This window comes from Calliphora vicina, chromosome 5 (assembly GCF_958450345.1).
Source record: "Calliphora vicina chromosome 5, idCalVici1.1, whole genome shotgun sequence".
Classification (NCBI taxonomy): domain Eukaryota; kingdom Metazoa; phylum Arthropoda; class Insecta; order Diptera; family Calliphoridae; genus Calliphora; species Calliphora vicina.
Window position 1 is genome coordinate 50,435,922 of NC_088784.1, and position 72,089 is coordinate 50,508,010.

General features: G+C 31.9%; 1 protein-coding gene across 1 annotated transcript; it reads left to right on the forward strand.

The window, feature by feature from the left end:
* Positions 1–2,797: 2,797 nt before the first annotated feature.
* On the forward strand, positions 2,798–58,424 carry Jra (Jun-related antigen). Its single transcript, XM_065512219.1, has 3 exons — positions 2,798–2,926; positions 2,986–3,526; positions 58,008–58,424. Exons 2-3 carry the CDS (start codon positions 3,013–3,015, stop codon positions 58,337–58,339), a joined length of 846 nt encoding a protein of 281 aa, XP_065368291.1. The 5' UTR covers positions 2,798–2,926; positions 2,986–3,012; the 3' UTR covers positions 58,340–58,424.
* Positions 58,425–72,089: the final 13,665 nt, after the last annotated feature.

Below are 72,089 nucleotides of genomic sequence, written 5' to 3' on the forward strand. Positions count from 1 at the left end.
AAATACTAACTTTTTTAAATATAAAATAATCTTTTTAATCTTATTACAAATTTTAAAATGTTTGTAAACAAGTTTTTGACATTTCACAAGGCAAAACATGAGTAGAGCAAAAAATAGTCAGCTGGCGTTACGCTGCCACCTGGTTAAATATGCCTTGGCTGCGTCGTTTTTTGTTTTTTTTTTAATTTTGTATGCCAGCTGTTCAGCGTTGCCACTTGTCTGTTTTTTGTTGTATATTGTATGAAAACATTTTCTACATTTGCGGTTTCACCCAGTTAAAGTCGGTTCAGTTTAAAACATACTTTAATTTTGACTATGGTTGCAAATTAATAAAAAGCAGGTTTTTATTTTATAGTTGATTTTAAAAAGAACCGACTTTAGTGTTTGACTATGATTATGGGCCATTCAGTTTTGACAAAATTGTTTATGCTACAGACATGTCTCAAACTATTAAAATCTGTATTAATGTGCCCAAGAAAAAATATGTTTTAAAAAAAGTACCAAACTGTTTACCCGCATTTGGCCCAATATACACCTTGGCAAATAACACCCTGTTAGTTAATTTTTGTATGAATCCAGGAACCAATGTTAAAAAATTATCAAAATTGGCTAAATAATTTAAAATAAAATGTATTTCCCGATTTTATCCCCTTTTTGGTACCTTTTTTATCCCCATTGCGTGGTGAAATTTTATTCAAATAAATTTCTGTATCGTGGTGGGAGCTCATAATAAAATATGCCTATGTCAAATTATAGAAAAACATATTTTATGAAAAAGTACCAAAAATAAACACAATTTTTATCCCTTAAGGGTTCGAATTTCCAAAAAGTACCAAACTTGTATTTTTATTTTTTGATAAGTAAAGAATACGATTTATAATTTGTTTCTATGTTTATTGGTTTAAAAGATACATAGGGTGTCAAAAAAGTAGCAATATACAGTTTTTACCCGTTTTCTCCCCTAAAAGGTTCCAATTTCGAAAAAGTACGAAACACCTGTCAACTTATTTTTTAATTGGAGTAACATGCAATTTTAAGTTTTTTTGTATCTTAAAATATAAGGTTACCGAATTTACCCGTTGTTACCTATTTTTACTCCTCATCTGAGATAAAATCAATTTCGTTTGAAAAGGATTTAAATTGAGTTTTGTTAGATAAATTACAAAAAAGGTAAATAATTGATTTTCCAGAGCCCCACTCAAGGAAAACCAAAAATACCGCTTTCGTTTATTAACTATGTTGTTGAGCTTAACAACTTTGTTCAATGAACATCACTTTGCGATATTCGGGAATGTAGAATGTCAAAATACATGAAAAGGCACACAAAAATTACAATTTCCCCTATTTATTATAAAAAACGGGATTAGGAAAATCCCGGAATTTAAATATATGTTCTCAATTATTTTGTAAAGGGTTCCGATAACCCCGGCCACAAAGTGTACAGAGGCGTCTCGAGACAGAAAATAAAAAAGTTCTATCTTTGTTTAAATTTTCGTAACTGCTATGATAGCTATGACGAGGTTTTTTGTAGTGCTCGACAAGGAGATTCTATATATGTAATGGTTTTGAAATCGGAACACAGCCGAAGAAATAGAACCGTTTTAAAAATTTAACATACCCGAGGTGTCCTACTTTGGGGAACCCTGACCGCACCCCTGGTGGGCCCATGAGGTCAAAAGACTTAAACACAACAACACTTCTACTTTGCGCATGTCAAATTTCATTCAAATCGGACTAAGGGTTTAGAAGTTACAGATTTATTTCCCTGTTTTTTCTCATACCACTGTGCAGCGTGTCTACAAAAGGCATGAAATGATTTTAAAACATGATTTAAGGCTTCATGTTAAATTTTGAATATGTTAATGGGGTAGTCCCGTATTCATGTCAATGTTAAGATATTTAATTATTTTTTGATTGTCAGCGTAGCTAATTCTAAAAATCATGTGTGTTTTATTTCTTTGTGATTTTATGATGAAAATAGTGATGTCAGACGAAGTTTGTTGGCGAGGGGTTGAAGAGGTAGTTGTGTACTACATACTAACTTTACTGCACATTTTTTGATTCCCTTTCCCACTTTTCGCAATTTGCAAGTTGTTACTTCATATAATTATTCTAACATCAATGATTAAATGCTTTTGAAAATGTTTGTCTGCCTATTAATTTTGCGAGTTTAGGCAAGTTCAAAAGAAAATGAAAAAAATGTCTGCCTTTCGATGAGTGCATTGTAAAAAGGGAATACATATAAACTTGAAAGTCCAAAATTTAATGTGTAACCCCAGGTTCCATTGTGACACCTTATGTAAACAACAGGATTCATATTCTACATCCGTTGTTTCCAAATTGAACCAAACCTCATGTAAGCAAAGAATTTAACAGTAACGAGTACAAAAATGTCTAAAATTATTTTACGTGGAGACAGAGCTCAAGAAGTTTTTAATTGACGTTTAATACTTTAATCTGGCAGCACTAGTTCTATTAAACTAAGGTGAATTTAACATTTTAATAGCCTTAGTCCAAGGCGAATTTATACAAGGTGGAGTCAGTCAAACAGCTGATAATTTTTTTTTCGCTTTTTGGTTTTAACAGTTGTCAAAGCTTGTTTTTATATTTAAATATCTACATATTCTAATCGTATTAACAAACTATTTATTTTTTACATAAATAAGTAAAGCTCTCACTATACAATTATCTACACTACATTAAGTTTTAATACATATTTGTTTATTTTTTCATTTTTGTTTTTTGACATTTGTTAAGACCAATTGTTGTATTTGTAGAACTGATAGCACCTTGTATAAATTCGCCTTGCCTTAGTCATAATATTGTAAATAAATTTGTTGACAATATTATTTTTTATTATTACCATATTATATACAAAACAAAACTGCATATATACATAAAAATACATCAACTAATACTATTTCGAGTAAATATTTTGTTTTCTTTCCAATATAGTATAAAATTGATAATTTTAAATCTCTATAGTTTGGTGACGTCATATACTCCTGCGAAATGAAATCATTGAATTCAGATTGTTCTGGCAATAATAGCAACGCTGTTTCAGTGAAAGCTGAACCATTGGCTACTGCAAAGGAAAATGAGGAGTTACATTTTCCACCTCCAAATGCATCTTTAAATTCGAGCTGCAATATTAATAAACGTCCAATGTCTTTGGATTTGAAAAACACATCAAAAAAGCAACGTCTTGTAGCTCCGTCTCCACTTGTTATTGGATCCCCTGACACTCAAACTGTTAAACCACTTACAACTCCGGATTTGGAAAAAATACTTCACTTATTACCAACGCCACAACCTGGATTGATATATCAAGCAAAATCAGCAGCAGTTACTTCTGAGCAAGAGGCATTTGGAAAAGGATTTGAGGAGGCTTTGCATAGTCTTCGTAATAATGGCAGTAAGCCAAACCAAACAGATAGTAGCAATATTGTAGTAGGATTGGCGAACACAAGTACAGCAAATGTAGGAACTGGAATGAGTGGTGGGTCGTTCACATATACCAACTTAGGTAAGTCGATTTTTTTTATTAAAATTTCTGGAGGTCAATTATATCCTGACATAGAACTTCATTGTTATGTTCTAAATAAGGCCTTGATTGCTATTAGTGAGGCCAAATGAGACTCGATATTTACAAATGAGATCTTATATTTCTGTGAACTTTTGGCAAAACAACTTAAGTGGAATTTTCAAATTTTTCAGGAGGTCTCAAAAACTGTTGAATTTATCGATTTATTTTATTATTTGTTCTTGAAGAACTTTATTTGTCTCAAAGAATTATACAAAGGATAAATAATAAAATAATTATCGATAAATTCAACAGTTTTTGCGAATTAAGTTGTTTTGTCAAAAACAAATCAACAACAACTCCAAATAAGTTGATTTGTTTTTATATAGTTTGACTATTTATAGTTAATTTTGGTTTAAGTCATTACATTCTTTTATTAATAAATAAGAAGAACTTTCGTTTTTGTCAAAATACTTATATCTTATATATAAATAGGCCACACGTTTTTTTGTGGTACACTTTTAAATATGTTATTGTCCACCAATATTGATGAAACCTATATGGTTTAAAAGATTATTTTCTCTAGATGTGCACAATATAATTTTGTTTTAAAAAAATTCATTCCATAAAAATTTTAAAAAGCGTTTTAAATTTGCTTGAAAAACAACAACAACATGTTTATGCACATCTAAATACACGTGTATTTGTACACAAACGTGAAAAATATTGTTGCGTATACTCAAAGTAACTGTATAATTTTGTTATCAGTGGTCGAATTTTGACCACCAGGCGATCCTAGTATTTTTTAATCTATGAAATCTATACTTTTTTCATAGCGTGTTTCTTCATAGATGAAATACGTTTGGTACCACCAGGGTTTATTGTTGATAATTTTAAGGCATTTGTTTTAAATGAATTGTAAGCGTTTTAAAGGTATTTATAGACGGCAGTACTGAGTATTAACACTTCAAATTTAAAATATTATTGAAATCATACGGTATTTCAAGAAATCGTTTCGAAAAAACATAACAAATATTTAATTTCTTGGTTGATATTTTTCTGCAAACTTTATTTTTATTTTCTTGACATTTTTGTTTGCCTTATTTGTATTTATAAATACATACCCGTAACCATAGAGAATAGACATAGAGCGGAAACTCTCCTGTCAAAGACCTAACTCAGTTGTCAAAAACCTAAGTGGCGAGAATGTATTAGTAGAAAAAACTATGTGAAAACAAAAACAACAATCGTATGTGTGATTATTTTGAGTAATTTTTTTCTAGTTTCCGCTCTATGTTCTCTATGCTTGAGTTTTTGACAAATGTTAATACTCAGTATTGCCGTCTATAAATACCTTAAGTGGCATTTTGCAGCAGTGCTCCAAATAGGATATGTTAATATCGGTTTTAAAAAGATTTTTGTTTTTGTGATTTAATAGGCGTTTCCACTAAGAATATTTGTGAGCCGCAAAACAGCTGTTTGTCGTTTGAAACGACAATGTTCGACATCGTGGGCTAGGCTGTAAGTTTCATTAAAATTCCTTCATTGAGTTTAAAATCAGCGAATGCGCTTTTTAAAATATGCTAAGTAGTCAATCTTTTTTTACATTACACTAATAAATAAATTTACGAAAATTTTAACATGGACACAATATAAAAATTTTCATATTAAACATAAATATTTAATAGCACTAATGTTATTTTAAATATTTATTGTAAGAAATAAAAAATAAAATATTCGTCCGTTTAAAATTTTTTTCCTTAGTGGAATTTGAATCATATTTGGCTTAGGGCTTGATTCTGAATAAATGAAAAAAATAAATAAATCCTAAAAAATTACCAAATTATATTGAAATATGTATTGCAATTTTTGTGTTAGAGTTGAATGTGTGTATTAGATGTGATTTTTTATGGGTTCGGTTAGGATAAATTTATTATAATTTAGAAAGGTATTTAAAATAAATTTGAGTAAATAAGTACTAATGAAAAAATCAATTCTTCTTGAACAACTTTTTTTTTGTTGGGCTTAACAAAGACCATAAATCTCTAAAAGATTCCATTGTTTTGGAACATATTTCGTTAATATGGCGATTAAAAATCATTTTTTTATTCAAAACTACGCCGAGATATTTAGCTTCTTTTACTATATTTATGATATTGTTTCCAACAGCTAGGCAGTCTTTTAGGGGATTTACTAAATGGAAAAAAATATTGCTTGCGTGTTGTCAGGATGACTCCGACCAACAAATTTTGATAGAGGCGACAAAAAAAAAGACAAGTGTATCGGTGTTTTTAAAGTTTACATCTGAATTTCATTTGAGGGGGGGTTAAAGTTTCCCAACTCTGGCACATTCTTATTGTTAATCGTCATAAACAACCATGTGATCCTTACATTTTAGGTATAAAATGTGTTCAGCAAATTTATATAGAATGTTACGGAGAACATTTTTATAGAATATGTTAACCCTCTAAATGCTCTAGCCATGGGTCTGTTTTGTCCTTTTTTAAAAATAAGAGCAACAAACATCATTAAAACAGGGATTTAAGGGCTTAACATGTTCCCCAAAAATATTATCCGTGAAATTTTACTATAAGTCCCTGAATACACTAAAACGGAAAATTCAACCAGAAAGTCAGATATAAGACACAACAAAAGAGAGCTTATGGTTAATTTCGCATTTATTAAGAATTTTTTAAAAGAAGGACAAAAAAGACCCATGTCTTGAGGATTTAAGGCCCAACTATAATGTGCATAAGCTAGCTTAAGTTAATGTCAAAACCGAACGAAAAGACTGTCAAATGCTTAAGAACATCCGAAGAAACTTTTAGGTGGCCATAATATACTTATGTGCATTCAAAACAATTTAGCCCCATTTGCAAATTTATGTGCAACACGTAATTAAAAAAATACGTATTTCTTATCAGGGCAACCAAAAATATGCAATATCATATTTTTTGCTGTGCGTCGTATAAACATATGAGTTAGTATTTATCCGTTTCAGACAATTTTTAGAATTTTGGCATCGATTTTTTAGCGCATATTTTGCCCTTTACTGCCTATTTTAGCATATTTTGCGTTTTATAGCATATTTTTGCATATTTAACTCATAACTCATTTATTTGCCTTATATAATTTTATTGTTTGTATTGTAATTTTTCATTTCTATATTTTACTATTTTGTTAAGGTCCAATGATAATTGGCCTAAGTTACTTAAATAAAAAATAGAGTACCCATAATCGCTTATATTCACAAAATTTTCGTTGATTTATATTTTTCATATATTTCAATTAAATTAAAAATATACACACAAATATTAAAATTTAACAAATAGTAAAAATACATAAAAAAATTAAAAGAAAATTCCAAAACTGTATGTTATTATGCGCAACTTCTTAAAAAATTGTTGGATACATTTAAAAGAAGGAATTTTAGTCAGAGATTGAGACAGTTTGGGCATTAATAGTTTACCACTAATGTAAAATTAAACAAGTATTCAACAGACGTTCAGAATATTATTACAAAACAACTTGTAAAAAAAATTATTAAGAAATCGTTAAAAAAAGAATATACGTGGATATCGATAAACGATACAATGGATGAGAAAGGAAGAAACATAGGAAATGTCACGGTATTTTGAGTCCCAGTGATACAACTTGAACAAAAAGTTTTTTTAATTGCCGAAGTCTTAAATAGAACTAATCATTCCACTATTGTAAGGCTCTTTTATAATTCTATTTAAATTTTAGAAGCCGAATTCAGATGTTAATCCAGATACATGATGAATGCTCCAAAATCCTTTGCAATTTTTTACCAAAAAATTACACGCTATTCACAGAGTTTTTGAAACATTATTCAAATGATAAAAAAGCTTTTAAAGCTTCATATAGAATAGAAACATTTGGAGAAACTTATTGGGTACATCCTATAAACATTGGGACACATGCATTGAGAATGTAAAATATGATGCCACTAATTACTAAAAAAAGTTTGAAGTATTAAGCAGTTTAAAAGATGAGACAAATCAATTGATTATGATTGTCTAAGAAACTCGGAAATCTAAAACAAAGATTTAGTTAAAAAATGTTATAACTTAAGTAAACACATAGTAATTTATTACTAAATATAATAAAATTAATTGAATATAACTATTTTCATGTAGTGCCAAATTCCCTAAAATCGATATTTAATCCTATAATAACCAATTTTAATTTATGAGCTCAATATTTTATTTACTTCATATATATTTTTTTAATGAAATTTTGAAATCAAACAATAACCAACTATTTTTAAATGCATATTTTTTATATTTTAAGAGCATATTTTTCGTTTTTAAGTGCATATTTTATGCGCATAAAACATTTTTTTTGAGCATATTTTTGGTTGCCCTGCTTATTATTTTATGAAAATAAATTAATTTTCTTCATCCTTTTCATTTTTTCTTTATTTTCTTTGTATACAATAAACAAACTTACGGAATGTGCGACCAGCTTCGCTCTTTTCTTAAGCAAATAAAATTTGACGAAACTTGACGAAACTCTCTTTAGTACATTATAGTTTGTCACATACGTTTTATATGTATTCGAACAGTTGCTTATAGGGGGGTCAGACGGCATGTATTGCTTTTGTATTGGGACATGTATTCGATACATATGGAATTCCATGTGTATGTCAAAATTCACGTTATGCATACGATTCATAATTTCCACGTTCAAACGTACATATGTCATTGCATGTGACATAACCTCTATTAGTTTATATGTTTGTTGTTTTTAACAATATATTTATTTAAAACATTTTTAAATAACAATAAATATATTTAATGCAATGAAACTTATTTTGTTATGATTTTTCTTTACTCTTTCTTGTTTTGTTTTTTTTATTTTGCACTCACACAGTGTTGTATTTCAAAATACAACACTGTTATACACACGAAAATAGAACATGCTCTAATTGCAAAAAATGTCACGAGTAATACACATGTATTTTACATACACAAAGTTTCATATGGATCACACGGTATGTATATGTTTACATGTGGAAAAATGTCCCAATACATGGCACAAAACACAAGCAATACATGCCGTCTGACCCCCCTTTTAGCTGACTTAAACTAGTTTATGCATATTATAGTTGGGACTTTAGAGGGTTAACATATTCTACAAAAATGTTCTCCGTAACATTTTGCATAAATTTGCTGAATACATTTTATACCTAAAATGTTCTTTAAAATAAAATTCTTAATAAATGCGAAATTAGTCCTATGGCTTTTTTTAGAAAACCGGTTTTTCGGTTAACCGACATCGAAAAAAAACGGTTAACCGTCATATATGAGTAGAAAACATAAAATGTCCAATAAAGTATATACAGATTTAAAATTTGTAGTTTTTAGTAGTCAGGAATGGTTAATATTAAATAACTATGAATATACAAAAGTGCTAAGTCCATTTTATTTTGTAAAAATTTCAAAATTATTATATGTAGCACACGCCAGAATGACGTGTCGTAAACTGTTCAACGAGGCTAAGAGGTCGGGTAACTGGCCGGCATACAAGTCTTCATTGAATCACTTCAAGAACCTTACGAGGAATGCGAAAAGGAAAGCCTGGAGGGACTTCTGTAGCGGCGTGGAAGGATCCTCTGAGACTAACCGATTACGTAAAATCTTATCAACCTCTCCGGTTGTACCAAGCTATATTCAGAAACCCTGCGGTAGATGGACTCTGAATAGTAAGGAAACACTTGAGGTCCTTCTGGACACTCATTTCCCGGGATGCCTCCCAGTTGATGTTGAAACTGTGAATGGGGCTGCTGATTCTGTTGCTCCATGTGAAAACTCTGTTCCGGTGAACAGAGAAAGAATTCAATGGGCAATTAAGAGCTTCGACCCATTTAAATCCCCTGGGCCGGATGGCATTATTCCTGCTGATCTTCAAAAGAACGAAGAAATAGTTGTACCATGGCTCATTAGCATATACACAGCGTGTATTAGATGGACCTATATTCCCACGTGGTGGACGAGGTGTAGAGTAGTCTTCATTCCTAAAGGAGGTAAGGCGACTCATACTAAACCAAAGGACTATAGACCAATTAGTCTCGCATCCTTTTTGCTGAAAACCCTAGAAAGGGTGATTGATGTATACCTGAGAATGACCATTCCGACTGAACTCATCTCTAAATCCCAACATGCCTATACTAAGGGCAGATCTGTGGAAACAGCTCTACACTCGCTAGTTGGCTCCATTGAAGAGTCGCTATCACATAAGGAGTATTCACTTGTTGCCTTCCTTGATATTGAAGGAGCTTTTAATAATGACAGACCCGACGCCATCCTATCTGCGATGGAGGAACTTGGGATTGATATTTGTATACGCCGGTTAGTCGGAAAGATACTCGGCTACAGAGTCATATGTGCTACCCTAGGTGGTACAAGTGTTTCAAAAGTGGCCAATCGCGGAACCCCACAGGGTGGTGTATTATCTCCACTTCTGTGGAACCTGGCTATGAATACCCTGTTGGTCAGGATGGACAACAGAAGGATTAAAACAGTCGCGTACGCTGACGATGTAGCAGTTTTTATATCCGGTAAATTTCTGGATACAATATCTAGTTGTATGGAATCAGCATTAAGTACACTGAGTGAGTGGAGTATATCGAGTGGACTTAGTGTGAACCCCCAAAAAACGGAACTGGTTCTCTTCACTAGGAGGTATAAGATCGTTGACTTTAGACCACCTAGACTGAATGGAATCAGTCTTGAAATTAGGGATAATGCAAAATATCTTGGCATCATTCTAGATAAGAGATTGTCCTGGAATATGAATATTCAGAACAGGATTAACAAGGCCTACGTGGCCATCTACTCCTGCAAAAAGGCAATTGGTACTAACTGGGGCATTATGCCGAAAGGTATCAATTGGATCTTCAAAGCAGTCGTCAAACCCATCTTGTTCTATGGAGTATTGGTGTTGTGGCAGGCATTGGATAATGCTACTCACCGGAAAGCCGTTGAACGAGTTCTAAGGACTATTGCGATACTGATTACAGGCGCTATAAGGTCTACTTCCTCTAAGGCACTTTTTACTATTCTAAACTGGCTACCAGTGGATTTGATGGTGATACAAATGGCTCTCAACTCTGCTGTGAGACTAAATGCGGGTGGTTCGTGGTCTGGTAAGGATCTTGGACACTCTAGGATACTGAATTACTATGGGTTTATACATGGTAATGTCGATTACTGCATCGCAAAACCTTTTTTCGATAGGCATTTCCATATTATGATCCCGAATAGGGATTTATGGCAGCGCGGACTCTTCCCTCCTGCTGATGTCATACGGATATATACGGATGGCTCTAATAGGGGTAATAGGGTCGGTGGAGGTTTCTATATTGAAAACTTTGGGATAAAATCCTACTTTAGGCTACCTAACTTCTGTACTGCTCTTCAGGCGGAAATTACTGCCATTAAACGCGCATCCAACTGGCTGAGGTATTATCGAATATCTGGTGATATATGTATATTTACTGACAGCAAGGCTGCCGTTAACGGAATAGCGGGTGTCTTTACGACATCTAGGTTAACCGAGGAATGCCGGGTATCTCTAAATGAGATAGCGAGACATTCTAGGATAACGCTTATATGGGTCCCTGGACACGATGGAAATCAGGGTAATTGTATAGCAGATGATCTGGCCAAAAGGGGTGCGATGTTGAGTGAGGAGGCGATCGACCCCTTTTCGGGTATTTCCCTTGTTAAATGCAAGATGGCTGTTCAGCAGAAACTGTATGAGACTGCACAAAACAGGTGGACTAATGAACCTTCCTGTGCTACAGCGAGGTCGACTTGGCCCGTATATGATGCCAACAGGACGAATCTACTTGTAGAATACCGTCGTGAGCAAATAAGGCTAATTGTCTCCTTTATTACAGGGCACTGTTTAATCTTCTAGCATGTGTTCTAGCACATGCTAGAAGATTGGGCCTACGGTACAATGATTACTGTAGAAGCTGTCATAATGAAGAAGAGGAGGAGACTGTATATCACCTTTTCTGCCAATGCCCGGCTCTTACAAACCTGAGGGAACGCATCCTTGGATTTCCATTCCTATCATGCTTGGACGAGCTATCGAGGATGAATCTTAGACGAATCTACTCCTTCATCCGGGAATCTGGTTTAATTTGGAGGCAACGGAGGTATTATAAATACCCTGTTGTCAACCCCTTGGGTATCACAATGGGATCAGATTTAAATGGACCCAAGTGAGCTGCTTGAGGAGCAGCAGCCCATGGAACCTAACCTAACCTATATCAGCCAAATGGAATTGAGTATAAATATGTAACTAACTATATAATACTTGTTTTAATTATTGGTTTATTCATTAAATTTCAACCAAAAAATATAAATCAATTTTTTAATTAAATATTTGATAATTTTGAAATTTATCGACTTTCTGATATGAAACAGAAAATGTTACAAGTCTCAAAAAAGGACCTATAAGATGCTAACGCACTTCTTCTTAGCTGTGCTTATTTGTCATATAAATCATACCAAATATGTAAGTAATAAAACTTCATTATCAGATTTCATAAATATTACAAATCCAGGATTTTAAAAAGTTGGAATATTTCTGAAAAGGACTTTGTACACTAAGCTAACGGAATGATGAATAAAATAAAATTTTAAGAACAAAACCCAATAATGAAGTCAAACTGATTGAAGAAGGTATGTACATCAAATTCAACTTAAAGTTTGGTAAAATCATCACTAAGTTTATAATGAATTATTATTAAGATTTAGCTTAACTTCTAGAATTATGCGGAATTTAATTTTTAATAGTTTCATAATGTGCAATTTATTCTGAAAAAGTTTTAAGTAAACTCATCGTCCTCTACTATTTAGAATCATTGTCATTCTTAAAAATATCAATCTAAATAGGTTTGTATTGTAAATCAGCAGTTTAGGTTTCGAATCAAAACAATAATGTGTGTACAATAAATATAAAAAATACACAAAACCAGGGCACACTTAGAAAGGTGACTGCATCACTACAACAATACAAAAACAACAGGTACTTTGTTTTTGTTAAAAAGTAGGTGAACTGTCAAAGTTGCCTGTTGTTGTTTTTGCTTTTGGGTTTGTTTTATTTTTCGCCACAACAACCACAAGTGAATTGACAATTCAAACTAAATAAAAAATAATCAGCTGTTTCATCGCAGTCACCTTTCTAAGTGTGCCCTGCACAAAACCATGAGATTTCTTAATTTTAGACCTAAATTTTAAAAACCGGTTAACCGAGTGATATAAAGCGTATAAACGGTTAACCGAAAATCAACATTTTAAATTAACCGGTTCGCAAAAAACCGAGATTTCGAAGAAAAACCGGTGTTTCGGTTAACCGGTTTATAAACACTAATTCAGGGACTTATAGTAAAATTTCACGGATAATATTTTTGCGTTAACCCCTTAAATCCGTTTTAATGATGTTTGTTGCTCTTTTTTTAAAAAAAGGACAAAAAAGACGCATGTCTTGAGCATTTAAAGGGTTAACATATTCTATAAAAATGTTCTCCGTAACATTTTACATAAATTTGCTGAACACATTTTATACCTAAAATGTAAGGATCACATGGTTTCTTATGACGATTAACAATAAGAATGTGCCAGAGTTGGGAAAGTTTAACGCCCCTTCAAATGAAATTCAGATGTAAACTTTCAAAACGCCGATACACGTGTCTTTTTTTTTTGTCTCGTCTATCAAAATTTATTGGTCTGACCTTGTAATTTTTTTTATGTTGTACAGTGTTATTAATGGCAACCTTAAACGTTATAGAATCGATGAAGACCGCAGTTAGTTTGCAAAGATACTTGGGATGTTCGCAGCCAAGAGCTTATTTATATCTATTATGCCAGACGGTGTCAAAAGCTTTTTCTATATCCAATAATATTAGTCCGGTAGATCTTTAATTTTTCTTATTGATTAGTATTTCGTTCTTTATCTTGTTTATTTGATGAGTCGTACTGTATTCTTTTCTAAATCCAAATTGTTCTTTAGCAACACTGAGTTAGTACAGAGAAATTCATTGAGACGAGCGAAAATAATTTTTTAAAAAATTTGTCCTATATTGCTTATAGGTCTATAACTATTGAGGTTGTTTTTTGGTTTGTTTGGTTTGTATATGGCTACTACTTTAGCATTTTTTAACATTTACGGGAAATATATTAGTCTTATGCTACTGCTGAAAATTATTAGAAGCAACTTTAAAGCTTTAATTGAAAGTTTCTTTAGTAGCAAGTTGGGAACGTTATCAAACCCAGGGGATTTCGAGACTTTTAGTGATAATATTATGTTTATCAATTCATAGAACGTTGTTAAGTTCACGGATTGTGAGTACATGCTTTCTGATTTAAAGTTATTAACCGTTGAGTTAACTAAATTATCTATTGAATGTTTATAGTTAACATATATCTCTCTCTTATGATTTCTGAGATATTACGGTATTTTTTCATTTCATTTAAAAAGTCATCCTTTATTTACATTGTTATAACTAGATGTTAATCGGTCGGTTGCTTTCTTATGACTGACTTTTATTTATTCTTTCTTATTATCTATTTACATACTTAGTTTACATTAACTAATACAATGTATTGGTATATATTTATTTGGTAAGCAATATTGTATGTAATTATGACATTTCTCTCCCCTCTACTTTTGTTAATATACATAGTTCATTTATTTTTAATACAATTCAATTTAATTATTGGGGTACGAGATATAAAATATATTAAGATCCATTATTTAATAAAATTATGATTTAATTTAACAATTTCAAAGGTTTTTTTCGTATTCTATTTGAACGACGTAAATTTGGCTCTCCCTCTAAATCTTTAGAAGTTGCAGGATTGCATTCGTCCGCTTCCTCTATAACGGTTGGTATATTGGGTTCCATTTCAATTACCTCTGGAGTTGGTGTTGTAGTAATTACTGCTGACTGTCGTCTTACTGGTGGTGCGTTGCAGTTTTGATGCGGATGATTAATGTCCACCAAAGGACAACGTTGAACATTTGTTGCATTTTCCACCTTGTTTCCACGTTCTTTGACAGACGGTTCAACCATCTTTTCGCCGACTTTACGCATCTGGTCTACATGCCTTTTCCATATTCTACCATCATCTAGTTTCACATCATAGTGTAATTCGCCTAATTGTGCATCTATTACACCAAAACGCCACTTTTGTTTGTGTAAATAATCACGTACAGCCACTTTTTCACCCACGAAAAATGCTTTTGTAGTTGGCATATAACTGGAATTAGAGTTTTGGGGTAACAATAGATCTAAACGAGAGTTAATCTGGCGACCAAACATCGCCATTGCAGGAGATTTTTCTGTTGCTGGATGAATTGAACGTCTATAGGCTAATAAAATTTTACTTAATTCCAAATGTAGGGTGCTTGGAGTACATCTTGCCGCTAGCAATTTGTTTTTTATAGTTTGTACATAACGCTCGGCTTGGCCGTTAGTAGCAGGATGATACGGAGCTCCTTGTTTATGCAAAATTCCATTTGCTTTGAGAAAATGTTGAAATTCAGCAGAATCAAACTGTCTTCCATGATCACTGACAAAGATCTTTGGTATACCAAATGTTGCAAATATTTCCCGGCATTTTTGAATAGTAGTGTCTGTGGTCATATTAGAAACTATGTGTACTTCAGGCCACTTGCTGTAGGCATCGACTAAAACAAATAAATATTTTCCCATAACCGGACCGGCATAATCTACGTGGATTCTTTCAAATGGTTTGCTTGGAGTTCCCCATCCACGTATTGGCAAAACTTTGTTTGAGTCAGGTCGTGTTGATTGACAGGCAAAACAATTGTTGACTACGTTTTCTATGTCTTTATCCATATTATTCCACCATACATATGCTCTTGCGAGACTTTTCATTCGTGAAATACCAAAATGTGCTGTATGTAGTTCTTCCAGGACATTTTCTCGCAAAGCCTTTGGTATATAAACACGCATACCTCTTAGTAAACAACCATCGTGTAGGGTGAATTCATCTTGCGAGATACCAAATCTATTTTTACTATCACATTCTCGACCATACTTTACACACTCGACTAACGTTTTGATTTCTTGGTCGGACTTAGTTTCTGCCTTCAGGTTATGCGCTGTTATTGGTAAATTTTCGATTATTTCTTCTTCGATTGCGTAAACCTCTTCTGTGAATGAGTACGTTTCAGCATTAGGTAATCGTGACAATGCATCTGCGTTTGCATTTTCCTTAGACCTTTTACATTTTATTGTATAATCAAACTGTTCTAAAAATAAAGCATAGTGTTGCATACGTGTGGACGACAAAGTTGATAATGCCTTATTTGGAGCAAATATTTGGGATATAGCCCGATTATCTGTAACGAGAGTAAAACTTCTACCGTATAAATATTGATAGAACTTACGGATACCAAAAATGACTGCATAGGCCTCTTTATCAATTTGGGAGTAGCGTTGCTGTGTTTTGTTAAGAGTTTGCGATGAAAACTGTATCGGCCTCTCGGAACCATCATCATAGATATGACTCAAAACAGCTCCTACACCTATAGGGCTAGCATCAACCGCTAGTACCACGGGTCTTTTAGGGTCATAATGTGCGAGGATTGTATCCGACTGCATTTGCTTTTTTATTTCATTAAACGCGTTGACACACTTTTTGTCAAATATAAATGGCACATCATTTTGTAATAAGCGGTTCAATGGATAAACTATATCGCTTAAATTTTTAACGAAACGACCATAATAATTTATAAGTCCCATGAACGCTCTCACATCATCTTTACATTCGGGTGCTTTCATTTTTTGAATTGCATCAATTTTGGTTTGCATACGTTGGATACCATGTTTGTTTATTACATATCCGCAGTATGTTATCGAGTCTTTCATAAACTCCGACTTTTCTAAATTTACTCTCATGTTATATTTCTCAAGTCGCTCCAAAACCTCATTAATTCGTTGCATGTGACTGGCATCATCGGACGCTGTTATTTTTATATCATCTAAAAAGACTGAAACTCCCGGTATGTCGCATAGTAGTTGGTCCATTAAACGTTGCCACTTAGCGGGCGCACTAGCCACACCAAACATTAAACGAGTAGGTTGATACAAACCTTTATGGGTGCTCAGGGTTAGCAAATGTTGGTCACTAGGATGTACCTCCAATTGTAGATATGCCTTCGACAGGTCAATTTTAGTAAATTTATCACCACCAGCCATTTTGCTGAACAACTCATCAATTGTTGGCAGGGGGTGTTCATCAATGAGCAGTACGGGATTTAGTGTTATCTTATAATCACCGCATATACGGACATCACCATTCTTTTTGGGTACAACAACTATTGGCGTTGCCCACTCGCTTGTTTCCACCTTTACCAACAATCCCTCAGCCACCTGTTTTTCTAGCTGCTTCTCCACGGCATCCATCAAGGGGAATGGGACACGTCTGGCTTTTATAAACTTTGGTGTTGCATTTTGTTTGACATAAATTCGAGTTTGCAAATCTTTGATTTTTCCAATTGATGGCGAAAAGGTATTGAGGTACTTATTTTTCAATGCATCAATGCTAAACGACTCAATTTTGTTCACTGAAGTTTTTTGTTCATCACCATTTAAAACCGAACACCAATCGAACTTAATTTGATGTAGCCACTCTCTGCCACAGAGTGGTCTACGTTTCGACTTTACAATATATAGTTTTAAGTTTTTTTCTTCGTTTTTAACTTTTACATTTGCATTGACGTACCCGACACATTTTATAGGCGTACCACAATAACTTATTAATTCCATTTCTGGTTCATAAAGTTTTGATTTAGGCACTAACTTTTTTGCGTCATCAACATTAATTATTGACACTGGCGATCCTGTGTCTATTTCAAAGACAATATTTTTACCATCAATTAAAAAATCGTATAACAACTTTGTACGAGTTTTAGCTACTTCAGCACTTTCTTCTATTTTTAAGAGATCTTCCACTGTACTACTTTTTTCTTCAATTAGATGTAATTGTTTTTTTTTTAAAACACATTTTACGAAGATGACCTTTTTTATTACAGAAATGACATTTGGCCTCTTTATATTGACATTGATCTGCCAAATGTGTAGTGTTGCCACATCGGAAACATTTTTGATTACTTTTGTTCGTTTCATTGACATTCTTTTTCTTTGGGTCTCTTCTATTTTTCTCGAACATTCTGTTGACCGTTACTCTCTCCGCACTTTTCTGCTGTAACTCCTCACCTCCTTTTTCCGCTAATTCGTAGGCTGTTGCCATGCTTATCGCCTCCTCCACTTTCAATGATTTTCTTTCTAACAATCGTTCATCAAATTGGTTCCTCAATGCCACATCCAAATGTGCACCAAAATTACACCCAACTGCGAGTCTACGAAGCGCCACCGCAAATTCAGCACAAGTTTCTTCAGACTTTTGCTTACGCAAATTGAAACGAAAATTTTCTAACTCGTTAGGTTTAGGGTCATAATGCTCCTCCAATATTGAACAAATTTCGCCGAACAGCATGTCTTCCGGAGTTTTAGGAAGCACTTTATCACACAATATATTATACGTTTCTGTTCCCACGAAATGTAGCAGCAACCGCTGGTATTTTGTAGATTGACACTCATAAAGTTCTAGTGCTGTTTTAAAGCGTTTTTCCCAACGTGACCAAGTTGTCTTTGTAGCATCGAACGGCTCAAAACTAAAAAAGGAAACCATTTCCTTCACATGGACTGAATTATTCTCGTTTTGCATTTTTTTTTTAAATTCTTATACTGTACAAAGTTTTTCTAAAAAAAATTTTACACGTGAATTTAAAACATCCTCGTCGCCAAAAACTGTTATAACTAGATGTTAATCGGTCGGTTGCTTTCTTATGACTGACTTTTATTTATTCTTTCTTATTATCTATTTACATACTTAGTTTACATTAACTAATACAATGTATTGGTATATATTTATTTGGTAAGCAATATTGTATGTAATTATGACATACATAATTTTACTAAATTAAATATTTAACTAGCTAAAACCCGGTGTGCTTCGCTACCCGTACCGTTATGATTTACAATATATTTAGTCTATCTAAAATAAATTTCTACGGCCGTATCTATAACGAAAAATTAGCCACTGTGTATACATCGCACACAACGATCTGCTAACTAGCAGACCGATTAAGCTTAGCAGAAAGTTAGCAAAGAGTTTATTTATAATGCACTTTTGTCTGTCAATAATTTATATGAAAATCAACTCTAAAAAGTGTGATGTATTGCCAACTATTTAAAAAAAAATTAAAAAAATCAACTCTGATGTATTTCTTGACATTTATATTTAACTTGTTTCCCTCAAATTTTGAAATGTTTCAAGAAGTACAAAATATGGAAAAACAAGAAACAAAAATTGTAAAAAGATCCGCAAATTGGGGCCAGGACGTTGGGTTTCACCTCTTAAGAACTCTAAATTGTCTAATTGGTCAAGAGTTTGCATCATTTTTAAATAATTTTATTTTTTCCCACACAAAACTTTTATAATGTTTATTTACAAATTTACTTTGACACAAAACAGCTGTTGATTAAAGACTTAGCAAGTCTTTGATCGTTCGTTAACATGCGTTTAGCGAGTGGATAAGAAATACATTATAAATAACTTGTATGTTAAATCCATGCTAAATTTTGGTTATAAATACGGCTGCTAATGTACATTCTTTATTTCTTATTTTCTAACCTTAATGTGAATTGTAATAAAATGGAAAAGTTTGGAACAAAAAATATTTTTATTTAATGTTTAGTAAACTAATTTTTTTATTAATTGTTTGTTGTTCTAATGCATTAGAACATTGTTAACCAAACTCTGACATCAATAGATTTGCTTCGTATTCTAGTGTTACGATGTGTGTACACTGAACCAAATTTGTTATGAAAATATCCTTCACTGGCATATCCTTCATTGTAAAATAACTCATGTTCGTTTTTTAATTTCGGTTTCACATGTATAAGAAACTCACACATAGACGGTGCCCGCGGGCGTACTGCTGGAGACCAATGTATTAGAAAATGCAAATTTTTTGGATTTTCCATCTGGTGCATAGACCTATAAGTCTGTGGGTTTTCCCACTCCCGAACATGCAACTGAAAGCTGTACATGTGGAAAACATAGATTTTCTAGATTTAGTCCACAAACTTGACTTGCGCTTTATCAATTTTCATTGCAAATGCTAGGCAAAAAGGAAACTGCAAACGCTTAACATCAAATGAAGTTATCATGTCATTTGCATACTTTCCAGTTGCAATGGTCACCTCGATTAGATTGTTTCACTATATATATATTTATTTTTCGATGAAATTTTAAAAATAAAATAATTCAAATTTAAAGTTTTATTTAACACTTAAGTAGTGAAGCTAGAAGGACGAAATTTCGGTATGTGATATTCCATAAATGGGTCTTTGACGCACTATTTTCTTAAAAAAATAATATTGAAAACCTAAATAGATATTAAAGGATAAAAATTTTAAAGGACATTTTTGACATCTTTTTATCCCAACAATATAAAATAAAAATAATACGAAATATTTTCCAACTCTTCTTGTTCATTTGACATCAAATTTGACATTGGTTGATCAGTAGAAGTATTTTAAAATATTTTTTTAAAAATGTACTTCTTTAAAACTTTGAAGTCCTTAAAAAAGGACACAGGATCACGAAATGAAAAACTGAAAACACAGTTTTCAGTTTTTAGAAATTAAAGAAAAGTGAAATCTATAGATTAAGTTATAGTGAAATTTCGAGAAAAGAGTGTATATAAAAAGAGAAAATAAGGAGGAGAGGGGTCGAGAATTCGAATAACGCAAACCATCATTGGATGGTTGCTGGGTCACTAAGAGGCATAATTTGCAAGTCTGGTCTTATCAACCATCCGCTTTCCCTAATAAAGGCGTCCATACACCTTAGATCCTTCACAGATAATCTGGAGAGGGTACTCAGGCATCGTTCACCTAAGTGCCATTTATTTCCTTTAAATAAACCGGATACTTTTGATTGCAAATAAAAGCCGTTTAGTAGTTTAAAAATTGTAACAACTCTTTATTGTACAACAACAACAGAATTAAATAGTCACTCAGTGTTTTTTATTGTACGAATTCGAATACAGCGTTGCCAACTTACGATCAAATCAACTGAAAGCTTTTATTTAATAATGCCCACAGATATGTAACAATTTGCTATTACAGCACTGTTATTTGAAAGCATTATGCTACTTTTAAATCAGCCCTTTAAATCGTTATATTTGAATTCAAGTACAATTTCGTAACAATATATTGAAATTTAATTTTTTTAACATTCAAGATTAGCTGGTTCATGAATTTTATGTATTAAATACTAGTCCACATTACCCTCCAATTTTTTTTAATGCTGGTTTTTGGGTTCCTTACAATATTTTATTTTTTTTATCCTTCGACTGAAAAAATTTTCAACTGCAAAAACATTAGCAAATTTAATGCTTCACAACTTTTTTAATATCCATATATATTGTGGCCAAAATTTAGAAAAAACAAAACGGTAGTCCACATTACCCGAAGTTACTCTACTAAATGTAAATTATGAACGATTAACAGCTGCACATAAAATTGCAGCAGAGGCATTTTTTCATGATATCAAGAATAGAATAACAACATTAGCAACCAAAAAGAAAATTGAAATTGAACTTCCAGACACTATACATGAAAAGATAAAAATAGAAACTATATTTTCTAATAAAGATTTCAAAAAACATTATAAAATGACCCAAACAGTAGTAGAGTTTCTTAATACAGCTTCAAAGCTTATTAATGACTTTGATGGAAAGTCTGAAAACCTACGTTCTTTCATCGACTCATTGAAACTTGTTGATTCAATTAAGGGCGAACACGAAGCAGTTGCAAGAACAGCAAGAAATAATTGCAATTATAAATAAGTTAAATAATACCATTAAAGGCGAATCAGTCGAGAAATGTAGGATGGTCTCTTCCTCTTCCTCATTCTGACAACTTCTACAGTAGGCGTGATAAGGTAACCCAAGTCTTGCAGCATGGGTACTGAGTATCTGGTATCTGAGCCAGTTTCCCGCTCTTCTTATGGCCGATATCTCATCCTGAAGGATGCTGCATCCATTTGGGAGTCTAAAGAATATTCTTATTCCGAATTCAGGAATGTATATACCACCGCCCACCCTTTCCCACTTTTTGGACCCATCCGTATAGATTGATAGCCTCGTTCCATCGTCGGAGAGACCATCAGCAGGCTCCATACTGGATGGGATTGAGAAACCTAAATTCCTCAGGATGAAGGGTTTGGGGGTGCAATAGTCAACATAATCAGGAAGATTTTGTGATCTTCCTATTATGTCCATAAGGTCTAAAATGCCATGCATTGCAGGCGTTGAGCCTAAAGGCAGTGCTTAGTGCCAGTTTCCTGGCCATTAGATCTACTGGGATTAGGGATGCCAGATTCAGATTCGCAAAAAGCCGGACATTGGGCTTTAAAAAGCTGGACAAATAAAAAAAACTGGACATTATATAAATGACTGAAGTTATTCCAAAAAAGCGTTTTCAGTATTGCTCATCAACGTAACAAACAGTAACTCAGTCAGCTTTTGTACGATTTTAATTTTTTAACTGATTACGCTTTAAATTGAATTTTATGCATATATTTTATGAAAGGTTAATTCTTTACCTATCCGCAACTGATTAAAATTTTTAAATCGGTTCCAAAATGTGTGAGTTGTGGTGTTTTCTTTTCTGACAATTTTGCCTATATATTTTGTACCATTTATTAAATGTTACCCATACCCTCATAATGTGTTGCATTTTTAACGATCACAATAGAACAAAAATCATTACCATTTATGCACTTTTCTTTTATGTAGCTTCTAAATATTATAAAACTATACATTTTGCTTACATAAAAAGTGGTGCATTTCTAACCCTTTGTTAAAATTGAGGGTGAAACATGTTGCATATATTCAGGGTTTTAGGGTAACATTATTAGAAATGAACACGACCAAACCACATTTTTTTCAGAAAAGTACACAAAGAAGGGTAAAAGGCAGAATAAATGCATCATTTATGCCAAAAAAGAAAACACCATTAGAGGTACTAAAGTACTACGACCTACCGTAAAACAGTTGTTTCAAAATAACACCAAATTGTGAGGGTGTTTAAATATCTTTGAAATCTTTTTGATATGTCGCAGTGGAAATTGAAAGAATTAAAAGTAATAAATTAAATACTAAAAACACTTCCATTTTATTTCAACAATTTTCATTTATGGATATTATTGTCCAAAATTTCTATTTAGCTGGACAAATTAAATTTTAGCTTGAAACTTGACAGGCTTAAAAAATGTCCTGTCCAGCCCGGCTGGCAACCCTAACTGGGATCCAATTGAGTAGAGTAAAAAGCGAATACGTATAGTATAGGTTTAGTAACCGTGTCAACTAGCCAATTCATGTTCCAGGGTCTAATACCCCATCTCGTGCCTATGGCCCTTTTGCAGACATACATAGCCGTCATGGCCTTAGCTGCCCTTGCCTCTATGTTAAGTTTCCAGGTTAATTTCCTGTCAAGTATAACCAGGTACTTAGCATTATCCGAGAGCGCCAATTCAGTTCCGCTCAGTCGGGGTAGCGTAAAGTTAGGGATCTTATTCCGTAATGAGAACAGTACAAGTTCAGTTTTGCTGGGATTTACACACAAACCACTATCGGTACTCCATCGATTTAATGTTTCGAGTGCATTCTCCAGTCTTTGTGATATTGTGCCGAACGAATGATCCTATAATTCAGAAGGTACCTCATGAACCTAACTACTGATTGTTGAAGTACTAGTGAGTCTTGGGCTGATATTATGGTTGCAGCTTTCACACTGATGAAGGCTCCTTCTATGTCCAGAAAGGCCACAAGTGTGTAATTGCGGAATTCGATAGATTTTTCTATATACCCTACTAGTGAGTGAAGTTCCGTCTCGACTCATTTTCCCTTTGTATAGGCATGTTGAGAGGTAGATAATAATCTCTGGTCAACTGACATTCTGATGTGAATATCAATAATTCTTTCCAGGGTTTTAAGCAAAAAGGATGGTAGACTTTTCGGCCTGAAGTCCTTTGCCTTGGTATGTGAAGCTTTTCCACCCTTCGGGGTGAAAGTCACATTACATTAGGTCCAACGATTGGGTATGTAGGACCATGAGGGACAGGCTTGTAAGTTGTAATCAGCCATAGTGTTACTAGTTCTACATAGTTTTGCAGGTCAGCCGGTATGATACCATCAGGACCTGCAGATTTTTATGGATCAAAACTCCGAATGGCCCAAAGTATCTTATCCGCGTTGATCTCAATTGAGGATGAGATCCTATCATGCGGTTGGGATTCATATTCCGTATTAACGAAAAATGAGTGTTCATGAGCACTTCAAGTGTCTCATGTCCGCTGGTGGTCCATCTACCGTCCTGTTTCTGAATGTAGCCCTGAACGGTTGGTGATTTAGACAGAATCTTGCGCAAACGACTAGTGTCAGAGGTGCTTTCGACGCCGCTACAAAAGTCCCTCCATGTCTTCCGTTTTGCATTTCTGATCAGGTTTTTGAATTTATTCAATGATGACTTTTAGGTCGACCAGTCTCCTGATCTTTTTGCATCATTGAAGAATCTGCGACATCTCGTTCTGAAGTCCGCTATTTCCGGTGACCACCATGGTGGCCGTCCTTTGCCTCTTTGTACCGAGGATGTACAATTGTGCTTAGTAGCCTCATTAATGTTCGTAAGTGTATCCACAGCCCTCACAATGTCCTCATATCATTCACCATGGGTGGTTGGGGTAGGAGTTCAGATAGAATGCGTTGATGCTCATCCCATTTTGTCCTCCTCCTATTTAAAAGGGTACAACCCTATCTGGTTTCCTTTTGATGGAGAAAACTAAATAACGATGATCCGAGAAGGAGCAATCGTCTGAAACCTTCCAGTTACTGATCATGTAGGAATGACTTGCACTACCCAGCAAAAAATGGTGCTTCCTCGGAAGCAGGTTTGTAAGGCAGAGACCACTTGTATACTGCTACCACTTCGCATGAAAGATTACATGATTTTTATATGGGATTCCTCGCGTAGAGGCTCTGCATAAGGAATCCAAAATAAGCATATTTCACAACTTTAAAATTAACCTGATTTCATCGAATTAAATATGTGCAAACAATTGTGCACATAGATTTTAGAGCTGCTGAGAAGCAATAAAATCTTACAGACCCAGTGATTGCCTAACAAGAAGCGCTGATTTTTTCTAAGTTTTTTACCACCTATACGAATAGCTTAATGTATAGGGTATTCAATCGTTTAACCGTTAATCGGTTAACCGATTAATTTTGGACGGTTAACTGTTCGAATAATTTAAAATTGCCGATTTTCAAATAACAAATAAACCGATTAATTTGTGTCGATTAACCGATTAACGGAATTTTTTTTTTTTTGCACTTTAACATATCTTTTTGTATTTATTTTTCCATTTCAATTCAAATACAAATTTCAAATTAAAATTATATATTTTTTCAAACATCCAAGAAAAATGTTTAGTGAGAATAACAACTGCCATATTTAATTTACATGCATTTGAAACTTTGTTTGCATTTACATGTTTATTTTTTATTTTTTTATTTTTATTTTATTCAGTAATAAAAAGCCAATTTGACCAAAATAATATTACATAGTAATACAATAAACCTAAGTATAAAAACAAGGTTTAAATATTCAATAAATTTCATGTTACAATAGTTTCAAATGGGCAGAACTTAACGAAACTATCAAAAGTATTCAATATTTAAAACAATCCGATGATATAACGAAACTAAAAAAGCTGAGATATTGGATATTCTTTATCATGCTTTCGATTTCTCCAACATCTACAATCATCGAGAGAGTTTTTTTCAAGTCAAGTTTTATTAAATCTAAAGAAAAAAATCGTTTCAGAGGAAAAAAATTAAATTATATTCTTTTTTTTAAAACATTATTTCAGAAGATCTCACTAAAATCCTAAAAAAAAATTTAGTTTTTTGTATAAAAAAAGGATCTCAAATACCTTATTTGCTATTTGTTTGGTTGAATTGTTGTTTGTTTTTTATGTTTTTGTACACAAAATTCGTGGTTGTATTTTCAACGTAAAATTAAAATAGACATTATTCGGTTAATCGAATAATTTTAAATTAACCGATTATTAACCGAATAAATCTAAACCCCGATTAATTATTTGTTCGGTTAACCGATTAAACTAGAAACCCGATTAATTGAATACCCTATTAATGTATGCCTTCCAAAATCATTTTTGTAAGGCAATAATTTTAGGATGCAATTAATGTAGCAGTAGAAGATGCAGTAATCATATTTATTGCTTCCAAATCCAAAATATTTTTTGCTGGGTAACAAGCGTAATATCAAGAACCTCTTGTCTATTTGCAACTACGAAAGTAGGTTCTGAACCTTTATTGGTTATCACTAGATTAGAGTCTAATATAAAGTCTAATAGAAACTCACCTCGAGCGTTTGTGTCTGAGCTTCCCCAGATAGTATGATGGGCATTGGCATCAGCCCCTATGACCACAGGAGTCCTGGAGCGGTTCGCAGCACGCATCATATTCCTCACCAAGTTGTTGGGTGGTGGGTCAGCCTGGTCGTGTGCCATGTAGCAAGATTGGAGCCATATATTACATGACCTTGTCTCCCATACAGCGGTTACAGTGTCTTCCTCGCTATAATCATTTAGAATGAAGATATTAAAAAAAAAATAGTTTGTACCCTTCTGCGTTGAGTCCCTTGATTTCGCCATTACAAATCCAAGGTTCCTGGACCAACGCGATATCCTCCCCATTCTTAATGACGTGGAGGAGTAATGCAGCAGAAGCTGCTTTAGAGTGGTGAAGGTTCACTTGTATCACCTTCACCATGATCGGGGTCGTATATGACGGTTACGTCCACGTCTTCTGGATCAGAGTCCTCGAGTCCTCTGGAAGAGCGTCCTCGTCCTCCACTTCGCCCAGACCACGGAATAGATCTCCAACCATACCGGAGTTTGATGGGGTCTCCATTTCGTCATCCGGGTTAGCGGGGTCATCAACCTCGACTAGAGACACTTAAGTGTCAATTGTCTTCACGCTAGATTACTTGGGATGTGTAAAGTAAACAATTGTCTTCTCTCTGCACTACAAAATGCACACACGTGTCAAATGAACAAAATATATAAATTGGAGTCAGCCAAGTGATAAGACATTTGTGACAATTACTGTTTTTAAGGAATACGTTGTCTACTTGCTTAATTGCTGCGAATATCAAGTGAGAGAGTAAATGATCGACTTTGTTTGTGTTGTTAAATGCTCATTCATATGTGTCCATTCGTAGTATTTTTTAACAGGAGAACAAAAAAACAAATAAGCAACAGAGAACAAATTATGCAACGAAGGCACAACGATTTTTTTACATAGGCACGAGTGCAGCAGGAGAAAAAGGAAATACAACAACTACTCATACCCTCAAGCAGAGTTCGAAAATAAACCGTACCTTATTCGTACTGTACATTTAAAGAACACATTCCCTTCATCTGTTTTTAGTGTTTGTTTTTAGAATGCCGCTGAAAACTTTTGTAATGAACTTAAATACCACCAAATAAATTTTTAGCTTGTTCTAAGAAGGGCAACCCGTGCCGACTTAGCGATTTAGTTTTGAGGTGCATTTACAAGGGGAAAAAATGTTTTTTTTAATTAATTAAAATAATTACTTTTGCAATTTAATTTAAAAGAATCGAAATGTGTACGTAATTGTCATTCTAATGAGATATAAAAGACAAAAATTGGTTAAAAAATGTTAAAGTTATTAAAAAATCGCCAGGCCAACGTGTCTCAGGCCACTAGAACATGAAATGCATGAACAAAATTAACATATTGTTACGTTTTAACCTTTTCAAAACGTTTGTTTATTTCCTTTAAATAAACCGGATACTTTTGATTGCAAATAAAAGCCGTTTAGTTTAAAAATTGTAACAACTCTTTATTTATTCAAAATGTACAACAACCACAGAATTAAATAGCCACTCAATGTTTTTTATACACGTTTATAAATTCGTAGAAATACAAACACAATTTATAATGTACACGAATTTACTTGAAAAACACAACACACTTTAAGGCACTCAGTTGATGTTTATTCGAAAAGCCACTATTTATGACACTGCCATCTGCACTCTAGATTGCTCTTTAACTGTCAAAATTCGAATATTCTAGATCATACGCCATCTGTGGTGTACTTTCTGCAATGTTCTTTAACTGAATATTCGAATTCAAACAGCGTTGCCAACTTACGATCAATGGTCAACTGAAAGCTTTTATTTAATAATGCCCACAGATATGTTACAGTTTGCTATTACAGCACTGTTATTTGAAAGCATTATGCTACTTTTAAATCAGCCCTTAAAATCGTTATATTTGAATTCAAGTACAATTTCGTAACAATATTTTAAGTAAAAATGAGCTTTTATTTTAATATTTATCAAAATATGTTAATTTTGTTCCTACATTTCTGGTTCTAGTTGCCTGAGACACGTTAATGGCCTGGCGAATTTTTAATAACTTTAACACTTTTTGACCAATTTCGGTTTTTTATGTCTCGTTAGAACGACAATTACGTACACATTTCGATTCTTTTAAATTAAATTGCAAAAGTAATTTTTTAACGGCAAAATTTTTACAAAAACTGAAAAAATGCATTTTTTCCCCTTATAGATGCATCTCAAAACAGAGGGCTTGCGGGGTGAGAATGGCCAAAATCCAGCCAAGGGCCACCCTACTGTATATATATAAAAATGAAATGGTCCATGTATGTAATGTCATCACGTGAGAACGGCTGGAGCGATTTGGCTGATTTTTTTTTATTCGATTCGAAATTTTCAGGATATGGTTTGTAAAGAAAAAAAATTCAAAAATTCCGGGTAAAGCTCGGAAATTCTTTTTTGTGAGTCCAGTCAACTGTAATAAAAAAGCTCCCTAAAGTATGCTGTACAAATTTAGATATTTTATTTGCAAATAAATAAGAACAGGTGAGTGGGTTGGAGAAACTTGAAGAACTAACATTAGTAAATACTACCGGGCGAAGCCGGGCGATCAACTAGTATGTAATAAATAGGTGAAACTCGTTAACTTTTTGCATTGTTTTCTAGAAATATGTAGATTTATTTATATTAATGAATATTATATTAAAAAAATGTTTTTGGAAATTAACCCTGTATCTCCTTTGGGTCAAAATGACACGAAACCTGTATTATCGCCAAAATTCGGAAAAAATGCAAATTTTTCAGTTTTTGTAAAAATGTTGCTACTAAATAAATACTCTTTGTGGCCTGAGACACGTTAATGGTCTGGCGAATTTGTAATAACTTTAACATTTTTTAACCAAATTTTGTCATTTATATCTCATTACAACCATATTTACGTACACATTTCGATTATTTTGCATACAATGTCAAAAGTATTTATTTAGTAGCAAAATTTTTAAAAAAATTGAAAAATTGGCATTTTTTCCGAATTTTGGCGATAATACAGTTTTTGGGTCATTTTGACCCAAAGGAAATACAATGTAATATTCATTAATATAAATAAATCTACATATTTCTAGAAAACAATGCAGAAAGTTAACGAGTTTCACATATTTATTACATATAAATATTAAGTCTCCGTACAGAAATATTTGTAATTTATGGTCACTTTTCAATATATATTTAAAATTTTTTTTAATTAATTTTATAAAATAATTTTCGTTAAAAACATAAAAATTTACATAAATTCAATAATTGTACTAAAAGTATCACCAAAAAAGTCTCTGTACAGTTGTCCGTTTTAAGGCAAGGAACCCCAATATTAAAATTAATTGCATTTAATATGTGGTAGGTCCTCCTTGCTGAGCAATTGCAGCATGTAAATGGAATGGACCAGCTTTGTTGTTGTCAGGGAATGCAAAAATAAGCTAATTTCAATGGATAGAAATAAAATTATTATTTACCTGCAAAATGAAGGAAAAAGTCTAACTGAAATCAATGATATTGTAAAAAGACCACGCTCTTCCATTCATTACGTTATTCAACAGTGCAAAAAAACCGGAACAATGGCAAATAAACCAAGAAATCATCGTCCAAGAAAACTAGACCACCACTTAGTGAGAAGAATTGTACGTTGAAGGTAATCCAAAAATTAACGCATGTGTAATTGCGGAAAACTTGAAAACTAGTGATGAATTAACGGTAAATCCCCAAACTGTAAGAAACGCTCTTAAACTAAATGTATACAATGGTCGGATAAGCCGTAAGAAGCCGCTTGTTCGAAAAGTGAACATGAGAAAGAGATTGGATTACGCTATTGAGCATATTGATAAAGATTTTTTTTTTAGCGATGAAAGTAAATTTAATATTTTTTTTTTATTTCTTTATTCATTATTTAACCGAGCCCTAATGGGCCATATATGGTTAAAAGATAATATAATACAATGTGCAAAAATATGAAATTCATTACTATAATTTAATTGCTTATAAGTAAGTATAATATATTTATAAGTAAATATATACATTTTTGTTTTATATTACATTTTTTTTTTACATATATGTACATATTTTAGTAATTCTCATTTAATAAGTAGTAAAATGATCAATAAATATATTTTTTGCTTTATTTAGAGTAAAAGAAAAAGTTTTTAAATGCGCAGGAAGAGTATTCCAAGTTCTAGAAATACGGATTTGGAAGAAATGTTCAAATACCGACAGACAAATCCTGGGTATAATGATTATGGGAGAGCGGGTAGATCTTGAAAAAGTAAACATATGGTGTTTTAGTTGATATTATTTTATAAAATAAATAAAGTAATCTAAAACGAACATACATAGAAAATGAAAATCCAAAAAACATGTGATGAAATGTGATCATGTACTCTCAAGCCATATATGTATCTAATTATCCTATTCACAATTCTGCGTACATTCCCAAAGTTAGTTCTATTAGCAGCAGAATAAATCTCAATACCATAATTCAATAGTGACAAAAGAAATGCATTAGCGATAATAATCTTTACTCTTATGGGAAAATTGTATTTTAAACTGTATAATTTCCTTAATACGAAATTTACTTTAGAATTTAATAAATTTATATGTTTGTTAAAGGAAAATTTATTATCCAAAATAATACCTAAGCAACGCATATTTTCTACAATCTCAATTTGAATATTGTCAATTGTAATATTCAACCGTGTTGTCTCCTTGATACCAAAGCACATTAACTTAGTTTTATCTGTATTAATCCGCAAGAAATTATTTCTCATCCATGACACAACACATTGCATTTTAGAATTAATACGTGCATTTAAAATATCAATAGATTGTCTATCAGCAAAAAACAACATATGAATATCATCAGCATATAAATATATATCTGAAACAGGCAAATTTATAGTACGAATGAAATCATCCATATAGATCATAAATAACAGGGGACCCAAAATTGATCCTTGTGGGACCCCACTTTTGCAAGGCAAAATCATAGAATTCTTGTTATCACAAGAAACATATTGGCTACGATCACAGAGATAAGATTGTATTAAATTACATGTCTCTTTTCTAAAATAAAAATTTGTGTATAATTTATTTATTAAATTGTTATGATTAATAGTGTCAAATGCCTTGGATAAATCCAGGGCAATAAGAACACTAACTGCATGATTATTGAGATTACACCTTATTCTTTCCGTTAGAGAAAGTAGAAGAGTCGTGGTGCTGAAAGCTTTACGATAGCCTGAATGACAAACACTAAGTAATTTATTTTCATTTATATAATCATTTATCTGTTTAGCAACAAGTTGTTCAAATACCTTAGAAAGGCAGGAAAGTATGCTAATAGGCCGAAAAGCATCATTTCCCACTGATTTTCTCACCGGCACAACCCTAGCAGTTTTCCATAGTGAAGGAAATTTTGCTGTCATTACTATGGTATTGAAAATATGTAAAACATGCCTCCTTTGGTTCTAATGGAAGAAAAATGGTAAGGAAAAGGCCAAATACTGAAATACTGACGCTAACCGTAAAGCATGGATGAGGTAACGTAATTGGTTGGAGTTGCATGGCTTCATCTGGGGTGGGAAAGATTCGGGAGCACAATATATCGAGTAAAGATCAGCTAAAAGTCGTTATAATGGAAGAGTGGTATAAAATTGATTTCCTAACAACAACAAAGCTGGTCCATTCCATGCACTGCCATTTAAATGCTGCAATTGCTCAGAAAGGAGGACCTACCACATATTAAATGCAATTAATTTTAATATTGGAGTTCCTTGCCTTAAAACGGTCAACTGTACGGAGACTTTTTTGGTGATATTTTAGTACAATTATTGAATTTATGTAAATTTTTATGTTTTTAATGAAAATGTTTGTATTTTTTTATGTTCATTTCTAGTTTTTTTTATAAAATTAATTAAAACAATTTTTAAATATGTATTGAAAAGTGACCATAAATTGCTAGTTTATATTACAAGTATTTCTGTACGGAGACTTAATTGATTCAGTGTATCTGAACTTTGACCTCGATTCGCGCCCAGAAATCGTTGTCCGATTTGACTCAAATTTTCAGCTCTTAACATTTAGGCCTAGTGTCACAATATTCCACCCGGCACTCTTTATATAAATGTAATCAAATTTTATATAAAGATCAAGGCGTTTTGGTTTTTTGAACTGAATTAAAAAAAAAAACAATTTATAAAATAATCCTTAATTCTTATGATAGCACTTGTTTTTGGGGTTTATGCGAAATAGGTTAAGTTTCCTGCTTTATTATCCAAATATGAACAAACATTGTTAATCTAAAGATATCTAAAGGAAATGCTTTGTTATAGGGAATCCGCATTTGAAGGTCCAAGGCTGCATTATTACTTTTAATATTATTCGTATTAATTTATAAATCTCAAATCAATTGTTTAAATTTTTTAGCACATTGCATAAAAAGGCTTGAATAACCACTATATACATTTGATGCACCATGGCTAGCTATGTACAGAAATGGTAAAATTTTTAAATTCTATGGAGAGATTATTTTAAATTTTTAAGTAAAATTATAAATTTTGTTAGACGTTTCTCCACATAAATAATGATAACTCAAAATGGGTTAGTGCGATATTATTAAAATAAACTTTGAAAAGTTGAGATTTACATAGCCTTTAATCCGCTTATATATTTTACGTGAAATTAGCTATTTTTTGGTTTAAAAAAAAATTATGAAAAATCGAAAACGACTGAAATTGTTCAGATTTATTGCTTTATCGCAAAGCCTCATGTAATAGGAACATAATAAGATATTGGTCATAAAAATTGATGTATTCTTTTCGATTTTATTTACAACTAGTTGACCGCCCCGGCTTCGCCCGGTAGCTATTTCCTAATGCTAGTTCTTCAAAATTCTCCAACCCACATACACCTGCCTGTTCTTATTTATTTGCAAATAAAACATCTAAATTTGTACTGCATACATTAGGGAGCTTTTTTATTACAGTTGACTGGGCAAAAAATAATTCAGAGTTTTAATCGGATTTTTTTAATTTTTTTTCTTTACAAAACATCTCCTGCAAATTTCGAATCGAATAAAAAAAAATCAGCCAATTCGCTCCAGTCGTTCTCACGTGATGCCATTAAAAAAATTTGTCCTGCTCTTTACAATTTTATGAATGAATGAAAAACTAATTTCACCTAAAAATGCGTTTTGTGATACACTGTACATAAACATACATATGCATAAAATAGCAACATATGTTACACTGGAGCCATTCTTTATAGAAGCTTTTATTTTTCTAGACCACACGAATTTCAGTTCTTCGGTATACGAGTATCCTAAAACGATAGAATTTGGAACAACATTTGTACAAGTGCACTATGGTTTCAAATCGAATTTTTATGGCATAAATTAAAATAATCATGTCAGAGCTTTTAATTTCAGCACATTTAATGCACACAGATTTTTATTGATTTTTTTTATAGAACCCACTCTATTAGTATATCATATTTGCGCCCGTTTGTTGTCCAATCCGAAAGCATTTCGGTACGGTAATCAAAAATTGTGCTAAAATGACAATTGTGGGGGTTTACTGAAAGTTCGTGACCAAAAACAACTTTTGGTCCACGGAACTTATAGGTTATGGCAATGCTACAAAACTTTGTTTTTTTCATGCAAAAAATTGTACATGCTGTTTGACAGTTTTAATTTCGTGCGAAAGAAGTGCTGCGTATGTTACTTCGTGTGGAAAAATAAGGTTGCCAGATTTATTTCACATGTTTTCCACAATAAAAACAGAGTACTGTTTTTGCGAAATTATTTCGCACATATTTCATTCCAAATATTTTATATGTATGTAGTTTGACAGCATTTCGCACGAAATTTTGAACAGTACCTAGCTTATTTAAGAACACGTGTTTAAAGTTTCAACTTTGAAAGCCTAGCAGACTGTCAGTGTTGCCAACTGTTTTTTTAAATATATTTTCTTGATTGCTTGGATTGTTGCCTTTAGGAAAATAAATTGCCTTTAGGAAAATAAAATCTTTAATTTTTGCCAAAAAAAAACCGTTTATTTTAATAAAAACAAATACGCACAAAAATCCTTTACAAAAAACAACAATTCAGTGCACTGACTAAAATTCCTCGATCTAAAAATAAACCAAAATGAGTAATAAAAAATTATCTGTAACGGTATTCAACAAAAATTAGTTCTACACAAACAATGCAATAATAATATCATCCGCTATCCTTTGTCCACAATCTTATTCAATGTATTTTCATTGCATTGCTCTCTTTCATACCTCAAAAAAAAATTATATTTTATTGCACTAAAATTTTTTTAACACACATTTCAATACAATTTTTTATTTTGGACACCCAAATCAACTTCATAGTTTTTTTCACACTTTTCTACTCAGTGACTATATGCAGCGAAATATTTCCATATATGTACAGTGGTGGCCACCAATTTAAGACAAATACTTGAATTTTTTCAATCAACTGAATTTTAAGTGCGATAGAGCCAAAATAAAAGGACTTCTTAGGGTATGAAATTTATTATTAATGTTTCTAGTTTCTGAAAAATGTTTGGAAAAATCGGTAAAACATATATGAACAAAGATATGTGGAAATACGTTGACCCACCTCAGCGAACATCCGCTGTTAATAACATGATATGACCGAAACTAATGGAACTAAAAATACGTAATTTTGTCCGAATATTTTATAATAATAAAAATATAATGATATAAATGTGAGAAAATATGTTTATTTAAAAAATATTTTTTTTGGTCAAGTTGTAGAAAAATTGTATGTGTTCATGGTAAATATGTATGAATTGACACAGTCGAATAAAACACACTTGTGTGTTAAAACAGTCCTCATGCATACATATGTGTGGAAATATTTGAAAAAATAATTGATAATCACGTGGAATTTAGCAAACAATTTTTGTCTTAAATTCGTGGCCACCACTGTATGTGGCGGAAATATTTTATAAATAAACATTTTCGCTTTAAACATTTTAAACTTTGTACAATTTCGTATTTTACATTTTTCAACTTCGTATGGTTTGGCAATCTACATTTAGCATCTTCCATATTTTCATTGTTTGAATTTTTCACTGCGCATATCGTTTGGTTTTCACGCTGCAATTTATTTGCATGTATCATGTTTTTGTAGTAAATTTTTTGTACATTATATACAAGCAATTTCATTTGTTTTTGCTAACCAAAAATATAAATATGTATATTTAGGCAGCAAATGTTTTAAAAATTAAAAATTTTCATTTGGTCTTCTAGCTACAACGTAAAATATTTTGTAAGACAAAATATTTTTAGAAAAACTGCGACAAATATTTCTACCATGAAGCTTCAGTATTTCCGCACATTAATATGAAAAAGTTTCATATTTATTGCGCAGTCGGTAGTCAAATGTAAAAAACGTTTAACTAATTTTAAACCCTGGTTATTTCATCAAAGAGAAAATATCTACATACTAGCTGACCCGGTGCGCTTCGCCACCCCAATTAGAAGAGTGAAATAGTACTATTAAGTCTCCCTTTGTGAATCTGATTGTAAATGTCTAATTTCATATTTCTGGGTCCATTATTATAGAAAATGCAAAATAAAGTTACCACTAAAGTCCTCTCCTATATTATCAACTAATTTTGTTTCTATAACAATTAATATTTAAAAATTATCACAAAACCGAAAAAAATGAAACCGCGGTTTTGAAATTCTCCGGTTTTTTGGTCCGATATTATAGTAAATTCAAAAAAGTACCTATGAGAACAAAGAAAAAGTTCCAAGAAGTATGGCCTTGAATTTTCACTCACTTGGGACCATAGACGCCTAATTTCATATTTCTATGTCCATTATTGCAGAAAATTCAAAAAGTTGTGGTTGTGGTTTCCCACTAACTCCCATATAAGCTTAATTTCATGGTTTTAGGTTAATTGGTGAAGAAATTACAAAAAGTCTAATAAAGAAAAAGTACCAAAAAGTCTATCTCTAGAATTCTCACTCACTTAGGACCATATATGCTAAATATCATGTTTCTAAGTTCATTGTTATAGAAAATTCAAAAAAGTGCCATTAGAATAAAGAAAAAATAGAATTCTCAATCACTTTAGAACATATACTATTAATTTCATATTTTTATGTCCATTATTACAGAAAATTCAAAAAAGTACCGCTACAATATATAAAAAGTACCAATAATCAGGCACTTGTGGATTCCCACTCACTCCGGTCCATATAAGCTTTATTTCATGTTTCTAGGTTCATTGGTGAAGAAATTACAAAAAGTACCATTCGAATAAAGAAAAAGTACCAAAAAGTCTCCCCTACAATTCTCACTGACTTAGGACCGAGTATGCTTAATTTCATGTTTCTAAGTCCATTGTTATACAAAATTAAAAAAAAGTACCATTATAATTTTTACTCACATTGGACCATATACGCTTAATTACATATTTCTAGGTCCATTATTATAGAAAATTCAAAAAGTACCATTATAATATAGAAAAAGTACCAAAAAGCAGTCACTTGTAGATGTCCACCAACTCTGGCCCATGTAAGCTTTATTTCATGTTTCTAGGTTCATTGGTGAAGAAAATACAAAAAGTACCATTCGATTAAAGAAAAAGTACCAAAATGTCTCCCCCTAGAATTCTCACTGACATAGGACCGTGTATGCTTAATTTCATGTATCTAAGTCCATTGTTCTAGAAAATTAAAAAAGTACCAATATAATAAAAAAAAAGTACCATGAAGTATCCGCTTGAATTTTCACTCACATAGAACCTTTACGCTTAATTTCATGTTTCTAGGTCCATTATTATAGAAAATTCAAAAAGTACCATTATAATATAGAAAAAGTACCAAAAAGCAGACACTTGTGGATTCGCACCCACTCTGGCCCATGTAAGCTTTATTTCATGTTTCTAGGTTCATTGGTGAAGAAAATACAAAAAGTACCATTCGATTAAAGAAAAAGTACCAAAAAGTCTACCCCTAAAATTCACACTCAATTAGGACCATATATGCTTAATTTCATGTTTCTAAGTCCATTGTCATATAAAATTCAAAAAGTACCATTAGATGAATGAAAAAGTACCTATAGTTGAGTTCTCACATTTTGGTACCTAAATATTGTACCCTATTCCTAACACAAACTTCACTCAGATACATATCAGCTAACTTTAATGTCGATAAGTGAAATAATTTAAAATATTAAAAAAAGTACCATTAGGAGAAAAGTACCAATTTCCCTTTTCTTCCTTGAAACAATCAAGTTCGAACTTTAAAAATAATCCATTTTGCCAAAATTGTTTATGCTACAGACATGTCTCAAAATATTAAAATCTGTGTGCCCAAGAAAAAATATGCTTTAAAAAAAGTACCAAACTGTTTACCCGGATTTGGCCCAATATACACCTTGGCACTCGAGTTCCAAATAACACCCTGTTAGTTAATTTTTGTACGAATCCAGGAACCAACGTTAAAAAATTATAAAAATTGGCTTAATAATTTCAAATAAAATGTATTTTCCCGATTTTATCCCCTTTTTGGTACCTTTTTTATCCCCATTGCTTTGGTAAAATTTAATTCAAATAAATTTCTGTATCGTGGTGGGAGCTCATAATAAAATATTCGTATGTCTAAAACATATTTTATGAAAAAGTTCCAAAAATAAACACAATTTTTATCCCTTAAGGGTTCGAATTTCCAAAAAGTACCAAACTTTTATTTTTTATTTTTTGTTAATTAAAGAATACGATTTAAAATTTGTTTCTATGTTTATTGGTTTAAAAAATACATAGGGTGCAAAAAAAGTACCAAAATACAGTTTTTACCCGTTTTCTCCCCTAAAAGTTTCGAATTTTCAAAAAGTACGAAACACCTGTCAGCTTATTTTTTAAATGGAGTAACATGCTATTTTAAGTTTTTTTGTGTCTTTATTAGTTTTGAAGATATAAGGTTACCGAATTTACCCCCTAAACGTTCGAATTTCCAAAAATCCCTTCTTATCGGATCGTTTTGGGGAGGGAGGAACCCACATTTAAAATTTCGTGATTCTAGCTTCAGTCGTTTGGGCTGTGCGATGATGAATCAGTCAGTCAGTAACGTTACTCTTTTATATATATAGATTGCCGGTGGACTGTATTATTGCCAGGGGATGATGGAGTCAATGATGCCCAAAGATCCAGTACTCGTTTAAAAATCCGGTTCGCTAGGACCAAATGTTTGGCATCAATCCAAGTTTTCCAAAATTGTTATAAAAATAAAACAAACAAATTTCAAGTTTAAATTAGAGACGAAGATCTATTTTTATTGTAAATAAATATTACCTCGTATAAGGAATATATTTCGTTTTTCAGTAAGATGCACGTAGTGCTTATGTCGAAGACAATTTGACAAGTGTTTTTTTATGCTAAAATAACAAGCATAATTTGGTGGCAAACAATATTAAGGACCCGTTAACGGTTTACTCGCTAGAATCTAGTAAAATACTTCCAGCAAAGTTGCATAAAATAGGAAGCAACAATAAATTCTAACGTTGTTAAAAATAGTATAATGCGTTTAATGTAGTTATTACCAATGAATTCAAACGTATACTGACCTTAAAGAAAAGTTGGTATAATGCATTTTTCGCAGTAAAAACAAATAATATTTATTTTCGTGTAGGTTAATCTTCATTTAGATATATATTATTTGAACATTTGTATCCTTATATTGTAGACCATAATATAGTATTTGGGCCAGTGTGTATTCTATGTAAATTGTTTTTGCAGAGTTATAAAATTTATTGAACACGATTTTTATTTTTTTTAAATGTACCTATCATAATTTCTAAAATTTACAGTGATAGTTTACCTAATAAACTAATTTATTTTTACCTACAATAAATTAGTTTATTAGGTAGAATAAAGGTTGCATTTATTACATAAACTACAGGTGTGAGGTGTCACAGTGGGCACTTTTAGGTGTTAGGTAGGCTGCACATTATGCCCCTACAATTCCCTATTTAGTTATATGAATTTTCTGTTTTACCTGTAGATTTAACATATGAATGAATTATAAATATAGAAGAAAATATTATTATTTATTCTACCTATGTGAATATTTTTTAATATATAAATTAATATTTTTTAAAATATTCATCATTATTTTTTAACCGTCATGGCTTTAACATTGCAACATAAAGTACTTTGCTGCGTTTTGTGGGAGACTCCGAAAACCTTGAGAGCCGAAAAAATACAAACGATAATTCAATATGTTGAAATTGAAAACCAATCGAAAATTATTAATACCGAAGTAGATAAAGTAAATAATTTCATCAAGCTATTTGAGTTGAAGATGAAGTCTGTTAACTACAATATACGAAGATTTCAATCCAAATTTGCTACTTGGTTAGAATGTTTTATTGAAATAAAAACAACTAATGCAGGAGCCCCCTGTAAATCATACGAAGACCTGGGAGACAAATCTAAAAAAATGAGGCTATCAGATATATTATCTACCCATTCGGATGCTGAAGTCAAGGATTCTTTTAAAGAAGTGCTGAGAAGAAATAAACAACCTGCAGAAGCAACACAAATAGCAGACATTCTTCCTGATGCATCACCGAAACGTCTAAAGCGAATAGTTAAAAGTATTCCAACACCTTCTCCAGAGTCAGAATTTTCTGAAGATGAAGCTATTGCCCTTATGCTGGAACTAGGACTCAGTAAAAATAAATACATTAAACTAAGGAAGGCATTATCTGATAAGGGATGTTCGATTCTACCAGGATATAATGCATTATGGGATACGATGAAGACTATTATACCATCGCCAATTGAAGTAACTAATGATGGAGCAATAGCTGAATTGCCTGCAATCCTGGAAAATACAGCTATAAGACTTCTTGCAACATTTTCAAGAAACCAAGCGAAGGAACTTAATAAATCCAATTTAACACTAATATGCAAATGGGGATGTGATGGCTTATCAACATTGCCGGAATACAAACAAGTATCTGGAACACATACTATTTCTGACTACAAAAGTGTCTTTATGGCATCACTGGTTCCACTGCGCCTAAGGAATGATTCAATTGTTGCCTCGACATCAGCCAATATTATCAACTATGTATGGAGAAACAAAACCCCTGGATCTAAAGCTTTCTGTAGACCAATCAGATTTCAATATCTCAAAGAAAATAAGTCAGTTACAAAAGACTGGGTTGATAGCATTAATCGCTCAATAGAAAATTTGCATCCCCTTTGTATTGAAATCCATGGTTACTATATTAACATACAGTTCGAGCTTCAACTAACGATGATTGATGGAAAAGTATGTAATGCAATAACGGAAACAGATTCCGCATGGAAATGCTTTTTATGCGGAATGAAAAAATCTGAATTTTCTAAAATTTCTGACGATACCCCAAGTACGACATCAATTAACAAAGATGTACTTCAATTCGGAATATCTCCCCTACATGCACGGATACGCTTTTTAGAACACATGCTTCAGAAGCATACCTGGAAACCAAACGAAGATGGTTAGAAATAACAAAGAACTCATGGAAATGAGAGCAAACGAAAAACGGAGAATTCAAGAAGAGTTTAAAGAGATAACTGGCTTAAATATAGACAAACCACTTATTGGATACGGCAGTACAAATGATGGGAATACGGCAAGAAGGTTTTTCCAAAATTACGAAATAACATCGACAATAACTGGAATTAATGAGGAACTTCTTCGAAGATGTCATGTTATACTGTCGGTAAAAAAACAGTAAAAATAATATAAATGGAGATAAATTTGAATCCTATGCCAAAGAAACCTTTAACCTTTTACGTTCCTTGTATGAATGGAGAGAACTTACTCCTACTGTGCACAAAGTTCTTCGACATGTCGTGAGATTATAGAATCGAATCTTCTCCCACTAGGTGAACTAACTGAAGAGGCACAGGAAGCGAGAAATTCCGATTTTAAACACATACTGTTTTTTAATACAAGAAAGTGTTCCAGGCAGTCGCAAAACGAAGATCTCATAAATTATCTTATGTTGTCTTCTGATCCTGTACTATCTTCAATTAGAAAGAAATGGAGCAGGGACAGAAATTTATCATATGAAAACGAAGAGCTCAAAGAAGTACTAGATCTATTCGATGTAAATGAATATATTGTTGAAATAATTAAAAAAAAAACATATTTAAAAATAAAAAAATTGTGTCTCTAATTAATATCGTATACAAACCATTACATAGAATTCAAACCGGGCCAATTACTGCTAATTTATGGTAGGACCCATATTATGGCCTACAATATAAGGATAAAAATGTTCAAATAATATATATCTAAATGAAGATTAACCTACACGAAAATAAATATTATTTGTTTTTACTGCGAAAAATGCATTATACCAACTTTTCTTTAAGGTCAGTATTCGTTTGAATTCATTAGTTACATTTAATATGTAAGTATACACATTTTGCATGCAATATATGAAAAAACGTTCAAATTTTTCAAAGGCGGCAAGGTTTGTGGAGCTTCTGAGTAGTAGATATATGCTTTTTATATAAGTATTTGATATTGGTAAAAACCTTAGGACTTGTAGATTCATATTTTAATAAAATGAAAGAATTTAATTAATTTTTTGAACGTCATTTACCTTAAAAACTAAAAAAATTATAATATGGTGAACTAATTTAGATCCAAATGTCCTTAAATTAATGACATTATAATTTTTGACATTTTTTATTTTCAAATACCGAAATTCCTAAAACGGGGAAAATGTGTTCCAAAAACTGAGTTTTTTTAGAAAAGTGCCTACTGTGACGCTATTTACCGTGTGATAGTAAAACAACTTTCTAAGTATTTAAACAACATATAGGGTTATACAAATACGGAACTTTTTCGAGGATCGGTGCTTTGCCTTTTTAGAATTTTTTACTGAAACCTAAATATTTTTTTTAAAATTGTCCAAGTTTGGATAGGTCTGGGGGATACTGTGTCCGCTTAAGTGAGGATAAAATTTGACGTGACCGTAGCCAAGGAGTATTCGAGTTTAAGTTATTAAAATGGATCCTACAAATGTTCCAGAGGCGGCGCTATAGGGGCTCAAAGTAGGTACCTTCGACATGTACAATTTTTAAACACGTTAAATTTTTTTGTTTCCCATCCGATTTCAAAGATATTTATATTTTTGGAAAGCGCTAGGCTAGGTCTTGAAAAACATGCTTGCGTGTGCTATTTATCTGTTCTAATTTTCGAGTTATAGGCATTTAAAAATTGAAATTTTAAAATTTGGCCATACCTTGGTCCGCTATTTTAAAAATATAGGGCGTAATTTTGGACCGAATGGACTCGAATTTTTTTGTTAGTTAGACAACTAAATTACCAATAATATACAAAAGATTTCAAATCAATATCTATTATGTATCCAAAAATAAATTTTCAATTTAAATATTAAAAAAATAGTAGATTTTTGCATTTTTTGGGCGAAAAGGTGACATAACTCTTTTTTTATTAAAAAAAACTTTCTTTAAGAACTATTGTGTTTGTCGATGAATAAATGCACACGTATTTTTAATGTTCAATAAAAGTAAATTAATTTTTATTATAAGTAAAAAGGAACAATGTGTTTAAAGCTTAATGCTAATCAAAAGTATGTATCTATATTTTTAAAGAAGAAAGCAGGATCAAAAGGAAAATGTCAAAACGATTATTTAGTACAACCAGGTTGCCATGTAGTTTGAAGATACAACAGTTCTCCTTCGCTTAATAGGACAGGTTTAGGCTTCAGCAACATAGTTATCCAAATAGGCGGGTGGCTTGCGGACTCGAGTGGTTCTACGTAAAGGTTGCTGTTGACTAACTGCATCTGGAGTGTTATGACCTTCAGCATTTGAGTCATCTGTATGATTTCCTACGTTGGTTGGAATTTCTATAAACTCCAGTAACTCTGGGTTATGAGTCGTAGGATTCACATCCTGTTGTGTTGTCTCAATAAGTTCTGGTTCTTCAGCTTGTTGAACTCCTGTCGATCTTAGTTGGTTTATGTGTCGTTTAAAAACATGACCACTATCTAATTTGACCAAATAGTGTAAATGACCCATTTTCTTTAAAATTGCGCCCAGCTTCCACAGATTCTTATTATTCGAATAATATCTAGCTTGTACTCTTTCTCCCTCGCATAGTTGACGAGCCTTGCATCGATCCATGTGACCTTGATTAATAATCTGAGGAGGTTTTAGTGCATCCAATTGAATCCGCATTTGCCAGTTTAGGTATTGCTCAGATGGAGTCTTGCCATTTAACAGTGGTGTTGCTCGGTAACGAAAAAGTATTTCTCTTACCTTTTCCCTTATAGGCCGCTGATCATTTATCATAGATTTCAGTCGATGTTTTAAGGTTTGAACATTTCGCTCGGCCAACCTGTTCGTTGCCGGATGTCCCGGAGCGATAAATTTTTGGAAAATACCACGATCTGTACAAAATAATTGAAATTCTTCACTGGTAAATATTGTGGCGTTATCCGGATATCCATGTCTCGCGAATAAGTCTAGGAGCATCTCTATAGTAGAGCTAGATGTTGGAGAAGTTGGCGTTATACCAATTTCAGCCCACTTCGATTTCGCGTCCATTACCACCAGATAATAATAACCTTGGAAAACACCTGCGTAATCCATATGAATTCGCTGCCAGTTATGTTCTGGTTGCTCCCAAGTGTGTAGCTTTGCCTTGGGGGGACTTGATTTGACAATACTACAGGACGAACACTCTTTTACTAAGCGTTATATCCTTATCAATTGTTTTCCAGTACACGTACCTGCGAGCTAAAAATGATGCCATTGTTTATAGTGAACATTGTGTCTTCCACTCGATTATGTTGAAGATTTTGTAAATGTTTTGAAAGTTCCTCATCAGCTTGAGTTTCTGCTTGAAGAGTTTTATAATTTAATTTTAACGTTGAAATTTGTTCTATGGTTGATTCGAATAGTTGATTAACTTCGTTATTGATCGCTGTGTCTGTTAACAACGGTGTTTTTACTGGAGCACGTGATAAGCAGTCAGCATTAGCATTCTCGATGCCCTTTTTGTAAATAACTTGATAATTAAATCCTGAAAGAAATGCTGCATATCTTTGAAGTCGTGAAAAAGTCATTTGGGGTAGCTTGGCGTTCTGATGAAAAATTCGGACCAACGGTTGATTATCTGTAATTAATACAAATGGTTGCCCAAACAAATATTGATAAAAATTATCCACTGAAAATACAATGGCCAATGCTTCACGATCAATTTGAGAATAGTTCCTCTCAGCGTCCGTAAGTGATCTTGAGGCGAATGATATTGGACGTTCTTCGCCGTTGATGATATGAGATAAAACCCCCGCAATTCCAGTAGGGCTGGCGTCACAAGCCAATTGTAAAGGATAGGTTGGATCATATGGTACAAGTACACGATCACTTGCAATTTCATTTTTGATTTTTCTGAATGCTGTATCACAGTCTCGAGTCCACACAAATTTTGATTTTTTCTTTATAAGATTCCGTAGTGGTGACGTAATTGTCGAGCAATTTGGAAGAAATCGTGAATAGTATGTAACCATTCCTAAAAATCGTCGAACGTCATCTACCGATTCAGGTTTTGGCAGGTCGGTTATCGCTGCAATTTTGTTTTTTGATTTTGATATTGTGTTGTGTTGTATGGTGTGACCCAAGAATTCGATTTCTTGCTGAAAAAAACTGCATTTCTTTTTATTTAAATGTAAATCGTATTTTTGAAGCTGTTGTAAGCATTTTAATAAATTTTCCTTGCACTCTAATTTTGTTGAACCATGTACGATAATATCATCGAAGTAAGCTTCTGTTTTCGGGACTTCTTGTAGGATTTGATTTATTATTCGATTAAACTCGGAAGGCGCTGTTTTAATACCGAATGAAAGGCGGTTAACTTTGTAAGTACCACGGTGTGTAGATATGGTTTGAATTTTACATGAATCTTCGTCTACCGGGATATGCAAATACGCTTTGTATAAATCCAATCTGCAAAAATATTTTGAATTACGTAAGCAATTAAAGATTTCTTCAATTTTCCTAATTGGGCTATGGGCGTCCACGAGCCTTTCGTTTACCCCCACTTTATAGTCCACACACAATCGTACACCCCCGTCAGATTTTGGTATAACAACAAGGGGTGAACCCCAATCACTGATCTCGGTTTTTGAAATAACACCAGCTGTTTCTAGCTGATCCAATTCGTGATTTACTTTGTGTGTCAACGCATATGGTATTTCGCGTTCCCTATTAAAAATTGGTTTAACATTATCGCGTAGTTTTAGCGATATTGTATATTGCTTTACACACCCAATTTCGGGTTGAAAAATGTTTTTAAATTTATTATATATTGAATCGATTTCATTTTCATCAGCAGGTGAATTAATGTTGTATACAGAGTTGATCTCGTTTAAATTGATATTAAATTTTCGAATCCAATTACGACCAAGAAGAGCTGAATACTCCTCTGGAACAACGTATATTTCATCTGTTATTTTCTTACCATCATATTCACCTTCAACTTCAATTTTCCCATCAGGGGTGAAAACGTCCTTAGTATACGACCGGAATGCCATATTTGTTGGTAAAAATGGTACGTTGAGATCTAGCCTTGCAAATTTATCTCTTGGTAAAAACGTGTATCCTGACCCTGTATCGATTTCAAATTTGACAGGTTTACCTTGAACATTAATTGTTATAAAAAATCTTTCGAAATCCTTTGATTCATTTTGATGTACGTTGACTACGCTTAAAACACCATACTGGTGAATATCTTCAATTTGATTGTATTATTTTGATTAATTTTACCTTCCTTCATGCGTGCCTTTATACAAACTTTAATTACATGACCAGTCTTTTTGCATTCTGAACATTTTAAATTATTTTTGTTGCAGGGACAATCTTTGACATAGTGACTGTTTTTGCCACACCTCAAACAGAGACCATCAAGGCCCAACGCCTTGAAATCAACATCATACGTTCCACGTTTCTGCTTATTTTGCCTCAAATTATCATTTCTCCTGTGGTTGTATTTTTTTTCCTGAAATTTTGTTTATTTCATTTGACGTTGGTTGTACTGTTTTATTAGCCAGTTCCTTTGAATCGCTTTTTGCTGCTTCCAACGTCAGAGCCTTTGCCACAATGTCTTGAAATTCTGATATTTCTTTTTGTGATTGTAACAGCTGCTCACGAATGTCACTGTCCTTGATACCACGGATAAATTGCGCACGCAGGAAAATGTTAGCAACTGTTTTTTTACATGGGCAATTAAATTCGCAATCCCCAATGTCCATCCTCAACATAGCAACATATTCTGCTATAGATTGATTTTCCAATTGATACTTGGATAAAAACTTATGTTGAGCGACTAGCACATCCTGTTGTGGGGACAAATGCTTCTGTAACAGTTCCGTCAGCGCTTCGTATGACAGACTGTTCGGATTATCGGGTGCTGCAAGAGCTGTCACAATAGAATAATTCTTGGAACCAATTGAGTTTAACAATAAATTTGCACAGAGTTGCTCGTTGGCGTGTATGCCCTTCATCTGCGTATAATTTTCGAATCTTGATTTGTAGTTCCGGAATGACTCCTTTGTTGTGTCCAAAATCTCGAAGTTTGGCACTAACGACATACTCGTGCTCATGTTGTTTGATGAACCACCACCTGTTGAAGTGTTGGCCGACATCTTCTGTAATATTTGTTGTTGCACCGCCATAAACTGCTCGAATTGTATAGCATCCATTTTGAAATTGATATTTTAATTTTCATCTGTTTGATAATTTTTTCTCTTCGTCGCCAATTTATTGTGTTTGTCGATGAATAAATGCACACGTATTTTTAATGTTCAATAAAAGTAAATTAATTTTTATTATAAGTAAAAAGGAACAATGTGTTTAAAGCTTAATGCTAATCAAAAGTATGTATCTATATTTTTAAAGAAGAAAGCAGGATCAAAAGGAAAATGTCAAAACGATTATTTAGTACAACCAGGTTGCCATGTAGTTTGAAGATACAACAAGAACGTATAACAATTTTATGTTTCTCTGTAAGGTATCTTTACGGAGTACATTCTGGTATAAAAAAACTGTCCCATTTTTTGTATATGTCGCCCCTACTAGGTCGGAATTTGACCTATTTTTAATCAAAATGGGATTTTCGCTCCAATTTTTAGAAATTGCGGGATTCCCTTTAACCTTTTGACAAGTTTTTTTTAAAACTTGTTATTTAGAATAATAAAATTTTATTGAATTTCGTTAATAAATAAAGATTTTATTACATATTTATTGAGTCTCTAAAACTAAAATTTATATAAAAATTTTAATAGGATTGCAAATATTAGGAACAAATAGATCCACATTTCCTCCGATCATTATTTTCTTGTTTAAATAAGGTAATTTTTTGTCTTACAAAAAAATTTTAAGTCAATATCTCAATTAGGTTCAAAAATATGCCACTTTAAAACTCCGTCCTTCAAAAATATTGCACTTTTTATACCCTTCACCTTCGTGAGAAGGTATATATAAGTTTGTCATTCCGTTTGTAATTTCTACATTTTTCATTTCCGACCCTATAAAGTTTATATATACTGGATCCTTATAGATAGCGGAGTCGATTAAGCCATGTCTGTATGTCCGTCTGTCTGTTGAAATAAATTTTCTGAAGACCCCAGATATGTTCGGGATCCAAATCTTCAATAATTCTGTCAGACATGCTTTCGAGAATTTTGCTATTTAAAATCAGCAAAATCGGTCCACAAATGGCTGAGATATGAGGAAAAAACCAAGACAACATCGATTTTTGACCTATTTTTGACCTATATCTGGATTACTAAGACATTAATATAGACAATATGGATATTAGAGTTGTGTAGCTCATGAATGACCTAGTTCAATTGAGCTATTCACTCAACTGAGCGAAGTGAATCATTCATCATACTGAGCGTATTCAACTGAGCGGTTTTGTTTTATGCTCATGTTTCTTTCAGTACTCATGAACAGCGTTGCCACTCATAAAATATTTTTCCTACCAAATTTCTAATTAAAAACTACCAAAACCTACCAAATTTAAAATATTTGAGAAATGCTATATGGATTCGTTTCAAAATTAATAGTTAACTTAGGGCACTGCTACACGTTCAATATATATTGACCACGATCCAGTATCGCGATATTTATTGAACGTGTAGCATACGGTATTAATGGATCGCTACAATCGTAAATATGTTAAAATCATTCAGTTTTCGAGATTTTATTTTTAGTCGATTTAACGATGTCCTTCCGTACGTCTGTCTGGCTGGTTGTCCATGTATTTCACATAGCCCCCATATAAATGTCCTCCAGAAATAAGACATTATCCGTCATAAATGCTTGATTTATATAGATATTAAATAACATTTTTAAAAATAAATTACACCTAAAAATTCAATTCATAATTGACCATAGCTCCCATATAAGGCCCTCTTCTGAAAATTACTTAAACGAGCATAAAACTCCTAAAAGTGTTGGTATCCCGAAAAAATTCAGCACAAATAAGTTTCATATAGAAATAAATTACGCGTCCTAATTTCCATAATTGGATATTTAAAGTGTCAGATGAAACTGAAATATTAAAGAGTTTAACACATATTATTAGAAAATAAAAGTTTTGAGAGCACTTTGGCATTTTTTGAACTCAACACTACTAAATAAATACACATTTTAGTCAGGTAAATATATAGTCAACTAAATATTTAAGAAAATGCTATGTTGATATTTTGCAAATATGTAGTTTTATTATGTTGGCTTAACATAAGTAGTTTTTCGTTATTATTTTAATTATTTTGTTCTTAAAAATACTTATGTATTCAGAAATATCGTAGCCTATCAAAATACGACAAATATCGGAACAAACCAACCAAACTACCAAAAGTCAATTTGTTAACTTGAAACTACCAATTTTGGTCCAATTGGACCAAAGCGGCAACGCTGCTCATGAAAGAGCTGCACAAGCACATTCATTTGTCATCTTCAATGTTTCACTTTACTCGTCAATTCTGTAACATTCTTTCGCTCACTGACATTGAAAAGTGAGTGAGTATTGTGTCCTACAGAAATAAAACGATCATTCGAATGTAGGTTTGTTATGTATGTATATGATCGTATGCTGCTGCTGGTGATGTAGAATGAAATAAAGAAAGAGTATTGCTACAGTTTGTAAGTAAATTTCATAAAAAATAATGAAAAAGGGAAATACATAATTGTTATTGTTAAAATAATAATTGTAATTGAAAGTATGTAATTAGTAAAATAATACTATTTAAAAAATACATTAGTGGGATTATATCTACCAAAAAACATAATTAAAAAAATACAAAGTACTGATATTCTTAATGAAATTAGCAATATTATTTCAATCACCTTTTTGAGAAAACATATATCTTGCATTTTTTTACTATACTGCTACATCAACAGAACATTTGTCAGCTGCCATGAGCGGCCTATCGTGGGTTTTTCGCTGTTCTTTGGAATGACAGTTAAGAATTTCTGAATTTAAGGAATAAGATTTATAAAATCATATTCCTATTCCTTAAATTCAGAAATTCTATTTATATATTGTTATATCATAAAATAATTAAGTTAATGTTGAAAATATACAAATTGTATCACAAAACTATTTTTCTTTCGTATTTTTAGTAGAAATTTTGTTGATCATATTGTTGTAAAAGTCAGGTAAAAAATATATATTTTGCCAATTGATAACTAACATTATGTAAATGGGAAAACACCCAAAAAAATTGCAACAATATTCATTTTGGTTTAGTTATTGTCACATTTTTATTTTGGATCACAATTATCAGATCATCAAAATATTTTTCCTTTTTCAAATTCCAGTTAATATCTTGAGTTTTTTGGTAATTTTATTATTTTGTGGTAAAAGAATACCTTATAGTTATTGAATGTTCTGCTTAACAAATATAGTCTAAACATTTGGTTAAGCTACGTACACACGGTTGTCAGATCTGGCAATGTGCTCGCAATGTACTAACAATGAAATATTATTACCAAAAGGTAAATTGTCAGTTTAGACGATTGTAAGAAAACCTTACAATTTCATTGTCAGACAATTGCCAAACAATAAATGTATATGCCAACAAAAATTGTCAGTTCACACGGTTGTCAGATTGTTGTATGGCAAAGGTAACCAGATCTCTTGTTAGACATTGTCAGAAGAAAATTCAAATCTTTTTACAAACAATTTTAATTGTCATCTGTGTGTATTTATTAAAAAGTTGGAAATTTAAAGTATTATTATGGAACAGAAAAAAGCCATTGCATGACGGATGAAGGCAAAATAGCAAAAAATCGTCGTAAAGTTTGGGTAAAGGATTGGTTACTTCGCCATCAGTAGGAAGGATTTTACGCTACATTGCTCATCCACTTACGAACTGACGAGCCGGAGTTGTATCATAATTTATTGCGAATGGTCTCCGAACAATTTTATAAATTTTGGCGATTTTTTTTTAAATGTGTGCCGACTAAATAATACAGCACAACATAGAAGTATGGACTTGATCATACTATTTCAACAAACAACCTTTGTTTTAGAGTCAAAAAATAGTAAAAACGAATGTGCTATTTAGAGGGACTAGACACGTTCATAATGCATCGATATGTTCACAAGAGTTATTCAGATTTACCGTAGCTACAACATTACTCAATATTGTTAGTGACAAATTAGGAGTCCCTGGAAGTTATTCTAAAAAAAGTAAAAAAAAAATTGTTCTTCCTATATTTTTTTCAATGTTAACAAAATTTGTTTGGCGGACTCTTAGCTATATTATTGCCATATAAAGTTAAGCGGTATTACCAAGTCTGAATTAGCTTTTGGCCAAAAATTAATGACACCATTTTTTGAGAGCCCACTGATTTTCAAAATCTTTGGCCCATAAAAACAAAAATTGGTCACCAAAATGGACAAACTGAGTATAGGGTCATGGTCGTGTGTTTTTTGCACTGACAATGATGTCATTGTCAGATGCATAAACTTCGCACATATGACAATAAAAAGTTTCTGACAATGATCTGGCAATGGCAACGTAAGGTGTTTACACGATTGTCAGATGTCTGATAATATTATTGTCCTACAATGTACTGACAATACTTTTTCTGACAACGTTGTAAGACAAAAATTGTAAGTTTACACGGTTGTTAGACATTTTCTGAAAATTTTTCTGACAATATTGTAAGATCTGACAACCGTGTGTACGTAGCTTTAGCATCGGAAATTAGAAATAATAAAAAATTAACTCTTTTTTCCGCAAAAATATTAGTTTAAATAAAATACAATTTTATTTTTTAAAATTTTAATCAATTATTTCACGCATAAATCTCTAATTTAGAGTTGGGTTTATTAGCTCAGTGAAGTGACCGCTCTTTTCAGCTCAGCTCACTGAAATGAACTAGGTCGCTCGTTTAGCTCATTAGCTCAGTATGTTGTATAATGACCATTTCATTTTGAGAATTGCTTCTAGTGAATTAAATCAATTATTTCTGTTGTTAGTTGTAAAAACACACAGTCTTTTGACAATTAGAGATTTATGCGTGAAATAATTGATTAAAATTTTAAAAAACCAAATTGTATTTTTTTAAACTAATATTTTTGCGGAAAAAAGAGTTAATTTTTTATTATTTCTAATTTCCGATGCTAACCAAATGTTTAGACAATATTTTATTAAGCAGAACATTCACTAACTATAAGGTATTCTTTTACCACAAAATAATAAAATTACCAAAAAACTCAAGATATTAACTGGAATTAGAAAAAGGAAAAATATTTTGATGATCTGATAATTGTGATCCAAAATAAAAATGTGACAATAACTAACCCAAAATGAATATTGTTGCAATTTTTTGGAGGTTTTCCCATTTACATAATGTTAGTTATCAATTGGCAAAATATATATTTTTTACCTGACTTACAACTTATATATATGGGGGATTTCATGTCAAGTGAACCAACTTTTGAAATCGATGTCTTCCGATCGGGATGAAATTTGCACCAAGGTTAGCTCTATTGGATAGTAACTCAGACACAATTTTTCAACAACATCGGTCGAGAACTCTCTGAGTTATAGGGGGTAAAATTTTGACAATTTGGTCAAACAGGGGTTTTTTCTTATCCATGTAACTTATTACCTATTGTTCTTAGCAAAATGTGTTCCAAATAGTATAGATAGCTATTTCTTCGATCTTTCGAAAAAAAATATTTAAAAAAAAAAATAAAAAATTTTTAATATTTTTTTTCCGAAATCAAAAACTTTTTTGACTTTTTTTTAAAATACGCAATTTTTTTTTTTTTTTTTTTTTTTCTTAAAATAAAGTTTAGATATTTTCCTTGAACACCTACTTGGTCGCTTAGTGGGATGCGAGTGGGATATCTATCAAAATAAATATTTTGTAACTCAAAACATAAAATTTTTGACTTTTTTTGCAAAATCAAAAACTTTGTTGACTTTTTTTTTCAAAATGGACCCTTTTTTAATCTTTTTTTTTAGGTCAAACAAAAGCTTAGATATTATCCTGGAAGACCCTTTTGGTCGCTTAGTGGGATGCGAGTGGGATATCTATCAAAATAAATATTTTTTAACTCAAGACTTACAATTTTTGACTTTTTTTTTGCAAATACGATTTTTTTTCCAAATGGGCCCTTTTTTTAAAATTTTTTTTGTAGTCAAAAGAAAGCTTAGGTCCATTCCTTTAAGATATTTTTAGTCCCTTAGTGGGATGCGAGTAGGATATCTATCAAAATAAATATTTTGTAACGCAAGACATACAATTTTTTAATTTTTTTTTTGCAAAATCAAAATTTTTTCCAATATGGGCCCTTTTTTAATTTTTTTTTTTTGCTCAAAAGAAAGCCTAGGTCCATTCCTTTAAGATATTTTTAGTCCCTTAGTGGGATGCGAGTGGGATATCTATCAAAATAAATATTTTGTAACGCAAGACATACAATTTTTTAATTTTTTTTTGCAAAATCGAAATTTTTTTCCAATATGGGACTTTTTTTTTAAATTTTTTTTTGCTCAAAAGAAAGCTTAGGTCTTTTCCTTTAAGACCTATTTTGTCACTTAGGAAGATGTGAGTAGGATATCTATTAAAATAAAAATGTTGTAACTCAAGACATTCAATTATTGACTTTTTTTTTGCAAATTCGAATTTTTTTTCAAAATGGGCCCTTTTTTAAAAATTTTTTTTTAGTCAAAAGAAAGCTTAGGTCCATTCCTTTAAGATATTTTAGGTCCCTCAGTGGGATACGAGTGGGATATCTATCAAAATAAATATTTTGTAACTCAAGATATACAATTTTTGATTTTTTGGCAAAATCAAAAACTTTTTTGACTTTTTTTTTAAAATGGGCCCTTTTTGTAATTTTTTTTTTGCTATAAAGAAAGCTTAGGCCTATTCCTTTAAGATGGTTTTGATCGCTTAGTGGGATGCGAGTGGGATATATATCAAAATAAATGTTTTGTAACTCAAGACATACAATTTTTGTGTTAAAACATTTATTTTGATAGATATCCCACTCGCATCCCACTAAGGGACTAAAAATATCTTAAAGGAATGGACCTAGGCTTTCTTTTGAGCAAAAAAAAAAATTAAAAAAGGGCCCATATTGGAAAAAAATTTTGATTTTGCAAAAAAAAATTAAAAAATTGTATGTCTTGCGTTACAAAATATTTATTTTGATAGATATCCTACTCGCATCCCACTAAGGGACTAAAAATATCTTAAAGGAATGGACCTAAGCTTTCTTTTGACTACAAAAAAAATTTTAAAAAAAGGGCCCATTTGGAAAAAAAATCGTATTTGCAAAAAAAAAAAGTCAAAAATTGTAAGTCTTGAGTTAAAAAATATTTATTTTGATAGATATCCCACTCGCATCCCACTAAGCGACCAAAAGGGTCTTCCAGGATAATATCTAAGCTTTTGTTTGACCTAAAAAAAAAGATTAAAAAAGGGTCCATTTTGAAAAAAAAAGTCAACAAAGTTTTTGATTTTGCAAAAAAAGTCAAAAATTTTATGTTTTGAGTTACAAAATATTTATTTTGATAGATATCCCACTCGCATCCCACTAAGCGACCAAGTAGGTGTTCAAGGAAAATATCTAAACTTTATTTTAAGAAAAAAAAAAAAAAAAAAAAAATAGCGTATTTTAAAAAAAAGTCAAAAAAGTTTTTGATTTCGGAAAAAAAATATTAAAAATTTTTTATTTTTTTTTTTAAATATTTTTTTCGAAAGATCGAAGAAATAGCTATCTATACTATTTGGAACACATTTTGCTAAGAACAATAGGTAATAAGTTACATGGATAAGAAAAAACCCCTGTTTGACCAAATTGTCAAAATTTTACCCCCTATAACTCAGAGAGTTCTCGACCGATGTTGTTGAAAAATTGTGTCTGAGTTACTATCCAATAGAGCTAACCTTGGTGCAAATTTCATCCCGATCGGAAGACATCGATTTCAAAAGTTGGTTCACTTGACATGAAATCCCCCATATATGATCAACAACATTTCTACTAAAAAATATGAAAGCAAAATAGTTTTGTGATACAATTTGTATAAAAATATTTTCAACATTAACTTAATTATTTTATGATATAACAATATATATGTAAATAGAATTTCTGAATTACGAGATAAAAAATAACGTAAAACTGTAATTCCAAAAAACAGCGAAAACCCACGATAGGTCGCTCATGGCAGCTGACAAATGTTCTGTTGATGTAGCAGTATAGTAAAAAAGTGCATAAGATATATGTTTTCTAAAAAAAGTGATTGAAATAATATTGCTAATTTAATTAAGAATATTAGTATTTTGTATTTTTTTAATTATGTTTTTTGGTGAATATAATCCCACTAATGTATTTTCGAAATAGTATTTTTTTACTAATTACATACTTTCAATTACAATTATTATTTTAACAATAACAATTATGTATTTCCCTTTTTCATTATTATTTTATGAAATTTACTTAAAAACTGTAGCAATACTCTTTCTTTATTTCATTCTACATCACCATACCATAAATAAATTCACATTCATTCAATAGCACACATATAAAAATCCCTTCATGAAAACAAAAACAATTTGAATAACTCTAATAATTCTTGAAACAAAAATATATACGCGGCAGCATACGATCATATACATACATAACAAACCTACATTCGAATGATCGTTTTATTTTTGTAGGACACAATACTCACTCACTTTTCAATGTCAGTGAGCGAAAGAATGTTACAGAATTGATGAGTAAAGTGAAACATTGAAGATGACTAATGAATGTGCTTGTGCAGCTCTTTCATGAGTACTAAAAGAAACATGAGCATAAAACAAAACCGCTGAGTTGAAAACGCTCAGTGCTGAGCTGAAAACGCTCAGTATGATGAATGATTCACTTCGCTCAGTTGAGTGAATAGCTCAATTCAACTAGGTCATTCATGAGCTACACAACTCTACTCTAATTGTCAAAAGACTGTGTGTTTTTACAAATAACAACAGAAATAATTGATTTAATTCACTACAAGCAATTCTCAAAATGAAATGGTCATTATACAACATACTGAGGTAATGAGCTAAAAGAGCGACATAGTTAATTTCAGTGAGCTGAGCTGAAAAGATCGGTCACTTCACTGAGCTAATAAACACAACTCTAATGGATATAAGACCATAGTAAGTTGGACATACAATGGGTCAAAATCGGAAAAAAAAAATTTGTAACCCGAATTTTTTTTTTCAAAAAAAAATTTTTTTTTTTAAATTTAAAAAAAAAAAATTTTCCAAAAAATAAAAAAAACAACTGGAAAAAAAATTAAATTTGGTTTACCTAAAAATATTTAAAATTTTTAAGTATAATTTGGTGAAGGTTATATAAGGCACAGCCGAATATAGCACTCTTACTTGTTCATACTAAAAAATTTTTATAAATTTTCTTAATATTTTATTCAACACAATTCATTGGTTCTGACTCACATTGAGAAAATTTAGAAAATTTTTTTAGTATGAAAAAGTGCAATATTTTTGAAGGACGGAGTGGCATATTTTTGAACCTAATTGAGATAATGACATGAAATTTTTTTTTGTAAGACCAAAAATTACCTTATCTAAACAAGAAAATAAAGATCGGAGGAAATGTGGATCTAATTGTTCCTCATATTTTCAATCCTATTAAAATTTTGATATAAATTTTAGTTTTAGAGACTCAATAAATATGTAATATGTAATAAAATCTTTATTTATTAACGAAACTCAATCAAATTTTCAATGTTTTTAAAGTTTGTTATTCTAAATAACAAGTTTTAAAAAAACTTGTCAAAAGGTCAAAGAGAATCCCGCAATTTCTAAAAATTGGAGCGAAAATCCCAAAAATGGTATTTTTTACCATTTTGCTTATAGGGTCCACATTTCCTTCGGGGATGGGAAAATACTTTGGCGATGAATAGGGAACACATCAGGGTTTCTAAAGCTGCTTTCCGTTTTCTGATCCCAGCTTTGGGATTTTAGAACATGTGGCCCAAAGTAGAAATTTTGATTAAAAATAGGTCAAATTCCGAAGGACCTACGTCCTAAATCATATTCGTCATATCAGGCGACATATTCAAAAAATGGGACAGTTGTTTTATACCAGAATGTTCTCCGTAAAGCAGCGAAATGCAATGAGCTCTCAAATGAGCTCTCTTGTTTTTATTTTCACATGTACGCAAGCACACACATTGTATAAAAACAGTCAGTCTCGCATGAGCATTGATAGAAGCAGGTTGTGTTACGGTTTTATGCTTGTTTATTTCATTATTTCAGCTATTTGTTTTTGTTTTTGCCAGAGAATAATTCTCAACTCATACAACTACAATATCTAAAAACTGTAGTGGTGTGAGTTTGCATTTCGCTGCCGTAAAGATACCTTACAGAGAAACATAAAATTGTTATACGTTCTTAAAGAAAGTTTTTTTTTAATAAAAAAAGAGTTATGTCACCTTTTCGCCCAAAAAAAGAAAAAATCTACTATTTTGTCTAACTAACAAAAAAAATTCGAGTCCATTCGGTCCAAAATTACTTGAATAAGAAAACAAGTATTTACTGGTTGAATGTTTGTAAGACATTGATTTATTTATTAAAATTAAAACCTTGACCTAAACATTAAAATCTAATAACTAAACTAATACACATGCGTGTGTGTCTTATCATAAACTCTATTACCTACTTAAATCTTAGAAAAAAGACATTACATAAATGCACTGATAGTACATAAAAGTTATAAAACAAAACCGAGTATTGTAAACAATCACTAAAACACTTATTGTTGATAAACCCTTATCATTATCGCATGTATGAGAATTCTTCTTAAATTATTGATAACATTATTAATATCGTAAATAAATACAAAACTATGTTCAACTAAATTTGAACATTTAAATAAAAACTTTTTTTATTTTTTTTATTTCAATATTCTTTTTAGAGCTCCTTGAATATTTCTAAAATTTATTTCATTAATTAAACTTTTTTCGAAATTAGAAAATGTAAGAAATTGGCCTCAAATAAAATTAAAATAATTTTTTTAAGAATACTGATGATTTAGAGATTATGTTAACATCTCTATAAGGTTTACGAACATAATATTGCATTGTCATTAGATGTATGCATGAATGCCATATTTCAGACTAGGAGAACTAACATATCAAGTTAAATAAAATCTTTTAAACAACTAAACCTTAAAAAAATAAATGTTTATTCCCAAAAATAACTTTTGATAATATTATTTTTTTTTAATAGAGTCATTCAATACTGTTCCAATTAAAGATGAACCGCAAAACTCCTCAGCTTCGCCGCCAGTAAGCCCAATTGATATGGAGACACAGGAAAAAATAAAACTTGAACGCAAACGTCAAAGAAATCGTGTAGCCGCTTCAAAATGTCGAAAAAGAAAACTTGAACGTATTTCAAAATTAGAAGAAAAAGTTAAAATATTAAAAGGGGAAAACACAGACCTTGGTTCAATAGTAAAAAATCTTAAAGAACATGTTGCTCAACTTAAACAGCAAGTAATTGAGCACATAGAATCTGGTTGCAGTATAAATGGAACTACTCTATTGCATGGTAAATAAATTTATATAAAAAATATACGTGTAAATGTAATATAAATGTATATAAATTGGAATAAAAATTATTAATTTGTGTAATTAACCTTAATAGACTTTTTTCTTTTATTTACTAGAAACGATAAGTTGCAATAAAATTATCTTTCTTATGTATGCAAAAAAATGGACAGATTGTGTTGTTTCATTTCAATCTTTCAGAAATAATTTATCTTGGATAAATCTATTAATAAATTTAAATTCTAATTTATTGAGCATGAGGTCATATTTACAAAATTTATAATTTGTTATTTATTTCCGATATTTCGAACCCCATTGTGTTAATTAGCAATGAAATGAATAATATTTAAAAAAAAAAACAATAAACAAAATTGTCAAAATGAAAAATTTAAAGTATTACACAAACAAATAATATTTTAAAATTTTATTTCCGTTTTTATAAACTAAGCCCCATTTTCTCAATCTCTGGTTATCGTTTTTAGTAACGATATAATACTTCTAATTAATATAATTTTTCTGAGAACTGTGAGTATATCGTCACAATAAATAATATCCAGAGATTGAGGAAATGGGGCTAAGTGTTTAACTCATTGGTAGGCAAAAAGAGGCATTTAATATTTTTAATATATTTTTACGCTCTATTATTTTGCCTTAAAATGAAAATTTTTAAAACATTTGCTGCCTAAATATATGGGTCATTTCATGTCAAGTGAACCAACTTTTGAAATCGATGTCTTCCGAAATTTGCAGCAAGGTTAGTTCTATTGGATAGTAACTCCAATAGCTTTGATAGCTTTTTCTACAATATTTCGAAAAAAAATATTTAAAAAAAAAAAAATTTAATATTTTTTTTCCGAAATCAAAAACTTGTTTGACTTTTTTTTTTAAAATGGGGCTTTTTTTAAATAAAGCTTAGATATTTTCCTTGAAGACCTATTTGGTCGCTTAGTGGGATGCGAGTGGAATATCTATCAACATAAATATTTTGTTTCTCAAGACATACAATTTTTGACTTTTTTTTGCAAAATCGAACTTTTTTTGTTCTTCCAATATTGGCCCTTTTTTCCAAAAATTTTTTTTGCTCAAAAGAAAGCATAGGTCCATTCCTTTAAGACATTTTTGGTCGCTTAGTGGAATGCGAGTGGGATATCATCAAAATAAATATTTTGTAACGCAAAACATAAAAATTTTGAATTTTTCAAATATGGGCCATTTTTAAATTTTTTTTTGCTCAAAAGAAAGCTTAGGTCCATTACTTTAAGATATTTTTGGTCGCTTAGTGGGATGCGAGTGGGATATCTATCAAAGTAATTATTTTGTAACGCAAAACATAAAATTTTTTAATTTTTTTTTTTTTGCAAAATCGTTTTTTTTTTAAATTTTTTTTTTTGCTCAAAGGAAAGCTTAGGTCTTTTCCTTTAAGACCTATTATGTCGCTTAGTGTGATGTTAGTGGGATATCTATCAAAATATATATTTTGTAAAAAACAAAATAAAATTTTTTTAATATTTTGTTTCCGAAATCAAAAACTTTTTTGACTTTTATTTTAAATGGGGTTTTTTAAAAAAAAAAATAAATCTTAGATATTTTCCTTGAAAACCTATTCGGTCGCTTAGTGGGTTGCGAGTGGGATATCTATCAAAATAAATATTTTGTAACTCAAAACATAAAATTTTTTTGCAAAACCGAATTTTTTTTTAAATATGGGCCCTTTTTAAATTTTTTTTTGCTCAAAAGAAAGCTTAGGTCCATTTCTTTAAGATATTTTTGGTCGCTTAGTGGGATGCGAGTGGGATATCTATCAAAGTAATTATTTTGTAACGCAAAACATACAATTTTTTAATTTTTTTTTGCAAAATCGATTTTTTTTGCTCAAACGAAAGCTTAGGTCTTTTCCTTTAAGACCTATTATGCCGCTTAGTGGGATGCGTGTGGAATAAATATCAAAATAAATGTTTTGTAAAAAAAAAATAAAAAATTTTTAATAATTTTTTTCCGAAATCAAAAACTTTTTTGATTTTTTTTTTAAATGAGGTTTTTTTTTAAAAAAATAAAGCTTAGATATTTTCCTTGAAAACCTGTTGTATCTTCAAACTACATGGCAACCTGGTTGTACTAAATAATCGTTTTGACATTTTCCTTTTGATCCTACTTTCTTCTTTAAAAATATAGATACATAATTTTGATTAGCATTAAGCTTTAAACACATTGTTCCTTTTTACTTATAATAAAAATTAATTTACTTTTATTGAACATTAAAAATACGTGTGCATTTATTCATCGACAAATACAATAAAACCTATTTGGTCGCTTAGTGGTTTGCGAGTGGGATATCTATCAAAATAAATATTTTGTAACTCAAAACTGTAGCAGAACACCTTTATATATTATTTACTATTATTATTATATACATTATTATCAACGTTAGTTATATCTGAGATACATACAACACTACACATATTTGTCCGTTAATGATATTTGAATTAAATACAACACTACAGATCATATTGTATGTTACACTTTTAATCAACAGTGCATTAATGGAGAGAGCTTTTTCGTTGAGTTAAGTTTTTTTTGTTTGTTAACGATCGTTTTGTTTTATTGAAAGCTCTTGCTTGAGAGTATAAAAACAGCATCCTCAACGACAGCAGCTCATTCTATTTTTGCAGGTTGGTTTGTGCGGTCGAACAACTAGTCATAGTCTCTATGCAAACTTCGTGATGGCGTTAGCTGTCGTTGTTTGTGTATGTGTATATGAATAGTTTATGATTCGAATGTTGTTGTTGGTCGCGATAGTGGCCGCAATTACTAAGAATTGTTTGAACGTTCATTCTATTTTTGCAGATTGTTTAATTAGAATAAGTTTACTTTTGAAATTAAATATAAAACTGAAATAATTTAAATGAAATAGAGACTTTTATATAATTTTGAAATAAAATCCTTTCAAATTGGCGCCCAACTTAGAGGCAGTGATAAACGCCCACATAGCTGTAAACTATTTTGTGAAGTTTTTCCAAGTAATAGTGGCGGTGTATTCGAGTGATTTGAGAAGAAGTGAACGTATCGCGGCAAAATTGAACATGGTTTCGTTGTCGACAGAGCAATTTCAACAACTTTTAAGTGCTGTTGGTAGGCCTAATGAGAAATGTGGCTCGTTTAGCAGCTGTTCTGCACGCTATGGTGGCGAACGATATCCGTCCAAGGTAGAAGAATTTATTTCTGCAATATCTACATTTAAATTGGTGGAGAAAATTCCTGACCCAGATGCAGTAAATGGTATGCCGATGCTACTCGAAGGTGACGCTGCAGAATGGTGGCGTGGTGTTAAGGCTAATGTGCAAACTTTTGATGATGTTGTGCGTATGCTACGTGAATCATTTTCACCCCCTAAGCCTGCGTGGAGAATTTATGCTGAAATAAACGAAACTAAACAACAGAAAAATGAACCGACAGATTCCTTCATCCGTAAAAAGCGTGCTTTGTTTGCCCAGTTACCTAATTGTCCATCCGAGTCAGATCAACTCGATATGATATTTGGTATGCTGTATTCGCAGATTCGTGAACGTGTTTTTCGACATAAGGTGAAAACTTTTGATGAATTATTGGTTGATGCTCGTGAGGCTGAGCATGTATTGAGTGAACGCAGTACAGTGAACACTGAAGTTGGTAATGTTACCAGTGGTCCTGAAGGCGGTCCAAAGCGTTGTTCCTTTTGCCGTAAGAAAGGACATACGGCTGAAACGTGTTTTAAGAAACAGGACATGATTTCTAAAGTTCCTGTAAAGAATGAAGCAGTAGTGCCTAAGTCAAAATTTGCGTGTTATGGATGCAATGCTCCAGGTGTGGTGAGAGCTAATTGTCCAAATTGTAGCAAGAATGTAAATGGTAGTTCACCGATGGGTGTAAGTTTTAATTCATTGGGATTATGTATTGGCCGGAATATACCAGTGGTGAATGTTCAACTGTTTGGTGTTCCTGGACAGGCGTATTTTGATTCAGGTGCAAAGACAAGTGTGGCGAGCACAAATTTGAGGAAGATAATGGATTTTAAAGGTTGTCAGTATGATTCCATTATGTGCAACATATCACTTGCTGATGGTACCTCTTGTGACAGAAAATGTCTTACAACAAAGTGCAAGATTGTAATTGGTGGTAGATGTCTCAACATCCAATTTTTGATTTTTCCCGGGGAAAAGAGCAACCGTACCTTAATTGGATCTGATTTTATGGAAGAGGCGGGAATTGTTTTGAATATGGGTCAGCGGTATTGGTATTTTGAAAATTGCCCTACACAACAATTCGATTTCAGTGAGTCTTGGCCGTTGAATTTGAATTTAGTCGAGTCGATAAAGGTAGCCGAAACGAATACAAAACGCATTACCAATGAGATCCTGCCGGAACCTGTTCATTTCACTCCCAAAAGAGTATGCCGTACTTACGTGTCAGATTTTGAATCATATGGTCCTGATTATAATAAGGAGAATGACTACTCACCACATTCAATTCAGGCAATATTTAAGGATGCAATTCCTACTGATATGGTAACCCCCGAGAGGTCGAAGGATAATGGTATTTTTACTGGCGTGGTATATAGACCGCAGAATGATGACGATGAACCAATATTTACACCTTTATATGCTTTTGAATATAGGATATTAAAGCCCACAGATGGAGTACAATTAAACGAAGAGGAGAAAATGCTGTTAGATGAAACCTTATTTGAATATAAGACTGTATTTGGCAGTCTTGGTAAACCATCGCCGTATGCTGTCCATAGAATCGATACAGGAAACCATCAGCCCATTGCCTCACCCCCATATCGTCTTTCATTTTCGAAATGTAAGGAATTAAAACGCGAGATCGAAAGTATGCTGGAGAACGACATAGTGGAAGAGTGTGAATCTGCATGGTCGTCGCCGGTAGTTATGGTCCCTAAGAAGGATGGTTCGATTCGTGTTTGTGTCGATTATAGAAAATTGAATTCTATAACTGTTCCCGACAGGTATCCATTACCTCGTATGGATGATCTGCTACATTCGGCGAAAAGCACGAAGTTTATGACAACATTAGATTTACAGTGTGGTTATTATCAAGTGGAAGTAGCAGAGGAAGATCGTGACAAAACTTGCCTCATTACACCATTTGGAACCTTTCGTTTCAGGAGAATGCCTTTCGGTTTGCGGAATGCACCCGCAACTTTCCAAAGACTAATAAATCGATTCAAGGCCGGCGTTGCTGGTATATGTATTTTTGCTTATCTCGATGATATTATTATATGTTCGGAGACTTTTCAACAACATTTAGATGACCTGAAGATAGTGTTGGAGCGGTTGTTGCAGTTCGAGTTACGTCTGAATGATCAAAAATGTAGATTTTTCTGTTCAAACGTCAGATTTCTTGGTCATATTTTGACTCCAGATGGCATAGCTGTAGACCCGTGTAAAATCCAGGCAATTGTTGAACGCAAGGCACCCAGAAATGTGAAGGAACTCATATCCTTCATACAAACGTGTTCCTGGTATAGGCGATTCATTGATAAGTATGCAGAAATCGCGAGACCACTCACAAACCTGACAAAGAGAACAGCTGTATGGAAATGGGGTATGGAGGAGATAAGAGCATACGATGAGCTGAAAGAAGCTTTAACTACCTCACCTGTATTAAAACAGTCGGTTGACAACATGTCCTATTCGATAAGGACAGATGCAAGTGCTTATGCAATAGGAGCGGTTTTACTCCAGGGGGAGGGTGAGGAGGAACATCCAATAGAATATGCGAGCCGTTTACTAAGCAGTGCTGAACGCAATTATTCGACTACGGAGCGTGAAGCTCTGGCGATAATTTGGGCATGCAGTAAATTCCGTGACTACATAGAAGGAGAAGAAATCAAATTATTGACTGATCATCAGCCATTAAAATGGTTGTTAACACTGAAATCACCAACCGGAAGACTTGCCAGATGGGGATTGCAAATTCAACAATATAATTTTACTATTGAATATCTTCCCGGTAAGGCAAACACCGTTGCTGATATGCTGTCTAGGCCACCGTGTCCTAGTCATGATTCTGAAGGTGTAGATGATAATTGTTTTTGCTCGTTTCACGTGGATATGCCAACGAAGACCGTAAGTGAGATTCGAGAAGAACAAATGAAGGATGACTACCTTAAGGATGTAATTACGTCATTAGAGAAGCAGGATGAAAACTCTATTCGCTGGTTAAATAGAAGCTATTTACTGAATGATGGTATTTTATATTGTTATGCTAACGATGACTGCGAAGATGCACAATTGGTGATACCTACTCATGAACGTCCGGAAATTTTAAGAGCATACCATGACGAAAGCACAGCAGGACATTACGGTACTGAAAGGACAATTGCACGAATTTCAAGTAGATACTTCTGGCCAGGAATGCGCAGTGAAATTTCGAAGTACGTTAGAAGCTGTATTGAGTGCCAACGTTTTAAAGCGTCGAATATGAAGCCCGCTGGACTTTTGCAGACAACTAGCAGTAAACAACGATTTGAGATTGTAGCTGTGGATTTATTCGGTCCCTTGCCACAGACTGAAGAAGGTTATCGATGGATATTAATCGTTGAAGACGTGGCCAGTCGCTGGACTGAAATATTTAAACTAGAGGACGCAACTGCAGAAGCATGCGCCAAAATTCTCATTGATGAAATCTTTTTACGCTATGGAATACCTAGACGAATTAAATCGGATAATGGAGTGCAATTCGTGTCAGCTATAATGCAGAAAGTAACATTTTGCCTTGGTATAAAACAACAATTTACTCCCGTTTACCATCCAGAGGCAAACCCAGTAGAACGAAGGAACAGAGATATGAAGAGTCAACTAGCTATTTTAGTTCAAAATCAGCATGACAATTGGCATGAGAGTTTAGCTGCCATTCGTTTCGCAATGAATACCGCCAAATGTCAGAGTACTGGATATAGCGCTGCATACCTTACTTTTGGTAGAGAACTACGTACGTTAGATGATGTCAAACATGACGTCAGATTGATCGTTGAATCCGAAAATTTCATTCCTGAAATATCTTCGTATCTGAATACAATTGCTAATGTTCTTAAAGATGCAAAGGAAACCGAAATGAAGATCCAGGATAGGAACAAAACATATGTCGATAAACGGAGAAGACCACAGCCTAATTTTGAAGTCGGTACTGAAGTACTTGTTACAACCCATGTTTTGAGTAATGCAGGAAAAGGCATAACATCCAAATTTGTGCCTAAACGTGACGGTCCCTACATCATAACAAGGAAAATTGGGTCATCCACATATGAAGTGTCATCGCCAGACAATATGACCATACCACTTGGTACCTATCATGCTTCGGCATTGACATTGTATAGAGGTACAAACGCAAGGGAGGATCCAGCTCCAGTTCATCCCATAAAGAGACGCGGACGACCGAGAAAAGCCTAGTAGAAGAAGTACAAAAGCCTAGTAGAAGAAGTACAAAAGCCTAGTAGATGAAGAAGCCTAGAAAGATGTTGACGCACTGCTCGAGTCGAACCTGTACGTCAAAGGGGGAGAATGTAGCAGAACACCTTTATATATTATTTACTATTATTATTATATACATTATTATCAACGTTAGTTATATCTGAGATACATACAACACTACACATATTTGTCCGTTAATGATATTTGAATTAAATACAACACTACAGATCATATTGTATGTTACACTTTTAATCAACAGTGCATTAATGGAGAGAGCTTTTTCGTTGAGTTAAGTTTTTTTTGTTTGTTAACGATCGTTTTGTTTTATTGAAAGCTCTTGCTTGAGAGTATAAAAACAGCATCCTCAACGACAGCAGCTCATTCTATTTTTGCAGGTTGGTTTGTGCGGTCGAACAACTAGTCATAGTCTCTATGCAAACTTCGTGATGGCGTTAGCTGTCGTTGTTTGTGTATGTGTATATGAATAGTTTATGATTCGAATGTTGTTGTTGGTCGCGATAGTGGCCGCAATTACTAAGAATTGTTTGAACGTTCAATCTATTTTTGCAGATTGTTTAATTAGAATAAGTTTACTTTTGAAATTAAATATAAAACTGAAATAATTTAAATGAAATAGAGACTTTTATATAATTTTGAAATAAAATCCTTACAAAACATATTTTTTACTTTTTTTGCGAATAATCACATAAATATTTTGTAACTCAAAACATACAATTTTTGACTTTTTTTTTTGCAAAATCGAACCTTTTTTTGTTCCAATATTGGCCCTTTTTTCCAATTTTTTTTTTGCTCAAAAGAAAGCTTAGGTCCATTCCTGTAAGATATTTTTGGTCGCTTAGTGGGTTGCGAGTGGGATATCTATCAAAGTAATTATTTTGTAACGCAAAACAAAAAATTTTATAATTTTTTTTTGCAAAACCGTTTTTTTTAATATGGGCCCTTTTTTAAAAAATTTTTTTGCTCAAAGGAAAGCTTAGGTCTTTTCCTTTAAGACCTATTTTGTCGCTTAGTGGGATGTGAGTGAGATATCTATCAAAATAAATATATTTTTTACTCAAGACATACAATTATTGACTTTTTTTTTGCAAATTCGAATTTCAAAATGGGCCCTTTTTTATTTTTTTTTGGTAAAAAGAAAGCTTAGTTGATTTCCTTGAAGACCTATTTGGTCGCTTAGTGGGATGAGTGTTTTGTAACTGAAGATATACAACTTTTGATTTTTTTTTGGCAAAATCAAAAACTTTTTTTACTTTTTTTAAAATAGGCCCTTTTTTAATTTTTTTTGTTGTAAAGAAAGCTTAGGTCTATTCCTTTAAGATGGTGTTGATCGCTTAGTGGGATGCGAGTGGGATATATACCAAAATAAATGTTTTCTCAAGTCATACAATTTTTGTGTTAAAACATTTATTTTGATAGATATCCCACTCGCATCCCACTAAGCTACCAAATAGGCCTTCAAGGAAAACATTTAGAAAAAAGGGCCCATTTTAAAAAGAGTCAAAAAAGTTTTTGATTTCGGAAAAAAATATTAAAATTTTTTTTTTTAAATATTTTTTTTTTTGAAATATTGAAGAAAGAGCTATCTAAGCTATTTGGGACACATTTTGCTAAGAACATTAGGTAATAAGATACATGAATAAGAAAAAACACCTGCTTGTCCAAAATGTCAAATTTTTACGCCCTCTAACTCAGATAGTTCTCGACCGATCTTGTTGAAAAATTGTTTCTGAGTTACTATCCAATAGAATAACCTTAGTGCAAATTTCATCCCGATCGGAAGACATCGATTTCAAAATTTAGTTCACTTTACATGAAATGCCCCATATGGGCAATTCCATATCATCGTACGTGACATTTGTACGCCTATAAAGTGGAATAGATTTTTCAAAAATAAGAGTATATGAAAAATAATTTTGTCTTTATGTTCCATTCAGAGTGTACTATATTTTAAAATAATAAAAAGTTCTTTCGAAATATTGCTGTCCAAAATATTTGCAAATGTTTTGTTTACGTTCCCATTTGAAAATGAGTAGCTAAGAATTTTTTGACTTTTCAGCATACATAAATAAATACACTAGTTTTTTATTTAGAGTACATATACGTATCAGTGATGGGATTTGTGCCATTTTTGGCACTATTACGTTTTGAGTGGCACTATGGCACAGTCGATACTATTTTGGCACTTTTTATACTTTTGAAAATAAATCTAAAAAAATAGTTTTGAGCGTTAATTTCGGAAATGGATATTCAAAATTATCAAGTTCTCTTTGTTGAGCAATATTTTAAAAATAACGAAGGTGATACCATCCATGTATGTATGTTCAGCACTAACTGTGTTACTAAAATGATTCATTAAACATGCTAAAGTTCGATTATAGTTTAATAATTGGCGACAAATCTATGTAAAATGTATCAGATTTAGTTAGACATCTTCGTTTTTATGTAAAAATCACTGATTGTCACAAAATATAACCAAAAAAAGGTTGTAGGCTCTTTGAATTAATATTTTTTCTTAAAGTTTGCTGCTCTTATTTCCTAATTCATTTTAACCCACCGTTAGACGCAATTATTTTCAATCGAGACTAGTCTTAATGTATCAAATTGATATCAATAAAAAAAGCGCGTTTGAAAATAATCTCTGCACATTTTATTTCGAAAAGATAAAAAAGAATTTTATATTCAAAGCATAGAGAACATAGAGCGGAAACTCGAAAAAAACTCAAACAAAAAAATTACTCAAAAAAGTTACACATACGAGTGTTGTTTTTGTTTTCACATAGTTTTTTTACTAATACATTCTCACCACTTAGGTTTTTGACAACTGAGTTAGGCCTTTGACTGGAGACTTTCCACTCTATGTGTTTTCTCTATGATTCAAAGTATTTAAAAGTGAAATAAAAATAAAATTGCTGTAAAAATATATTTTTATCAAAAATTGCTTAAAATTTAGGATGTTTAAAAAAATTTACAATAAAATTTTTTTTGTCTGTATCAACCAGATCAGTTGCGACTAACGGAGGGTTAAGAAGATTGGAGTAAAATGCAGTTAAAATGGAAAATTTTCATAAATAAACAATATAATGTAGAAATGATTAAGAATATTTAAAATTTTATTTCGACTAGCTATTTGATGCAAATACCATTTTAAAGCGATCATAATTTCTAAAGTGTAATTTATTATCAGTAAAATTTGATAAAGTTAACTTAAAGTAATTGAATAACAGGCTATGAATATTTTTATTAACTTTAGTATTGTACAATATGAAATTCAAATTTATCAATCCGACCAGATACAGTTTGAATAGAATCATTATTTTCATCTTGATGAATTCGTTAATTATTATTATTTCCTCGTTTAGGGCGGCTTTTGACTTGAAGATTAAGTGCCAAATAATAATCAGATTAGTTAATCCAAAAATAAAAATAAGCTAACCTTAATCGACTTGTTTTTGGGTTCTAGTTTAAAGTTCGTAATATTGTCATATATAACCTCAGAAAATGTCACATTTTGTTATAAAAACTGTGAGTAAAATATGAATAATAAGAAGAAAATTGTAGCTGACTGTGTGTGTTGAGAAAATATATTGAAAACAAATCCATAAAGCAAATTAAAACAAAAAATATATTTAAATAATATGATTTCAAATCTCTTAAATCTTCCTTAGCGCTTGAATGATCCATTTGTTTATGTTTTACTAAACAATTTTTTTATATCAGCGGTTTATACTTTCGAAAAGTAGTTTTGGCACTATTGATCTAATTTTAATACATCAATTTGGCACTAAATATAAATATTCAAATCCCATCACTGATACGTACAGTGGTGGCCACCAATTTAAGACAAATACTTGAATTTTTTTCATCAACTGAATTTTTAGTGCGATAGAGCCAAAATAAAAGGACCTCTAAGGGTATGAAATTTATTATTAATGTTTCTAGTTTCTGAAAAATGTTTGGAAAAATCGGTAAAACATGTATGGACAAAGATATGTGGAAATACGTTGACCCACCTCAGCGAACATCCGCTGTTAATAACATGATATGACCGAAACTAATGGAACTAAAAATACGAAATTTGGTCCGAATTTTTTATAATAATAAAATTATAATGATATAAATGTGAGAAAATATGTTTATTTAAAAAAAAAAAAATTTTGGTCAAGTTGTAGAAAAATTTTATGTGTTCATGGTGAATATGTATGAATTGACACAGTCGAATAAAACACACTTGTGTGTAAAAACAGTCGTCATGCTTACATATTTGTGGAAATATTTGAAAAAATAATTGACAATTACGTGGAATTTAGCAAACAATTTTTGTCTTAAATTCCTGGCCACCACTGTATGTGAATAGTGAGAAGTAAAAAATGTCCAATATTCAAAATTAAGAGGCTTTCTCATTAGGGTTCTAACAATCGACTTTTTGCTGAAAAAAGTCGAAATCGACTTTTTGGTCGGAAAAAAGTCGAATAGTCGATAAAACTCGAAAATAGTCGATAAAAGTCGGAAAAAGTCGAATAGTCGATAAAAGTCGACATTTAGATTATTCAAAAAATATTTAATTTCAACATTAAACTAAAACTATTGCAATTTGGTACACTTGCATTTTGTGTAGTGTATGCTAATATAAATAATAAATAAATGTTTATAAAATAAAGCTTTCTTCCACACAAAATTCTTCCAACATTCTCCTAACTATTTTCGCCTTGATAAATTTTATTTTTATTGCTAAACATTACAAAAGGCGCATCAATAAATGTAGAAACTATATATTTTTTACAAAAAATGATAAAAAGTTGATAAAGTCGAAAATAGTCGGAAAGTCGAAAATAGTCTAAAAAAATCGAAAATAGTCTAAAAAAGTCGATTTAACTATAAAGTCGAAAGTTCGAAAAGTCGACTTTTTAAAAAATGGAAAAAGTCGAAAGGTCGACTTTTTGTTTCAGCTATAGAACCCTATTTCTCATCGCGCTCATTTAATTTGGTTTGTTTTCAGTGTTGCCGTTTTGGTTATTTATAACCAAAATTGGTTATTTTTTTCCTGATGTGTAGATGTGTATTTATTTTTCATTTTGGTTACTTTTTTCAAAACATTTTGTTATACACAGATTTTTCAATATTTCAAAATACGATCCTAAATATCGTATATTTAAAACTAATGGTGGTGTACTCTAAAAAAACGGTTTGTGTTAATCCTTGTTGTAGGTGTATAATTTTACATGAGAGTTTTCATAAACAAATTATTTACATATATCAGGGATGTAAATGAGTTCCAAATATTGGTTTAATTACACCAGCGGAACATACTTTTTGGTGCCGGAAATTTCAACTATATTTTGTACGAGTTGATGAACTCTCAGTACTATGTTAAACTTGTTTTTGCAATCAGCTCGCGTTTTCGAAATATCGCTGTTTTTATACCCTTCACCATCGTGAGAAAGTATAAGTTTGTCATTGCGTTTGTAACTTCTACAATATAATCTGTTCGTCAGCAATTAAATGTAAAATTTTTAAAAGTTTTCTTGGTATATTTATGATGCTATACGCTGGAAATTGGCAATATCCATCCACAACAATGGTGAAGGGTATATAAGATTCGGCATGGCCGAATATAGCACTCTTACTTGTTTTATATCCATATTACCTATTTTTGGTGTTTTTCTTCTAAATTTTGGATAATACAGCATAGAACATGCACTTTTTTACAATTAAACTGGTCTACGTAAACATATGATTCTTTTGAGTATAATAATTCTGGTGGATGTTTCTTTAGCTTTATTGAGGATAAATAAAATGTTGTATTCCGAAAATTCTAAACAAGAAAGTTTATTTTTAATATTTAGCTAGGTTCAACCTTTGCTATTGGTTTATATTTTATAAAAAACTCTAATAAAAACTACCAATATCGTATGCATAAAGACATCTGTCTGTATAAAACTGTATTTACATGAGACAATGATATTTTAATTCAATTCGTTTTATTTATTAAAAATTCCAATAATAAAAAAATATTTTTAAAATATTTAAAAAAGAATTTATTAAAAATTATTTCATTCTACGTCTGACATGCTTAAGGATTTTGACGTTTTCGTTAAAATAGTAATACCATATTAATTAAAAATTTTCCCATATATTCTTTGAAGTTTGTGAAAAAATTAATACATAATTTCCATTGGGATCAAAGGTAAGATTTTCATTTTCAAATATTTCAAAGCTAATTTGTGAACATTATTTTAAGATTTAACAAACATGAGTTGCATTTTCCCCAA

Bases quoted from the DNA above. Each gene is read 5' to 3' on its own strand.
- Jra (XM_065512219.1), top strand. From the start codon at position 3,013: ATGAAATCATTGAATTCAGATTGTTCTGGCAATAATAGCAACGCTGTT. The intron at 3,527-58,007 runs GTAAGTCGATTT...TTTTTTTAATAG, and splicing joins GTTCACATATACCAACTTAG to AGTCATTCAATACTGTTCCA.